Genomic DNA, 72,089 nt, shown 5'->3' on the forward strand with positions numbered 1-72,089 from the left:
TTGAGGAATCCTTTCTAGTCTAAAATAGCGTCTAGAACAGTATCTGAGGAATTTATGTAATTACCATTTAAATGATGCAGAGGTGATGGCAGTGAAAAGGAATGAAACATAGGGAACCCAGAGGACAGTCTGAAAAAACAAATGCTAGGACTTAATCGTAGACTAGGGGCAAGGAAGCTGGAAGAATCGAAGATGTAAGTCAGAGATCATGTAGCCTGGGAGACTGGGAAACAGGGGTTCGCTGGAAGAGAAACAAAAATGTGGAAGAAGAGCCAGCTTTGGGGGAAGTTAAAAATTCAGTTTTATGCATATTAATTTATCTACCATACCCACGGCTCAGTGACAGTCATGCCTGAGGCACCTCACATTTTTAAAAATGTAAATGTGAAAAGCAGACAGGCAGTTCCTGATTTTTGTCACTTCAACTATCATCGATTTGATTTCTTGAAAGTCTCTTTTACACAACTGTATTTGACTTTCTGCCTCCCTCATAAGCTCATTTATCAGATGCAGCTCTCACTTTCAGGGGTTGTGGAAGATCAGTTTAGCCCAGCCCCGCCCCAGGGAAATCAGGGTTCAGCTCTTCTATGCAGGAGTGCCATCTAGTGGTCAGAGGATGTCACCTCAGGCTAGACTGCACAAGGAATAAAGTGGGAAAGGGGGGGCGGGACATTCTGCTTTTCGTTCCAATTTCCAGGCGCACTGTGGCAAAAACCCGTGCCTCTTATTGTCTAAATATGGCTGTGAGAGCATGTCCAGTCACAGTACTACGAAGTACAACGTCTGCTTTTTAATGTATTCTTATCAAATTACATGGACGTGATCCACGGAGAGAAAAAATAAAATAGTATAGCTCTCTATCTTGTTTCATTTTTCACACAGTTTTTCATATTTGATGAAGAAATGGTATTTGCAGCCATAAATATAATTTGACTATCTTCGTATCATTAAGGAAAAGATTTACAAATACCTAGCTTGGAAATGGCTCACATATAAATGGGTCGCTTTCCTTAGCTCTCTTAAAGTCGCTTTCTTCATTGGCTCTTCTATAGACCCCTAATACACTCTGAAGAAACATTAAGCTGTTTGATGCCCACGGCCCAAACTTATCTCTTTTCCTGAGATTGACCAGAACATTTTGTTAAACCTTTACAGATATTTATATGCATGTCTTATCTCCCTTGCTAGGCTATAAGCTTCTTGAAGCAGAATCTATTTCTGACTTACGCATTAAAAGCTCCAAACAGCTGATTACCAAACAGTGTTTCCAATATCAGAGAGTCAAAGCATCATTTCAGAATCCCATGCAAACAGGGAACTTCCTGGCCAGGAAATATGTGATCTGCACATACATGCCAAATTTTGCTCATACTCAAGAGACTTCAGTGGCCCCTTGAAGCCCATTCACATGCTGGTCCAGTTAAGAAATCCTGACCTAAAAGGAACTTCTGGAACACAGCCTGTTTATAAGTCAGAGCATCCTGTGTACGCAGAGCAGGCCCATGCAGAGATACAGAGTAAAGCTTATAAAAACTGACTTTCCCTACATTGTCATATCTACCAGGAAAAAAAATCTGTTTGTGCTTATGGAGATTTTAGTAAAAGGCACAGCTGAAATTCCTCAAACTTGGGGGAATAAATAAAATGTGGAAATGGTCATCCAAACATCCACACAGAATCAAGTCCCCTTCTTTGTCAGGATCCCAAGGAGGGCCTGCCACCATGCCCAGCCCTGCCCTTTGGTGCCCTCTGGCTTCCTAGCTTTTTGACCTAAGTGTAAAAGGAAAATCTTTCCCTATGTACTGAGCAATATTAGAATTTTTCCATAGTTAACACTTTCTCTCCCTTCTGTCTCTCTCTCCCTCTCCTCTCTCTCTCCCTCTCTCTCTCTCTCTAAGTGGGGAAAAATGTCCAAAAGGCAAAAACAGATGCCTTACTCTAAATCCGCCCATGGGTTTGCCCATGGATGGCAAACCTGATAACTTTTGTTTCTACCTTAACCTTCCCTAAAACCCTCATCCTCATCTAAGAGCACTGAGCAGCTTTGTACCCCTCTTTCCTTCCAAGAAAAGAAGTAGATAAGAAAACTCAGTGAAATCTTGACCATATGCACAGGAGATTGTTATGGATTGAGAGGCCCACCCCCGAGCAGTGAGGAAAGCTATTCCGGCACTTCACAAACTCCACGTCAGCACATCAATAACCCCAGATGCCTTGCTACCCGCTCTGTATGATCCTTCCTTCCCTGCTCATAGAAATAGAAGTGTCATCTCTCCACAGGAAAGTTTGATCTTCCACAGTGATTTCTCAATAAGGCTTTTAAAATATATATCTATTTTCACAGCACAGTCCAAATACAAGCATTTCATCTGAAGTTAGGCAAATAAAGTTTTGAGAGTTTACAGCAAGAAGAAATCAGTGATAAAACTTACAGTTCTACATGTGGAGGAGAGAGATGATACGGAGGAAACATGAAATTCTGAAATAACTGAATCACATGACAGGAGAAATGATTCACCTTTGGGCAAGTACACTGCAGAGGGACCTCAATTTCCACATCTGTTAAGGGGGCTGGAGCAGATTATTAGCACTGAAGTTGTCCGGTAGATGTTCATCTCAGAAACAGGGAAAGCAAAGCCCAGAAGGTTATAAAGTGACCAAGAAGAGAGTGGGCGGCCCGCTGATGAGGATTGGACCGATCAGACACAACAGGTAAACCAGAAAGTAAATTGAGGCAGTCCCCAAATCACCTCAAGCAGGGATGATAGTCAAGATTGTCTCTGGTCATCATGACACTGGCACCACTGTCTTGGAACAATGTCGAGCCCATCCTAGCAGTTCAGCTCAGAAAGGAATGATCAGCAAGTGGCTTGAAAGAAAAGTACCACCTTAAAAAAAAAAAAAAGCAGGACTGCATATTGAGCCCTAAAGACAGGGATTCTCAACTTGGGACTGATACTTTGGGTCGGAAAAATCCCTTGCTGTGGGCTGCCCAGCGCATTGTAGGATGTTTAACACCATTCCTGGCCTCTACTCACTAGATGCCTGTTGCACTCCCCCACCTCAGCTATGACAACGAAAAAGGGGCTCCCAACATTGCCAAACGTCCCTGGAGGCAAACTGCCCCTGATGAGAACCACTGCTTTAGGAACACTTTTCATGACCACCTGATCAACTGAAACAACACCCTCATTCTACCTGACATCTTTTCCTATTATGCCTCTGGAACTTGACCACATGGGCATCTCCCTCTTCTCTTAACCCTGACTTCAATTTGTCTTCACTCTGATCTCAATTTGCTCTCTGCCTGATGCTTTGGCCTTAGCATTTCAAACCATCCTTTGCCCCTAGCTTCACCTTTATCTAAGATTTAATGCACTGTGGGCAAGCTCTAGATCAACACCTCCTCTGGGCCTCAGACTCTACTTTTCCTTCTCCGTAAGCTCTACAGGCAAGATCCAACCATTTCTTTTGCTGCACAGCATTGTCGCCTGAGCCCCCAACCCTGAAACCCCAGAAGCCCAGTGCTCAGAATCCTTTCCCAAGACTGGGAATCAGCAAGAGCCAATTGAAGGGATAAAGCTGTTCGGTCTTTATTCCTGAAAACCCCAGAGGCTGACAGAATTGTTCTTCCCTTTCCTATACCATCTGCTAGGAAGATGGGGCAATGAGACAACCCTTCCTCTCTTGCCTGTGCAAGGTCCTAGAGCAGGACCCTCAGGGAGAGGACCCAAGTGCTTCTCTCCTCTCCCAAACACCCAGAGACCCAACCTGCTTTTTCCTCTGCTCAGCGGGGCTCTCTCCAGCTTTAAACTGTAGTTTTCCTATTGGTGGGTTCACTCTGCCAACCACACCCTCAGAAACCTCTCTGCACCACAGGGACAAGGCCCCTGCCCTCAAAGGTTCCAACTACTTTGCACCCTGTTCTTCTTTAGGAATTTCTACTCATGATGCAAGATTAATTATTCAAAGAGCCGTTCTTATGAGGTACTTCTCCTGAGGTTTCAAGTAAATACATTCCACATTACCAAAATGCAGCCACACTGTGACTTGCTAAGCCAGATTCTCGAAGACATACTTCCTTAATCTCCCTTAACTCCCACTCTACTGACAATGTTCTCTGCCACCTTTTCCTAACTGTACCATTGATTGTGTAATACTGAGAAAGTTACTTAACTTCTTTCTGCTTCAGTTTCTATATCAATTGAAAAGGCACTAATAATTTCCGCTTCTTTTTCAGGTAGGTCTTTGGGTCTTAATAAGGCAGCATATCGAAAATGCAATGAATTCTACCAAGATGCCTAACAAAATCCCCCCAAAATATATTCCTTCTCTGGATGGTTTACAAACAGGGCCTTCAATTCATACAGAAAATACACAGGATGTAAAACTGGTAGTGAAACTTTAATAGAATGACAATCTCCTTAGCCACCAGAGGTGTCAACAAGGATAAAGACTGGCATATGAAAATGAGGAGTTCTCCATGGGTGAAGCTATTCCAGGAAAGAGTAAATGACACATCTCAGCTAGGGGACAGCCAAGATTCTAATGTGGGGTAGAATATGGAAGCAGGTGAAGTCAGAAGTCTTTTGTGGGTCTACAATTCTAATATGACTGCTCTTTGGCCACCAGTGATGTTCATCATAATCTAAGATGGGCAGTTCATTTACAGTGGAAAGCTGTTCTCCTAAACGGGTTGTTTTTATCATTATGATATCTGCTTTATCAGTGAAAGCGAGAGTTATTCTCGGAATTGATTTTTTTTTTTTTTTTTTTTTTTTGCCCTGCACTTAGAAGGTTAAGGAAAAGGCTGGTGTTAATACTTAAATAAAGGGAATAAGTTTTCTCTATGTTCAATTCCTTCCCAAGAATGAGTGCTAGAGACTTTCTGTTCCATGACCGTTGCTGTCCTTGTGGAACTCACCCTCTGTGTTAGGGTTCTTCTGAGGCTCCAGGGACATTAATAAAGAGCTAACTACAAGAGCATCTCATTCAGAGCTCAGTGAATCTCAGGGCACTGGAGATGATCAATTGTGTTTCAGAATTTTTTATTTTCAAGATCCTTTTCTTTTCCCAACAAAATCTCTTGTAAATCAAAAGACTTGGCTATTAAAAATATTATGCCTGCTAAAAATATCCTTTGTGTCTCTGCAATAAACCTATCTCTCCTTAGAGTAATGGGAATACCTACAACAGAGTAAGGAAAGGGTCATGTACAAGAAAGCACACAGATTAACCTTGCAAGACATCTTGCTACATGTAATTACATTATATAAGACAGTTCTCCTAATGGCAGAGGATTGTCATTCATAGAATGCTTTGGCACTTTGGGGATGGTACAGACATATCTTTAAATAACTTTGTGAAAAGATTCAGCAAAGAGAAAAAAGAAACTGATGTGATACCCACCCTGTTAGAAAGAGTGGCTTCACTTAGCAATGTAGGTCAGGTTGAAAACCCCCAGAAAGGCTGCAAGTGGCTGTCTTCCAAGTGTTAGAAATTATTGGTGCATTTTTAAAAGCAGGAACCACATTTTGAAAATAAAAATTCTATTTCCATAATTAATAAAATGTTTATTCAGTTATATGCAGTCTTTCACCAGACCTTTAAGTACTTGATTTTTTTCATCTTATTTTCAGACTACAGAGCGAATAGTGGTAAGCTGATAAAATGCTCTGTGGGATTTAGCATTCTTTTATCTGTCCTTCCTTGGCCTTCAGTTTACTCAAAATTTTTGTCTCTCAATAGTTTAATTACATGTGAAAAGACTCCCAGTAACACACTTGTGTTATAGCATATTAAAATTAAATGAAGAGAAAAACTTTTCATTATGGGGTTTTATTTTTATTCATTTATACATTCGTTTAACAATACTGACTCAAGCTGCTGTGTGTTCTCTTAAGCTCCAACTATTTTATATCCCAGAGCTCCATCCAAGAAGCTACATAATTAAAAGAACAGAAAAGCTTGTTTTTTCTAATACTATATAGAGATAGCAGAATTTCAACAGGTTCAATTTTCATCCATTATGAAGCCATCTTATATAAAAGCTGCACTTTTCTTTGTGAATGAACCAATGCTTGCCATTCCAGTACTCAATCAGAAGTATGCATTAACAAATGAAATCAAAATGAAATAAAAATTGTTAGTCAGATAAATCCATTACATATGAAATTAACCATTATTAATGAAAACAAAACCCAACCTAACTAATGGTTTAAGAAATAATTCTCACTTGATTAGAAAACAGACTCACACACACACACACATACATACACACACACACCCACACACACACGTTAAATTCATGAAAGAGTTTAGCTAAGAAAATATAATGCATTTCAAATAAACATTTTTCTCGCCTTAAACTGCAAACCTTATTCTGAGTTAAGATTATAAGAGGAACTAACTTTTAAAGGAAGAACATCAGAGAGTTCCTTTGATACTGGAAATAGTCCATCCCTGTTCTGAAATAGTTTTGCCCTTATGACTCTGCTCCCAAGGTAGGCTTTTCTGGCATAAGTAAATTTAGCTTTATTTCTGGAACAAGTAGTCTTTCTTCATAAGTGTCACACTGAGCTGGGCTGATTTAGCTTTCTGTCTTCTTTATACCAGCCTTAGCAAGTTTCAAAATATATGGCCATTCAAAGCAAGTTGTATTGCAAGCTTTTCTCATTTGTTTTCACTTATCAAAAAGTTAGAAGAACTATATGACACTACAGTTCTTCAGGCAATACTAAGTCAAGGTCAGAATTCACTGGTTAACAGGAATGTTTCTTACAAAAAAAAAAAAACATGTGCAAATTCCCAACCAAGAAACAGGGCCAGAACTTGCAGACTGGGAAAATTTCACTAAAACTGAAAATGGATGAATCCCAAAGCTCTCTGAGCAAGGAATTAAGAGCATAAGGGCCATATAGACCCAAAGTTTCCATATCATGGCATTCCTCGAAAATTTTAAATATGCTACTTTTGCAAAGAGATTTCAATTTATGCTGGCAACATTCACCCATAAAGAAAAGAGGTTAATATTAAGGTCACTACAAAGCAAATGTTTTTATTTCATGAGTATTTTAAGTTTTCCTGACTGACATGATTATTATATATGGCTATGTCTAAGGTCTATGTCTGCCTTTGTATATCTGTGTGATGCCAAGTTCTTTTTCACAAAGGCTCTAGCTGATGTCGCTCATGACATTCTGTCGTGGAGATTTATTCCCTGACCTTATACTTTGGAAAGGACAGCCTGAAATACTCAAGAAATTGTGAGACTTAGTGGATTATACTAGGAGTTATTTCTCTTTCCCAGGGGAAGTATTACCAACCAAAAGCAGAGGTCCAAAGAGGGTCCCTCCTCATTGCCAGTATCCTCACAGAAGAGCCATGGTTCTACTGGTTTAGAATTCACTTTGAGGTTAAGATGGTGGTTGGGATGTAGAGATAGTGTGATAGTGCTTTGGCAAGTTTTCATGCACTTTTAAAACCTTGTGATACATCAGACAACACTGATTCTAAAAAGGCATCAGCACATAAAATTAACAACTCGTACCAAATATCACAGTATACCTTGTTTGAGTTTTTTAATATTACAAGCAAAGAAAATTGTAAAAAATGTTTTTCCAAATTACATTCAAACTGAATTTTTAAGAACTATTTCACGTTTAAAATGTTTTGACATTCTGATAACATATTTATATAGAACATGAGATGGATTAAAGAACAGAACCCACACTTAAGCACTGGCTAATTAACTAAGGCTCATAGGAATCGTATTTATATTTAATTATTTACAATGTTCTTCTTTGTAATGATTGTTTAACACCAACATAAAAGTTGTGCCATTTAACTTTTCTGGTGCTGTTTCTCCTGTAATATTTATCTGACAACCACTTATGAAGCACCAGCTATTAGCCATGTACTGGCTAATACTCCAGGTACTAGAGTCACAGGGGTTTGCAAAGTGGGGGGTCTTCAACCTCTCTGGCAAACATAATCAGTGCCTGGGGTTAAAACAAATAAACCATAAGTTCAACCCTAAATCAGTGTGACTTCGTGTCACTCACCTCCTATGCTTTCATTTGTGGGATGATCACAAGGGAAAATCAGCAACCACTCCTTCATAGTATGTGTACCTCAGCACTCCTCACACTTCTCCAGAAGTCCCCATCCATTGAGACCAAAGTTCAGCTCTATTCCCTAACACGCTGAAAATGCCCAAATCTGTCTCTGTCCCAGCTTCTCTCCTGGGCTATGGACCTACATATCCAGTTGCTTCCTCCTGCTCTACAGGAAGCTCACTCTCACAGTGACCTAAAACTGGACTGCCCAGTTGCCCCCCACACCTAAGTCCTCTCCAAAAGAGCTCATCTTGGTGAGTGGCAACACCAGCCTCACAGTGTGGCCAGAAATGTGTCACCCTCCATCTCTCTCTCTCTCTCTCTCACACACACACACACACACAACATATTTAGTCAGTTACCATGTCATTACTTCTGATGAGAAGGATTTAACTGTAAATAGAGGAGCTGTTATTCTGGATTCATCATTTAAGTGGTGGGAATCTGGAGTCAAAGCTGTTGGGGTTGCCTTTTTCAATTCTATGATGCAAGCAAATGTAATATCCATGCCCAGTGGCCACTCAGAAACACCCAATTGCAGGGAGGACATGGCTCGTTAGAACTAACGGCATACTGTATTTCTTCCTTTTTTCTCCAGGATGATGCCCTGTTACAGCTTTGAGTCTTCTTAGCCTTCCATATGCATTAAACATAGAGAGGAGTGGAGCTCCCTATTGTTTCAGAATATGTTGTTTTCCCATTTTTACTAGTAGAATGCAAGACTTACATGATTGATCTATTGATGGTAAACATGGATGAGGACCCAGGTAATACTGTTAGAGTCAAGACATTAAGTCTGGCTATATGTGGGGAAATCTGTAACATTATATGCTGAGAGCTGACAGGAAGATGAGACATCCAAACGAAATTAGAACACAGATGCCCCCTCCTTGCTTTATGATAAAGACCACCTATCACAGATACAGGTTATTCTAATGATGGGAAGAGTATCTGAAACAAACTGAGTGAGAGAAGCCACATACAAATCAATGAAGCCCAGATGATATTTTAAAATATTAAAATAGGAGATGTGATCAAAATATAATCCATTTGAGCTAGGCAAGAGATAAAACCTTTCTCCCATGAAACAGCTGACATCATAGTTGAATAAAAATATGAACCAGACAAGGCTCTGTCTTATCTTCCCCCCTATCTGCACCCCCAGGATTCCAGAGGACCACACAGAAAGAGCCTAATGACATTAGAAAATTTTATTTCTCAAATCTGTATCAAACCTTTCCGGCTTCCCACACCCCGTCTACTAGCTTGTGCTCTGGTCTAAATGCTGGTCATCTTGCTGTGTCACCTGTGCTTCTGCTATAGTCTTGTAAATGGTCTCCCTGCCTCTGGTCTCTCCTCTTTTCAATCAATTCTACACATTTTGCATTTGTCATCACAAATTATAAACATATATTTTTCCTTACTTCTCTACTATCTCTACTTCTAATATTTGGTCTTAAATTTCATGAGGGCCTATCTGTAACTCAGCAATGTCATAAAGCTCGAGATTATGTGCACTGAATGTATAAATCAATGTCAGTATCAACATGGCCTTTTTGGGATTCAAACCCGGTTCTTGGGCAAGGTTCTCGGGCAAAGTTCTGTGGCTAAGTTTCATTATATATAAAACAGGATTGTAATACTATTTACCCCAAAAGTTATTAGGAGGACTCACAAAACAAAACTAATACATGTAAACCAGTTAAAACAGAGTTCACATGTGGAAGAACTCAATAAAGCATAGCTATTATTATTATTATATTATAATCATAATTATGATGTTGCTGTTATCATTATTTAATTCCCTTTAAAAATAGGTCGCTCTTGCTTCAAGTTAAAAATCCTTGGCAAAGTATATCAAATCCAACATGATCAGTGCTATGAACTGAGTTCTATCCCCCCAAGAGGCAAATGAGGCCCTAAACCCCAATGTGGTTATATCTGGAGATAGGCCTTTTAGAAGGTAGTTAAGGTTAAATGAGGTCATAAAGATGAGGTCCTAGTGTGATAGGACTGGGGCATTATAAAAGAGTAAGAAACCACTCTCCCTCTCTCTCTCTATCTCTCTCTCTCTATCTCTCTCTCTCTCCATAGGCACACACAGAGCAAAGGCCACGCAAGAACACATCCACCAGCCTGAGCTAATACAATCAGGGTCATGATTGATTCAGTATACCCCACCCTCCTGCTTTACGGAACAACCTACTTTCTCTCACCTCCATGCCTTGGTGAGAACATCCTTCTCCTTCTTCACTAGCCATCTAATTCATACTCATTCTTCAAGAATACCTTATACCTTCAGGCATTCCCTATTCTAGCCAGACAACCTGAGTTCCCAGTGCCCTCTTAAGGGCTCCTCTCTGTTGCTTGTGTGCCCTGTGGTCAGAGCACTGATGACCACCAGCACCACTAAACATACTGTAGATGCTCCTCAAATAGATATTTAGTAAGTATGTCATTCAGATGTCATCTAGGATATTTTTGATCTTCTGCTGATAGGCTGACATCATAGCAGTGGAAAAAAAAATTCAAATAGAATATTAGATGCACCTGTTATTGAGGCCATCTGGTCATCTATTAAAGTTGCTTGACTACTGCTTCCTTTTCATCTGTCTCCCTCTTTTTTACTTGCTCATCCTCACCACCAATAGCTGCACCATCACCGCCATAAAATGTCTGTTCTTGCTAACTCAAAGCATCTTAGCTACGTCTTTTTTTCATGACTTCTAATCCATGCCTTTAAGACTCACATTCCATTCAAATGGAATTTCCCCAAAAACAGTTCCCTCACTATTATGAATTCTTATACATTTTCCCTAAAAGACCTCACTGTAATAGAATGATGTAGGCTGGCAACTAAATGCAGCTTAGCAGTGTCAGCTAACGTGATTCCATCTCCAGTGAAGGCAAAGCCCAGGGAGTTGATTCCCACTGGATGTCAAGAAAGGACAGAAACGTTCAGGACTCTGGCAACTGTTGTAATAGTATGAGAGAAAGAGAGAGAGAGAAGAAAAACAACATGCAGAGCAAGAGGGGCGCAAGAGGATCCAAGTCTATTGCTAGGACAGCTACAAAGGTACAATCAGGCAAACAATCTTCCTCTTTCTCAACCAACTCTTCCACTTGAGCCCAAACATGAAATACATTGGAAAGTGTTATCAACGCAACTGTAAAATTTTATTTTATAGATACAGCTGAAGTATATCTCTAAATCAGATGATACAGAGAGAAAAACTAACAAGGAATTTTTGGGGGCCAGAAAGATATATTTAAAATGTTTACATTACAAACTCTACTTATCTTCACAATTAAATCAAGAACAATCTTGATGTCCATCTTTTCCTTCCAGTTCTGTCTTCTGTGAGATCCTTTTAAACACCCCTTAGTTTCTTCATTCTCTTCATGATGTCATTCACAATATAAGAATAATAACAATTTAGTGTTGTTGGAAGAACCATGAAATGTTTTTCAACATTTTAATATTATATGCAATGGTAACCCAATGCAGCATCTATTGTTCTAATTGGAACCAAGTTTTCAAATATGGATACACATACCATTGTGCAACCCATCTTACTTTTCCCATCCTTGGTTTTCATAATAAAAGGAGGATAATATTTTCTTTTCTTCAGTTTTAAAATAAACAGTTTTCCCCACTCTGGGCAATATTTTTAAACATGTGAGTCAATACATTCTTACAGAAGGAATAACAGCTATGACTCAGGGCCATGGAAGAAGCTTCCCATAATAAATTACAATGATTAGTGCTACTAGACAAAGTGTTTCAGCTCCTGTAGCAAATTCTTTAAGCTCCTTTCATTAATCAGACTGCTTACCTGGTTTTATCATTAGTGCCAGGCCTTTCAACTTGGTGCCTGAACCAATTAATACATAATTTAAATCAGAAGCATGTTTAAAATTCTATCAGAGTACCCTGTAGTGACTGGAGTACATCACCCTGCATTAATTCTATAAGTTTGTTTGTAAAAGTAATTAATTATTGCTAGCAATAATAAGTTTCTGAAGCAAAAGCTACATTTTCTCCTATTCAATATTCCTTTCTGCATGCAACTGATAATATTATCTGCAAAGTTTAATGACAGGTATCCGTGGGATGAAAAATATCATACTAAATCCACATCCACACTGCTTGGAAGATTTCCTTGAGGTTTTCAATCTATCACACCAACCTCTCAATATTGGTGGTAACAGAGGACAAAACTTGCAAAGATTCCAAAACTTACAAAACAATAAGTTTAACTAGGTGGAACTATTAGTACCTCCCTATTCACTGATTTCATGAATGGATAGATGAATGACAATGACAAAGACCCCCTCTCATCATTTTTCCCCATGACCTGCAGGTAGTGTGCAGAAGATTATGCATACAGACTCCAATGACAAGCTACTTGCCAGAAATGATAGTGAAAGCAAAGGGCTTTGTTTAAAATGTATCAGGCACTGTCAAGTGCTGATAATAGAATCTTTGATCATCCTTATTCTGGTTCTCGTTGTAACCAAATCTCCACTAATAGCTATTTAGAACCTTACAGCCATATTAATACGGTTGCCCCAGACTGGGTATTAGACTTCAGTGCGTATGACAATTTTCTCTTAGAATAAAATTTTCATTTGATTCCTCCTGCTCAGAGAGAATTATTTTAGGCATTATTTGTTGTTATCCAAGAGCCATACACACCCAAACTCCAATACACACACACACACATATACAAAATTCTTCTTTGTCAAGAACCCTGATTTTTTTTTCACTTTCTGGTAGTCATGTGCCTTAGGAGAGCCTAGACCCATTTCCAGCCTTGGCGGTGGGGGGGCGGGGGGGGCAGATGGGGAGATAAAGCTTAATGAATATAAAACAGCCATGATCATTCCTTTCTCCCTGCTAGTGACCGACTTTCAATGGTCAGTTTTAAGTCCATTAAAAGTTTAGCAAAAGTGACATGAAACGGATATGCTGGGGGACTTCTGGGAATTTTTTTCATTAAAAACAAGATGTATCAGAGAAAATTCTTCTTTCTGCCTTTGGAGTTTGTAACGACACTAGGAGTTGCTGCCGCCATCTTGAAAACAATGAAGGTCATCTGAAGATAAGTGCCAACACACTGAGGATGACAAAGCAGAAAGATGGAAAAATCTGGATTGTTGATGACATTACTGAGCCATTTAGTTGTCCAACATTAGAATCACTTTACCTCCTCAAGGCTTCCACTTACAGAAGATAATAAATATCTTTATTCTTCAAGCCGTTTTGTTATAACAAATATGTTGTCTGCAGTTGAATGCATCTTGTCTGATACAACAGCCAAGGTTCTTTGCTCAGTATCTCTCAAAAATACTGTATTTCCAGATGAAAAGGACTCATACAAATGTAAAATAAATAAATAAGCCAAAGTACAAATTGAATTGAACAACTGGAATGATCACACACACTTACTTTTCACTTAGTTTAATAATTTTAATTGTCCACGTAATTTTATGTCAAGACATTAGAATCCTCTCCTGTGTTTACATTGTAACTACTAGAATTCATTAATAGTACACAGTACAATCTGGAAATTAAGACCTCACACTCTAGATTCATGTACACAGGGATTTGGTCTTAGATCTGCCCCTCCCTAACAACATAACCTCCCTAATCTTCAGTTCCTTCATCAACAGAGTAGGAATAATGAAAGTACTTATTTCTCTGCATTAATGCTGGCATCATGAGCTAATTCATGTACCTGCCGCAACACTTAGTATATAAGAATGATTCAACAAATGTTGGCTACAAAAAAAAATAATAATAAGTATGCAAACATCAATATTATAAAGAAATAAGAGTTTAGGTTTTTAGCATATTAAAAATATCAACCTACAAAGCACAGCTATGTAATTTTATACTGTTAATGCTATTCTGAAGTAAGAAAAGTCAAAGAAACTCCAGGAGGACTTGTGAAAGAAATCTAAGTCTTAGTTTTCTTTTCAAAAAACAAGGTCAGACTTAGTTAAACGAGGATTATTCAGATAACAGTATGCTAGCTTTATTTGCAGGTAATATGCTCCAACACACAAAAAAAATTATATCTAAAATCTGTTTATAAAATAATTCAGTACATGGGGAAAAACAAGCAAACTCTGCCTCTCTATTTAAATATATGCATCATCAAGGAGTTAAGACAGAGGAAAGGTAGGGAGACCCTGGGCTTTTCTTGTCCCTTGAACTCAGCTGTATTGAGGTCAGATCACTTGGGACACCCAGAAAAAAGATCTGAGGATTGGAAGAAGGACTTCCATGGTTGGAGGGAGACAGCGTGGTAGATGCGAGTGGTTTGGCTCCTTTAAGATTTGGAGTTTTGAATCCCAGCTGCACCAAAGATAAAATGCAGGAGAGCTGGGCGCCAGGCGTGCTGAGGGCCTTTGCTTTTCTGTGAGGGCTTCCTGAACAGCGGGAGGTGTGAGATTCTCATGTCCCCAGAGAGAGAGTGGGATGGCACCATTTACCACCCCCCACTACCCCCACACCCCACCACCCCCATCACCCCACCACCAACACAGTTGGACATCAAAGAGCAACAGAGCAGTTCCCAGTGGAGATGGGAGCCACTTACATCAAACCTTGTCCCCCTATGCTTGGCAAGTATTTTTCTGCCAAGGGTAGGATTGACTCTGAGCCAGCGCAACAGGCCTCTCCCCCAAAAGAGCAAAACAGGCAGCATGCTGCATGCACCAAGTCTACTGATCATATAGTGCTTCAAAGTCCCCTTCAGTTCTGTTGGAAATAGGACCAGGCTGGGTTTTTTTTTTCTTATTCTTTATTTCTTTTTCTTTTTCTTTTTCTTTTGGAATCAGGTTTATAATTTTTTGTTTGTTAGTTTGTTTTTTCATTTCCTTTTCTCTTTGTGGGGGGTGAGGGGAATCAGGCTTCTTTTTTTCTTTTCTTTTCCTTTGCTTTTCCTTTCTTTTTCTTTGGAATCAGGCTTATAGTTTGTCTATTTGGGATTTTTCATCCCTTTCCTTTTCTCTCTTCCTCTCTTTTTGAGCAGGCTTTCCCTCCCCTCCCTTTTTCTTTTCCTTCTCTCCTTTTTTCCCAGGCTGCTTTCAACAAAGAAATCAAAGCACACCTAGATAAATGCCCAAGCACTCCCCACTGCAAGCAAGGAGGAACTCTGCAGAGGACTGATCAATGGGAAAGAGAAGACAAAATGCAACAGCAGAGTGCACAAAGCATACACCAGAAACACTCCATAAAATGCCAGGCCCTGGACAATATATGATCTCTTCTTAATATAACATTACTCTGAGGTGCAGGAAACATAACAAGCTATCATAACATGCAAAAGATAGAAACTTAGCTAAAATGACAAGATGGAGGAATTCTAAAGAAAGGTCAGGAAGATACCACAGCCAGGAACTTGCTCAAAACAGATATAAGCAATATATGTGAATAAGAATTTAGAACAACAGTCATAAGAATACTAGCTGCATTTGAAAAAAGCATAGAAGAGAACGCTATTACAGAGATAAAAAAACCCTAAAAACTAGTCAGGCTGAAATAAAAAACGCTATAACTGAGATGCAAAGCAGACTGGATATAATCACAATGAGGATTGAAGAAGCAGACAAGAGCATAGACAATATAGAAAATAAAATTATGGAAATTAATGAAGCTGAAAAGAAGAGGGAAAGAAAACTATTAGATCATGAAGACAAACTCAGGGAACTCAGAGATTCCATAAAGCACAATATTATCCATATCATGGGAGTCCCAAAAGAGGAAGAGAGGGAGAGAAGGGCAGAAGGTTTAGTTGAACAAATTATAGCTGAGAACTTCCCTAATCTGGGGAAGGAAACAGGCATTCAAGTGCAAGAGGCACAGAGAACTCCCCTCAAAATCAACAAAAAAGGTCAACACAACAACATATCATAGTGAAACTTGCTAAATATAAAGATAAAGAGAGACTTCTGAAAGCAGCTAGAGAAAAAAGGTCCTTAACTTACCAGGGTAGACACATAAGGCTGGCAGCAGACCTATCCACAGAGACCTGGCAGGCCAGAAAGGAGTGGCATGATATATTCAACAAGCTAAATGGGAAAAATATGCAGCCAAGAATACTTTATCCAGCAAGGCTGTCATTCATAATAGAAGGGGAAATAAAGAGTTTCCAAGACAAACAAAAACTAAAGGAGTTCATGAGCACTAAACCAGCTCTGCAAGATATATTAAAGGGGACTCTTCGAGTGGGAAAGAGAGACTAAAAGTAACAAAGACTAGAAAGGAATAGAGACAATCTACAGGAATAGTGAATTTACAGGTAATACAATGGCACTAAATTCATATCTTTCAATAATTACTCTGAATGTAAATGGACTCAATGTTCCAAGCAAAAGACATAGGGTTTCAGAATGGATTAAGAAAAAAGAAGACCCATCGATATGCTGCTTACAAGAGACTCATTTTAGACCCAAAAACACCTCCAGATTGAAAGTGAGGGGGCAGAGAACCATTTATCATGCTAATGGACATCAAAAGAAAGCTGGAGTAGCCATCCTTATATCAGATAAACTAGATTTTAAACCAAAGACTGTAATAAGAGATGAAAAAGGACACTATAATAAAGTGGTCTATCCAACAAGATCTAACGATTATAAATATTTATGCCCCTAACTTGGAAGTAGTCAAATATATAAATCAAGTAATAACAAACATAAAGAAACTCATTGATAATAATACAATAATAGTAGGGGACTTTAACATCCCACTCACAGCAATGGCTAATTCATCCAAGCAGAAAATCAACAAGGAAACAAGGGCTTTAAATGACTCGGTGAACCAGATGGACTTAACAGATATATTCAGAGCATTTCATCCTAAAGCAGCAGAATACACATTCTTTTCAAGTGCACATGGAACATTCTCCAGAATAGATCACATACTGGGTCACAAATCAGGCCTCAACTGGTACAAAAACACTGAGATCATACCATGCATACTTTCAGACCACAATGCTATGAACCTTGAAGTCAACCACAAGAAACAATTTGGAAGGACCCCAAATACATGGAGGTTAAAGAACATTCTACTAAAGAATGAATGGGTTGGGGCACCTGGGTGGCTCAGTCAGTTAAGCATCTGCCTTTGGCTCAAGTCATGATCCCAGTGTCCTGGGATCGAGCCCCACATCAGGATCCCTGCTCAGTGGGGAGCCTGCTTCCCCTCTCCCTCTGCCTGCCACTCTCCCTGCTTCTGCACTCACTCTCTCTCACTCTCTCTCTGTCGAGTAAATAAATAAACTATTTTTTAAAAAAAGAATGAATGGGTCAACCAGAAAATTAAAGAAGAAATAAAAAAGTATATGGAAGCAAATGAAAATGAAAACGTTGCAGTCCAAAACCTTTGAGATGCAATAAAGGCAGTCCTAAAGGGGAAGTATATAGCAATATAGGCCTTCCTCAATTAGCTAGAAAAGTCTCAAATACACAACCTAACTTTACACCTAAAGGAGCTGGAAAAAGAACAGCAAATAAAGCCTAAATCCAGCAGGAGAAAGGAAATAATAAAGAGCAGAGAAGAAATCAATGAAATAGAAACTAAAAGAACAGTAGAACAGATCAACGAAAGTAGGAGCTGGTTCTTTGAAAGAATTAACAAGATTGATAAACCCCTGGCCAGACTTATCAAAAAGAAAAGAGAAATGACCCAAATCAACAAAATCATGAATGAAAGAGGAGAGGTCACAATCAACACTGCAGAACTACAAACAATTTTAAGAGAATATTATGAGCAATTGTATGGCAACAAATTAGGCAATCTGGAAGAAATGGATACATTCTTAGAAACATTTAAACTATCAAAACTGAAACAGGAAAAAATAGAAAATCCGAACAGACCCATAACCAGCAAAGAAATTAAATCAGTAATCAAAAATCTCCCAACATGAGTCCAGGCCTGGATGGCTTCCCAGGGGAATCCTACCAAACATTTTTTTTTTTTACAAGAACTTGTAAAACTTTACTAGATATGGATAATAAAATAAAAAAGTTTAAAGAAGAGCAACAAATTAAACAAGGGTATTCTGAGGCTAGTATAAATACATATGCATGTATAAAATGAGCTGGATAGTTGAAAATAGCTTATCACAAAATACCATCAGGAAAACATCCTTTTAGGTTTTAGAAATCCTAATTTTACACACATTTTTGTTCTAGTTTTGTTTTTATTAACAGGTGATTTTGATTAGAATTTGATTTTCTAATACAGTAATATTGATACTGAAGTTTGGTATTTTAAGCAAACTATTTTAAAGTGGAAAGGCACTTCAGGAGTCTTATACCCTTGTTTTACAGATGAGTTTTATGTGATAAGGCCAAAGTCACGTAGTTACAAAGTGCCAGAAGCAAGACTGAACACGTATATGCTGACTCCAGATTCAGCTTATCCCACATAATAGGCTTAGTCCTTCTTTATCTGTTTTAAGAAAAAAAAAAAAAATCAGCTCTATACAAAAGACTATATTATCAGCACTATTAATGCCCTTGTTCTATTTACTGGAGTGAAAGTATTTCAGTAACATGAATAGATGTTAAGATTGATAGGTGGAGGTGGGCTGAGTGTTGAAGATACTAAAAAGGTTGGTAGCTATCAGAGGCTCATATAATTTACTTGATATTTCCAACAGATTCCTTTTTTAGTGAAGACTATCAAGAGGAATGAAGACTGGAATGGGGTCAGCATCTGTTACTCTCTTCAGCTTGATCAAGAATGGAAATATTTATTTTATTTGGAGGTGCTGAATATTCTGATGAACATACCACAGAGGAATGGAAGATTTTGACTGGAATAACTAAGTTATTAACCTACTGTATAAACTGTATCTTTGGAAGTAATGTAACGATGGAGGTTAATAGTAAAACATCATTGTAGATTTTGCTCAGTATTAATGGGACAAGATAGCATGTGATATATATTACTATGAATTGCTCACTTCTCAAAAGTTTCTAAGTTATCTCTAACAGAAGCAACAGAAGTCCTATTTCTGCTCCAGTTTCTTCTTCTTAAGGGGGCATATATTATTTTGCATCTTCCAGGATTTTCTTTTCCTGTTCATCAAGTCTTTCTTATTAACCTATTATGTGTTAGTTACTCTTCCGAGTTCTAGGAGTCTAAAAATCAGTAATGCCTACAGTAGGCTTAAAACTTCAGCTAAAACAAGTGGAAGCAAACATATCTGAGAATACTCTGATATATTAATTGTTTGTTGACTCAGTTACACATAACCATATTTGACTTCTCTGAGAGGTGTAGCTGGTAAGCTTAAGAGGGGCATCTTGAAGAACACTTCAAAAAATGAAAACTCTGATGCCAGTAATAACTTAAACTTTTGTTAGCATCAAGGATTAGGTAACAGCCATCTGAACAAGATACGGTATCAGTAAGAAGGGTGCCAAAGACAAATTTCATTTTACTTCTAATGTGTTTTATGTTATCCTCGGTTATTCACCAAATCATGGGGAATTTTAGCATGGTACCATTCATTATCAGTTACGACCATAGATGATCTAACCTTAAGTTTAAAATGAAAAACAGAAAAGGCAAAGGATAAATTAAATATACACAAGTCGACTTTGAAGATAGAAGATAAGCAAAATCACAGGACTTGTAACAGAAGCACGAAAATACATTTTTTCCCTAATTCCTAAATTGGACACTGGTAATAGGGATGAGAGTAAAACAAGTAAAGGAAAGTATTCATTCTCTTCTTTACTTGAGACAAGAGCATTTCCCAGAGTAGAATCAAAAGATAAATGTTCTTTGGTTTATGATGATTTCAGAAGAGAACTTAACCTTCATTTAGTCATTTATAGTGAAAGAGTTCAGCTTTTTCTGTCAACTAAAAAAAATTAATGGATAACAGCCTCACCTACGTATATCTAGCAACAAGAATTTCTTGTGATTAAAAATGCTTTTAAAAGATCTCGAACATGTTTACATACCCAAATAATTTGTTACTAATACTTCACAAGGAATATCATTTTATTACTGTAATCACAAAATCATAATTTCTGTATAGGAGTGTATAAGTGAACATTAATCAATGCATTGATAATTCACTTCATAAAGAGGGTGAACACACTACAGAATGTATTGTAAAGAAAAAATACTGTAAAATTTTCTGGTCTTGCAGTGTACTTTTTAGCGTAAGTATTTAAGACACAGTAGTGTTCAATTCAGCAAAGTACTGCAGAATGTCATGCCACAGTCCGCTTAATTCAGAGAGGGTCAGGACATGCAGCTTGTAATGAAATGTCAGAGTATATATATATATATATATATATACATATATATGTATATAAAAAAACCACATGTAATTCATAAAATATAGAGTGGTTTATTTAGATGGTTTTAAATGATTTCACTGTGGAATTCAGCATAACTGAAACAAACATCCAAGATCTTCGTAACAGAAATTTTCTTGCTAGGCAATGGCTTTGGCTTCAGGCAAGAATGCCTCCCAGTATTTTATCAGCTGTTGCTGTGTTTGTACTAATGATTCTAAGTACTTGATAATAACAGTTTTAAAATCTTTCACTCGTTCTTTCTCAAATCTTCCCACTTCTTTTCGAATTGTTTTAGAGATCTGTTCAAAATCTCTTCCTCCTTGTTGTACTTCTGCCTCCCACTCTCTTATTTCACTTTTAGTTTGCTGTATTTTATCTGGTTTATTAGCAACCATCATTTTTGCCTTAGTTTCACGTTTTTTGAGCAAAGTAATTTGAGCATCTTCCCATTTCTGCCAGCACTTCATTCGATGGTCAAACACACCTTTCACTGCGGCAATAAGACGAATGTAGTCACTAAGTAGTTCTGAAAACATATAAAAGTCAGCAAAAGCTTGTTCTTGATGTAACTGGTCTATCTTCTCCTCCACTTCCACAAGCTGAGACAAAGCTCTAGATAAAGCAGTATGGTCCTCAGAGTTACCTAACATGGCGGCACTTTTAGCAAAGGCAGCTGTGTTGGCTGAAAGCTCTTTTCTATGACAGACCAACGCTTCGACACTAGCATGAAGTTTCCTAAGTTGCTGATCCAGATTATCAAATTGCTGCTGCTTTTCTTCAAACCATGCATCCGATTCATTCATCTTGATTGTCATTTTGTTGACAGCGTCGGCAGCCTTGTTCACCATCCTCAATATTCCCGCTCCACTCAGAGCCTGTGTGGTAACTGCTCTAGGCAGCTCTGAACTTTCCAGGAACTGCCTTAAATCAGGATCCTGTAGTAAAGTTGGATGCTTTACTGTTCTTTGAAGATACCTTGCAAGAGCTGCTCTCCGTTTTTCTACAAATTCAGTGGATGATGAATCTTCTTTACCCACTTTGACCTTGGTCATGCCTACTATACTCTTTTCTGGAGCTGGTGCTACAATATAACCAACATGTAAATATTTGCTTGCTAACTTGCTATGCAAACCAAGAAAGTCACTGAATCTTCTTTTCACTGAAAATTCACTCTTACTGAACATGGAAAGAGAAGTCTTTGTTGTTGCTCTATAAGCCATGTAAGCATTCATGCCATCACCAACTTTCTCTGGATCTGATACACCAATTTCTATATCAAAAACATCTCCATTTGATTCTTAATTGTAGGAAACAAACTGAGGGTTGCTGAAGTGGGGGGTGGGGTGGGAGGGATGGGGTGACTGGGTGATAGACACTGGGGAGGGTATGTGCTCTGGTAAGCGCTGTGAATTGTGCAAGACTGTTGAATCTCAGATCTGTACCTCTGAAACAAATAATGCAATATATGTTAAGAAAAAAAAAGAAGAAGAAGAAGAAGGTAGCGGGAGGGGAAGAACAAGTTTTTTAATTGGAATTTAATTTAGACTCATATTGTTAAGACTAATTATGTATTTTTTTAAATGGTTTGCTCCAGCAATACCTTGAATCATTCAACAAATATTTATTGAACACCTGTCAGATGTCAGGCCATGGACAAGGCATCCCAGCACTATGGATAGATGAAACATGACCCGACCTCAAGTATTAGCAGTCCACTTAGGAGGACATCTGATCTGTGCTATAACATGGATATGGTCACAGTGCTATAGAAGATATTTACAACAATGAAATTCAAAGGTTTAAGATTATTTCAATTTCACCAATAATGATATCTGCAATCAAGGTCAAAATAATTGCTCTCAGTAATGATTATATCAACAAATGGAAATGAACATCAATAGATGAACTAAGCAGTTAGTTCTTGAAGCATCAACTAGCATCCAAGGTCTACATATACTCCTCTTTCACCAAACCCCTGAGGTCAGTTCCACACATCTATTTAATTCTCCCAGTGCCTGGTTTGGTGCCTCCCTTGCAAGAGGCATTCACTATCCCCTGAATGAATTCAGCATAACATTCTAAAAAGCTCCTCCCCTTTCTTTACCTTGGCAATAAACAATGGGTCTGCCTTCTGGGTACCCAGCTAATTAACAGCCCTGTTATGTGAATTAATTGACTGAATTTCCTCATTTTTAAAGCAAGATGACTCCAACAACCTCCTAGGGTGGTTGTAAAGATAAAACAAGATGGCATATATGAATTTTTCTGACAAATAGTAGACATTCAATAAATGTTACTGCCTTTTTCTTTACTGAACTCCTCTCCCCTCCCCTGTTCTGTGGAAGCAAAAATGACAAAGTTTTCTTCAATTAATATATACAAAAGACAACTAACAATAACTAAGTACTTTTGAGCCAGCTTTGATTATTTTTAATACTTTCACTTCAAACATATTATGTGTAGGTAGAATTATTTTATTTTACACCTTATATTTACTTTATTAAATTATGGATTATAAATTACTTTAGAAATAAGACAAAACTATTTTGTTGAAGGAAATTATTGTACATGCAAATAGGACTAAAATTCTGCTAAGAAAATAAATATACTTTATTGGGCTTAAGCAGATTTTCCCATGGTCGTGAATCTAAGAATGAGTATTAATTAGAGAAACTCTTTTTAAGGAACTGACATGTCTGAAGTCTGAGTTTGAAACCATTATATTCCAGCCATAGAAAACAGATTCAGGCTGTGGGTCTAAGAGAAATGAGTGTGTACCCACACCTGCCAAGTGGCACCCTTTGGGGTCTATTTCGGTTGGCCATGTTTGGACTCAGTGTTGGCATGCAATACCTGCTCGGTGAAGCTAACACCAAACCTCCAGGGAGCGGCAGGCATAATCATATCTATGACTTCATAAGAGGGGGAATAAAACACACTGGATGAGTGCTCCTGGCTAGTACTGGGCTTAGTGGTCTACTAACATTTTCTCACATAATCCTCACACAAATTTATAAAGTAAACACTATGACCCCACTTATGAGACTTTGAGGCTAAGTAACTTTCTCAAGGCTTGTACCTGGGTCTGTCTGATGGCAAAGGCTGTATTTCTAACAAACTCTCAATTTCCCCCTTGTTTACCTTAGAGGGTTTTCTAGAACACTACCACTGTATTTCCTGTCAGTAAACTGCTTATCACCCACATGCCTGGAGTAATAGAGCTTGCACCTGAATGTAAACTGGCTACATCACTACACACACTGCTGAAGTCTCTGTGGCAAGACATTGTAGACAGAGGAAACAGTGCACTGATTTATGTCATGGCAAGTTCCTTATTGTCAGAAACCGCGCTGAGTAGCTGTTCTAGAATTTGGATTGGACTGTGAGTCTTCCTTCCCTGTCTTGTCATGGCACTTATGTTCTATAACATAACTGCTTGCTTGTATGTCTCCTTGCGGACAGGAATTTGGGCTCACTGTGTTTCACTAGTGTTACTACCATTCGGTGGGGACTGGCATGTGGGGTGAAACCCACTTACCGTCCCCACGCCTGAGCATTTCCCAAGGGCATCTTCTGGGCATCCTCAGGGCTTTGTCCAAAAAGCACAAGGTGAGTGAGGACAAGAGAACTAACAGATACCAGCATTCTGAAGAGTCCCACAGTAATGCCCTCAGGGGTCCTTGCCAGGTTGCCCCAGGAAAAGGGTTAAAAATTGAAAATGCTCCTTCTGGATGCCACTGAAAGTCACATTGCAGCAGCACTCAAGAAAATACTTAACCAGGTAGCTTTTGGGTCCTATATTCACCTTTCCTGAAGTCTTAGGGGGAAAAGCAGTAAATCAGCTAGGGAGGGTTTGTTGTTGTTGTTGTTGTTGTTTTAACCAAAACTGATAATATTTTCTCAACCCACCAACCCATTGCCTGGTCCTACATTAGCCCTCTGTGAGTGTGAGTGTGCAAGTGTGTGAGTGTGTTTGTGTGACCAGTATGTGACCCACACTGTCTCAACAGTTGTATTTCCCTAGCACCCTGATGAATATGCGGATCCACTTTATTGTTGCTCCCCCAAAGACCCTGGAACCACTCAGTTCATCTCAGTTCAACAAACATCATTTGTCTTCCTTTGGCCAGGAACACTGCTGGGAACTGAGAAATCCAAGATAATAATGTGTGCTTTCTGCTGTTTAAGATGTTCCCACCTAAATGATGAACAGCTCGTTTTAGCATGGTATGCTAACTGGTGGGAGACAAGCCTGGGAGAAAGTGGCCTGTAGGACGTGAGGTCTCAGCAGAGTTCTGAGGAACAGATGAGAATGAGTCACTCATAGAAGAGAAACAGAGATTTCCAGAAAGAGGGAATAGCATAAGCAAAGCACAGTCATTAAAGAGTATGAAGGGTGCAGAAAAACAAGACTTTGATATCAACAAGATGCAAGACAGGGAATGGTGAGGCATGGGCCTGGAGAGACAGGCAGGAACAGGGAGAGATGGGCTTTGTCAGCCTGAGGAGATCAGGGTCTACTTCATCTTGCAGATGAAGGCCAGCCATTGGAACACATTTAAGCAAGAGAGGGCAAGGTCATATTTGCATTTTCAATAAACCACTCGGGCAGCCAGAAGACCACTGGGAGGCTATCATAGCAATCCCAGAGACAGATGATCAGCAGAAATTGAGGTTGGACAAACCACAGAATCACGAAATATTTAGGACGACCTCAGAGAATCTAGCAACCGATTGGAAGAGTGAGCAAGATGACAGTATCCAGATATGCCACAGTAGTGTCATTGATTGAACAGACCACTGCGGGGGAGGAGGGGGGGTGGCAGTTTGGGGAATGGAGTAGGCTTGGCTGAGGGCAGGGGAGCCCATGAACATGTTAATTTATGGGATATGCAAGCAAAAACATCCAGTCAGATTTCTATATAAGGCTGCAACTCAGGACAGGAGAAATAACTTTTGAGAATAACCAGCACATAGACCAGAGGTTGCAAACTGACAGACATGGGTCAAGTCTGGCCTGAAGACATGTTTTGTTTGTCCTCCTGAACACTGTCATGAGATGTTTACAATTTTTATTCTGTTTTTATACTGCCATTATGTAAAATGTATGTAAAATATCACAAATCCAAATTTATGACACCTCTTGAAAAATCGGGAGATCTGGCCACATTAAGCCCCCATTCTCTGTGGCACCAGTTACAGAGCTGAGCAGCCCCTTTCTACCTCAGCTGGGTCCTGACTGTTGTCTGCCCTCTGCTATGATCAGAATCAACGGTTATTTATCATGTGCTTGTACCATTGTTTATTTTAGAGCAGAACTAAGAGAAAAGTAAAATATTTATTGCATTGCCATTACTGTAAAATATTAGAATTAATATATTCATATTATCTTCTTGGTTGCTGAAGTATATGCATTTGAAATTCCTGTTTTAGACTTTTTCTTAAGTCTAAGAAGCTTAACCAGGTAGCTTTTGCCAGGGGAAAGGACCCTAACCTCTTGTACGGTCAGTGGACTTTTGCTAAGGAGCACCTGTGGGCTCAGTCAGTTAAGCATCCCACTCTTTGGTTTCAGCTCGGGTCATGATCTCAGGGTCGTGAGATCGAGCCCCGCGTCAGGCTGGCACTCAGCACAAAGTCTGCTTGGGATTCTCTTTCTCCTTCTCCCTCCTCCCCTCCCTCTGCTCTCTCTCTTTCTCTAAATAAATGAATCTTAAAAGAAAGAAAATAGATGTTTAGAAATGCACTCCATTTTTTTAAATGAACTAACACTTCCTGTCTGTTACCTCTGAATGTCAGTATCTAAAGTACTAGGTGCTCTTCTCACAGAGTTAGTGAATGCTTAGGGATGGACAGGCAAAAGAGATTTCTTGAAAGGGTGCACAGGTAGAACTTAATAAAACCTATCGCAAATATATATATATTCATATATATTTACCACCTGCTTCAAACTATTTGGGGGTTTATATAAATATACAGATCAGATATTTTGGTCAAATAATATTAATTCAAATAATGAAACTTCATCCTACAGAATATAACAGATGAAGAAAAAACAACATTAGCTAGTGATTGATAACAATTGCAAAATATTTAGATTTTGGAATATCTGATATATCCAGTGTTTCCTGTCTGTTTCACCTTGGAAAAATGGAAGCATGAATGTAATTTGATGAGACTCAATTTTATATTTCACTGGGGGAATAATCTTATAACTTGAGCCCAACTGTGCACTATTCGAACCTCATTACCACTTGAGACAAAAAAAAATCTGGAAACATTACAATCTATGTTGTTTAAAATCCCTTTTCATTCAAATAGACCAATATGAATTTTCACTTTCATTACTTTTCTCTTTACTTCATTACCAGAGAAGTATAAATAATATGTGAAGGGACCAAAAGACAATCCATAGGAATGGAAGGGAAGAAGCCTCAGTCGGGGCTGGGGGGAAGGGACAGGGGGAGTTAGACGTTCTGCTATTCCATGCCCTGGCTGTCTAAAATTTCAGTTCCCAAATCTAGTAGTGGAGAAATGGTTCAAATAGCTTTCAAGGAACAAGCAGGCCATTCCTAGTATAGTCAAATTTTAATCAAGCTTTTTTCTTCAATGGAGTCACCCTGGCATGTTTTGACCTCACTTTGTCTCTTCATATTAATACAGTGTAGCAATTTGTAACACTTTTCCATAGTTGTCAGCATAGAAAAAAATGTATTTGCAAAGCTTTTCTAAGATAAGTTTCTGGTGTTTAAGTTATACATTTAATTTTTTTCCCAAAAAGGAAGAAAATCAAATGATAACCTTGTTACTTGCCATGTTTGGGATGGAAGTACTGAAAGAAAATAGATTCTAATTTAGAAATAAAATGAATCTATACATACATAATCCATATAAGAAGTTTCATTTCCTGAATCTCCTCCAAGAAACTCCTAGAATATTGCCAGGTGATCATATCTAGCATTCCTAATCATGTCAGAGATGATGACAAAGTCTCTTGCACATTATTGAGTCGTCCAATCAATAGAAAATATTACACAGCACTTGCACCCAACAGTAAGAGGACAGATCATACAGAGAGGTCTGCAAAAAATGAAAGAATTTAGCCAGAAAATTCATTCAACTCAAAGGCTCATGCTTTTATTCCTCCTTTCAAAAAAGGCTCACAGGGTACAACTCCCCTTTCCTGCTCTCCGCTTCCCAAAACTTATTAAAAAAAAAAAAAAGATTTTTTTTACTTATTTTAGCAAGAAAGGGAGAAAGCACGGGGGCGGGGCGGGGGGAGAGGGGCAAGAGGGGCAGAGGGAGAGGAAGAGAGAGAATCCCGAGCAGACTCCCTGCCAAGCACAGAGCCCAATGTGGGGCTTGATCCCACGACTCCAAGATCATGACCCGAGCAGAAACCAAGAGTTGGTCACTCAACAGACTGAGCCACCCAGGCGCCCCTGCTCCCCAAAACTTCTCATTGCTTTGGATTGGTTCATTTCTGCTTTCTAAGAAAACACTACCCCATCCCCACAGCTGTTGATACTGATCAGTGAGTCTCCTCTCCTCCTGAGACAAATGACTCACCAATGAATAGGCAAGGTCCTGGTTCATACGGTTAAGGGGAAAGGACCCTAACCTCTTGTACAGTCAGTGAACTTCTTTGGTCTCTCCTACAGAATTTTTTACTGTCCTGTCCAAAGTCACTTTCTGTCCTCCCTTGAGGAGCCTCTGTGTTCCTCTGCCTTCCAACATCCTTCTATAGTCTGTACAGTACATCCTTCTTTCATAATTTGTTGCATATAGATATGATGGGAGATCATTTCAGGTGATAATAAACATCTCTGTTGATAAACAAAGATGCCAAAACATCTGTGACGACCCAGGGACCCCCTTCACTATCAATTTAAACTAAAAAAAGTAAATTCAAATCCTCTCAAATCATGCTGAAATCAAAGACAGCTTGAATACCCCTGCTGAGGTCTCAGAACATTGACTTCAACAGACATTAGCTTCAGTGAGACTAACCCATGACTTTCTTTAGAAAAAATCACTAATCCCAAATCCCCATTAGCTCCATCAGCTTCATTCCTGCTTCAGTTTCTTGTGAGGAAAGAAAAAGCCAAGTAACAACAAAAACAAACACTTATAACGGCATTGGACAGAGATGGTAGAAGCCAGGCACGCACGGCACTGCAGATGGCCTAATGACAATGAGAAGGAAGAGCCATGCATTAGTGACTCAGTCAGCTTGTCCAAGCGATGAAGAGTCCCATCACAATAACAGAAGTGGATGTTGTGATTCATCTGGAATTCTCAACAAAACGGCTTCCTAGTCACACACTACTCTCTACTTATCTGTGAGAATGAATAATAAAATAGAAAGCATATTATAGTCATTCTAATAAAGCTAAAAGGCACCAAATACATTTTAGGACACTTTGAAGCATTTATTTTGTGGTGCCTTTCCTTCTAAACCACATTGGCAATTGTGATGCTAGCAATCTTGTCACTCAAATCCATAATTATAAGGAAGAAAATAACTTAAAACATAAATTGTCACTGCATTAGCCGTCACATTTGCATGTCTGTTCAATCCAGTAATTTTCATAAAGGCAATCTTATTTTTAAAAGCCAAAATGTAAAATAATTAAAATGTTGTTAACTCTTTTGAATGAGCAGCTTTATTTTATTGCAAATTAAAAAAAAAAAAGTCTACACCATTCAGTTTTGAATGACAGCCTGTTAACAAGGCAGGGAAGGAACAGGTGAGTGTTTAAAGACTTCTGTATCTGCAATGAGCATCTTGCCAACCATACTGACAACCACAAGGAATAGCATCTGAGAAAACAATCCGAAGCTGCTTGGGTGTGATACAACTACCCTGGCTTCTGCTGGTAATGAAAAACTCCTGCTTTATTTTTCCTTAATTTATAAATTAGGACAGGCTGGTTTAACTACAATAAAAACTATTGTAGGGCGCCTGGGTGGCTCAGTCGGTTGAGCGACGGCCTTCGGCTCAGGTCGTGATCCTGGAGTCCCGGGATCGAGTCCCACATCGGGCTCCCTGCTCGGCGGGGGGTCTGCTTCTCCCTCTGACCCTCCCCCCTCTCGTGCTCTCTCTCTCTCAAATAAATAAATAAAATCTTTAATAATAATAATAATAATAACTATTGTAACTCACCACAAATTCAAAGTAAGCCTACTTTGTTCACTTTAAATTCCATGAATTTCATCACTTCCCTCTGGCTGGCTGTCTTTGAAATAAGAGAAGAAACATAATAAAACTCATTCTCTTCTAAATTCTAAAATTCACCCCCTGACTTGAGACCCAACCCTAGCTTGCAGAATTATGCACTGGCCCGGCCAGCACATGGGGACGCCCTGTGGATAGTCAAACCCCTCACTTCCCCACACTTACCTGGCTCTTCCCTAAGGAGTTACACAGAAAGGACAAGACTATGTTCTTCTGAAATCCCTTTACCAGCATCTCCTTCCACCACTGAGTCCATATTCAATACATATAAGAGGACCACATAAGTAAGTTGAGACTTACGTCGGTGCCAAAAAGAACAAAGGACCAAAGGACTATCTCACCAAGAGAATAAGACAAGCCACAGACTGGGAGAAAACATCTGCAAATGACACAACTGATAAAGGGCTGCTATTCAAAATATACAAAGAATTCTTAAAAACCCAACAATAAGAAAACAACCCAATTTAAAAATGGGCCAAAGAAACTTAAGAGACATCAAAGAAGATATACAGATGGCAAATAATCATATGAAAAGATCTCCACATCAAATGTCAAAAGGGAAATACAAATTTTAAAAAATATATATATATACCACTACCCACCTGTTGGAGTGGGCAAAGTCCAGAACACTAACAACACCAAATGCGGTTGAGGCTGTGTGTAGCAACAGGAACTCCCATTCATTGCTGGTGGGAATGCAAAATGGTACAGCCACTTTGGAAGACAGCTTGGCAGTTTCTTACAATACTAAACATACTCTTGCATGTGATCCAGCGATCACACTCCGTGGTATTTATCCAAATGAGGTGAAAACTTACATTCACAAAAAAACTGCACATGGATTATTTATAGCAGCTTTATTCATAATTGCCAAAACATGGAGGGAACTCAAAATATCCTTCAGTAGGTAAATGGATAAATAAACTATGGTACATCCAAACAATGAAATAGTATTCTGTGCTAAAAAGAAAAAAATCAGCAAGCCATGAGAAGACATGGAGGAAGCTTAAATGCATATTACCAAGCAAAAGAAGCCAATCTAGGGATGCCTGGGTGGCTCAGTTGGTTAGGCATCTGCCTTCGGCTCGGGTCATGATCCTGGGGTCCTGGGATCGAGCCCCACATCAGGCTCCCTGCCCAGCAGAGAGTCTGCTTCTCCCTCTCCCTCTGTGCTGTCCCTCCCTCTCTCTATCTCTCTCTCTCTCAAATAAATAGGTAAAATCTTAAAGAGAAAAAAAAAAAACAGAAATATCATGAAACTTACCCTAAGTTTCATCTAAGTTGCTGAAAAATTAACCAACTCCTTTAAGGTGAGTTTGAACCCCCCAAATGGGAAACTGAATTATGGTGCTTTCTGATTATTGCCACCACTCCTGCCTCTTTTGAAGAACAGTGAGATCATCATCAGAAACATCCTCCCCTGGGGCAAAGTCATTTATAAATATATGTCATGACTGGAGCAATTCTGTATCATTCAAACTATATGACATTCTGGAGAAAGCAAAACTATCACACTCAAAACATCGCTGGTTGCCAGGGGTCTCAAGGGGTGAGGAAGAGGTGAATAGGAGGAACAGAGATGAATTTCAGGGCAGTGAGAATATTCTGTATGATACTATAAGAATGGATACATGTCATTAGACATTATACATTCTAATAGTATGGATACATGTCATTATACATTATACATTTGTCCAAATCCATAGAACATACAACACCAAAATAAATCCTAATGTAAAATTATGAACTTTGATTATGATGTATCAATGTAGGTTTGTCCACTGTAACAAATGTACCACCCTGATGGGGGATGTTGATAGTGGGGGAAGTTATGCATATGTGGAGGTAGGGGTATATGGGAAATGTTTGTACCTTCCTCTCAATTTTGCTATGCATCTAAAACTGCTCCAAAAATAAATTAATTATTAAATAAAGTCTTTTTTAAAAGCACACAAAAGTAAAGAAAATCTGCTACTCTATTTTTGAGGCTATTATTGCCGTGAATAATTATAGCATAGGAAATATCTATCTAACACTCTGTCTTGATCATTTTCCTCCCTGCATTAAATTATTTAAATGAACACTGTCTCTGGCATAATTTTTTAAACTTTGACTCAAAGCACAATGCATTTGACAGCTCTTAACCTTCATATGCCATCAATGCACAATCAAGACCTTAGGTGGCCAAGATACCTCCTGTTTACTCATTTTCTTTACTGTGTTCATACTGCTGCTCTGTAGGAAAATGTCACCTTCCATTGTATTAGCACAGCAATAACCTTTCCTTGCATTCCATATGAAGGTAAGTCACGATAAATAATTTCAACCTTAATTTTCTGGTATTTTACACTAAATCACAAATGCTTTGCCTAACTTTCTTCCACTCTCATTAATAGGCACAGAAATTTTGAAAGCTAGTGCATACAAAAATAGAAACTGAGGCACAAAAAAAAACAAATGATTTGTCATAGGTTGCTCATATCTTTACTGACAAAAGCAAGCATAGATTCTAACTCCAAGCTGCTAAGTTCATGCCTTTTACTTCCCACCACCCTTATTTACTTGACTAGTGATTTAATGGGAAGAAAGCCCAGAGCATAACTAATAACTTTAGATTCTTGGAACCTTCAGCGCTGAAAGTGAAACTGTAAAATTCAATGAGAGAGGAAGGCGAGGTGTAGTTCAGCCTAAGGACTGACACCAAAGAGACCTGTATTCCAGGGCAGGAAGGCTCTAGTCGTGTGCCATCTCTTCACTCCAGGACATTTGCTTACTCCAAGGAACCTTGGGGGTAAGTGTCAGAAAATCTACTCAAGTCGGTTTAACAAACGAAAGAGGAATTTATTAGCTTTTGTAACTGAAAAGTCCAATGTTATCTTTCAGGCATGGCTAAATCCAGAAAGTAAAACAATGTCATCTGGCACTTCTCTTTATTCCCCCCACTATAGTACAGCTAAAAATCCTGGTCATTGTGTATGAAACAGAAATAAGGAAATTCTCAAAGGAGAAAGGAAAAAGCAAATTGGCTAGGGACGTTAGGACCCAAGGAACAACACCATGGTGAGTTCCCTAGTGTTTTTGTTTGGTTTGGTTTGGTTTTTTGGGTGTTTTTGTTTTTGTTTTTGTTTTGGCCTTTTATATCCCAGACATAGAGCCAGAGAAGCTAGAAACTCATAAACACTTAATGGTGCAGACAAAAAATGACCCCCCCTCCCAAAGAAAAAACTTCCTTCAGCCAAAAGATCAGGAAAGGGAAGACTACCAAGACCGTTTAGACAACAGCAACCCTACTCCAGCCAAATAGCATGGAAAAAACAGCAACCCCAATCACACCCCTGTCAGTAAGATTAAATAAGGAGACTCGCCTTCCATCCTCACCAAGCTATAGTGACATGCCAAATAACCCCAGCAGGGTGATATCAGAGAAAGCTGAATAGAGAGCTGAGACTTTCATTCCCATTGGGCAGTAACAAAGTCTCTCCCACATGGTATCATAGGAGGCCATGTGGGTAGCTTGGACTTCCATTCCCACCTGATGGTAAGGAGGTGATTTTTCAGCAGTATTGAGGCCCTACCTCATGGTGTCTATGGAAACCAATTGTAGAAAGGTAATGAGGCCCCTCTCCTCCTCCCAGCTAGGGTGATATCAGTGTTGGCCTACTCAGAACCTGAACTCCCACAGCCACAAAACAGTAATGAGGAATGCCTAATCCCTACCCTCCCACTCCCCAGGGTATCAAGGAAAACCAAGTGGGGAAGCTACACTTCCGCCTCACCTGGAAGTAATGAGGTGGTAACCCCATCCCTTGCAGGCATGATAGCAGAAGGAGGCCTTCTAAAATACAAGATTTAAATAAGATCCAGAGTCTCACAACATAATATTCAAAGTGTCCAGGGTACAATAAAAAAACACTCATCATACCAAGAACCAGAAAATCTTCAGCTTGAATAAGAAAAGGCCATCAACAGATGCCAATAGGAAAATGGCACAGATGTTGGAATTCTTTCACAAGGATTTTAAAGTAGCCATCATAAAAAATGTTTCAGTGAGCAATTACAAACACACTTGAAACAAATGAAAAAAAAAATAGAGGCTTTCAGTAAAGAAATAAAATTTCTCAACAAAGAAATGTAACACACAAAGATAATCCGATAGAAGTTTTAGAACTGAAAAATATAGTAACAAAAATTTCAAAATTCAATGGATGGGCTCAACAGCAGAAAGGAGATGCCAGAGAAAAGAATCAGTAAACTTGAAGATGGAACAATAGAAATTACACAACCTAAACAACAGGGAGAAAAGAGACTAGGAAAAAAAAAAAATGAGCAAAGCCTCAGGAAATTGTGGGACTAGAACAAAAAATCTAGCATTCATGTCCTTGGAGTTAACCCAGAAGGAGAGGAAAAAGAGATCCCTCTGTTCACATTCCTGAGACCTCTCCTCACAGGGTGCTGTGGCTGGCACTCCATCTGTCTTTCTCTTTTCCAGACTCTAAGCTCTGGGAGGGAACAGACGGTGGTTTCCATCTCTGCATTCTGAGCCCCCAATACAGTGTGGTGCACATGGTGAGCAATCAATAAACGTCAAGTGAATGTATGGATTCCTTTCTGTATTTTACTATAGATTATGCACAACATTTATGAAGCTCAAAGATTCAACTTTTGGAAATTTTTATTTTAGTTTTGCATATAAAGTCAGTGTCAAATTCTTTTGAAAATCCACCCTCAACCAAATAAACTAAAGAGTGAATAAACAATTTTGCTCCCAAGGAAATCTTTTATTTGAATCAAATTCAATATTGAGAGTGATACTTCGAAATGAATACTTCAGTTACAGGACACTGAGGGTCTTCTGAACTTTTCAGTATACAATGATGTCATTAAAGCAGAGTACAAGGTTATAAAATCATTTTTATGAAGAAATGGGCTCTTTATTCAATTTCTCATTTAGAGCACAGTAATAAAAGTCAATTCATATTCTGAATTTTCAGAAGCACATTGGAAAATCTATGAAGTAATTTCATGTTTTATGGATTCAGGGAACTATAGTTCAAAGATATATCATTTATTACATTTTCTTACACTTGCTTTATTAACCACCTAGATGGAAGAATACTAAAAATTCCAAAACAGAACTAGGTACAGTGTGAGATGTTTTAAGTAGAAATATGAAGCAAGTTCTACCAAGTTGATCTGATTATATTTTGGAGGGGATCCACTTTAAAATTTGAATGTCCCCAAAAGAAGACCCAATAACTAGTCTTCTGAGAGAACTCAAAAGCCTTAGTAAATTTACTGTGAACTAACCTCAGCTTTATCACATCTATAGAACTGACAAGATTCATCCAGATGACTCACTGCTCCTCAAACTCATAAATAAAATATACCACCTTCTTACAAATATTTGAAAGAAACATTTCTTTCCATTGACCAGAATGCAAATGTCCTTCACCCATAACATTCTGTTCCTGGTATCAGCAAAACTGGGGAGAAAACAGTTGGCAAAATTTTGTGTGTATGTGCACAGAACCACAATACTGTGATTCTACTAAATATCTTTCCCTTTGCTCTTCCAATATAAGCTGATGTCTATGGATTAGATCAGTAGATCCTGGACCTTCATTCTTCAGCTTAGGGAGCCTAACAGGAAATCAGAGGGAGGAAGGAGAATGAGATGAGGGTATTTATTCCCTTTTCTGAGGTTTCCTCTATCTGGCAGGGCCCTTGACCAGAAGGTCACTGCATTTCTCAAACCAACCTGATCCACAAAACTCTCTCCTTCCAGGTTCTGAGAACCTCTTCCTCCTCTCCACACTTTAAGCCAATGGATGGTGAAAATTTCACCCTAACTCTGGGCACTTGCACAATCTCTTGTAATTCCTTGACATCCTACTTACACCTTTATAATAATCTCTTAGGAAATATAGCCTCCTTGAATCACCTAGATTTGAGTGTGCTATCTCATTTCTGTTGGGACCCTGACTGAAAAACATAACAAAAGATGGCTTATCTCAAAAGCCATCAGAAATGTTCAGAACCCTACAACAGAGCACCTCTGACATGTGTGTGCCCACCCCATATCTCTGTCCCTCCATCTCTGCCCCTCTTGAGGATACTGCTGAATAGACACTGTCAACATCTGGTTCTTGGGACTTCCCTTTTCTATGAGCTTTGTTGACCTTCTTCTTCCAACCTGAATTTGTTCACAGTGTCTTCCTCCAGAAAAGGTGCAGTACAGATGATTCACTTTTCTGATACTGAATTATAATCATTTTCCCCCAGGCTTGCCTCTCCAACATTTCCCACATATTATATGGAATGTGAGGTGCTTCTAAACTCTTGAGTTAGATAATTAAACTTCTGGGTTTATTATCATAGGCAACTAATTATTTTCATATTTTTTGTGGATTTTACCAGTTTAACATTAAAATATTAATCTTATTTTCCTTAGTTTAAAATTTAAAGCAAGGATATTATTACCCGATATACTAAAAACAAGAACTTAAAACCTAAAAAATTCATATTCTAATTAAAAACCAATGAAATAAATCTTCTCCTAATGAGAAAAAGATTAAAGCCAAAAAGAATTTAACAATTAAGACAGCAAGAATAGAAATGTCTTTCCTTTACAATTATGGTTTTTCACAAAAGTGAAAGGTCTAAGGTCTCCTACCTAATTGGAAGAAGAATTCCACCTATGCCTGCATTTTCAATAGTTGTCACTCAGTGAATTATGTCTGTTCACAAAAGCTTAGACCCAAACCATAGAGTTTCTTCAGGCATGCACACAGAAGAACTAGGGATAAAATTTAGATTCATATAGTTGAGTTTTTCCTACAAAGACATAATTCCTTGTTAAGAAAGTAACACATATTTTTAATTATAAATCATGTAATTTAGATCAAGGGCCAAATGAAATATTGAATTCTAACTATAAATCAAGCACCCACCTCTTTAATAATTCCGCTTGTTTAAGATTTGCTTTTCTTTATACACTGCGAGAAACTATTTCTTTATATCCACCTTTAAGACTTTCTGGGTCATAACTGTTTGAAATATTTTCTTACAAAGCTTCAGAGAAACCAGTGCCTTAGTATTTCCCAGTAAACTGTGACCTTTAGATGCTCCTCATTTTCATTCAACTTTGACTTTCTTCCAAGAATGCTGAGCCTTTTTCTGGTCTGTCCCTTGTACCTACCTGCTTGGTTCCAAACATCCCTTTAAAATGTAGAAATGTAACATCCAAACATTAATTAGCAACCTAGCAATTAAGTGACTTAAATATGCCAAATTGGTCCTTTACATTTAGCCTGACTTATTTATATATCATAATTGTGTAAAAATTTAATGCAAAAACAAAAATAGAAAAACTTCTATCCTTAAGTCATCCTTCAATAATAGAAATATTTACCACTTCAACAAAGTGGAACGGGTATTTCTTTTCCTTTTTTTTTTTTAAGCCACAGCAAGATATTAGTGACATTTAGGGGAAAAATGATGCCTACTGAACAAGGCAGTTATGTTACCATACAGTTTACAACATTAAGATTTATTTTTGCTTGAGGCAAAGTTAAGATTAAAGAGATGATGTTGCTAACACCACACAGGCTCATAAAACACTAAGCCATTACTATGACCTTAATATAGAACTTAGGATTCAAGATATCGATATTGCTTTATAATAGTTTCATACTCATTTAAAATTCAGTTGTAGTTTGTCATAGTTCTATTTCCCATTTTCATCTAAACTACATAGAACTTTGGTTGCACAAAATAATTTTTTACCTCTTTACTAACTGTGTACTTTAAAAATTCACAGGATCCAAAGGTGAAAGACAATAAAGTGTTTAAAATAACAAGAATAATCCACCTCAGGGGCGCCTGGGTGGCTCAGTCGTTAAGCGTCTGCCTTCGGCTCAGGTCATGATCCCAGGGTCCTCGGATCAAACCCCGCATCGGGCTCCCTGCTCAGCGGGAAGCCTGCTTCTCCCTCTCCCATTCCCCCTGCTTGTGTTCCCTCTCTCGCTGTGTCTCTCTCTGTCAAATAAATAAATAAAATCTTAAAAAAAAAAAAAAAGAAGAATCCACCTCATATTCTACCTTGTGAACTTGTCCAGTACCTTTGCAGTGAGGAAAGGGATTGCTGTGTGTACTAATATCAGACAATATGGTAATAAGAGAATATCATGAAAAATTATTTGGTAATTGTTAAAAATTATATTTTTTCCTCAAAGTTTCCTAACTTCATATATCTATTTATCCAAAAATCACAGTTTTGCCTATAGTGTATAACCTGAGGATAATTTCTTAACTATTCTAAGTTTCAGTTTCTCATCTGTAAAATAGGTCTAATGACACTTCCCAAGGTCTTTGTGAAGCCTAAATAAATGAAATAACATATGTAAGATGCTTATCACATAATTTAGCTCACTTTTGCTCCCTCATTCCACTCTACATCCAGATCTCTAGACACTGAGACAATACAAAGAAATAAAACTTACAACACAATAATGGGATAAAGAACACTGTCACATCTACTCTGTACCAGCATAAATATTACAAAAGAAATTAGTTTTACTCATACTTGAAGACATTTTGCATATTCTTATGCATTAACTCATAGCAACAGAATCGCTTTCATATTAACTATGTTTTGTTAATCTGAAAAAAATTCAACTTTACTATCTCTTCTACTTAATAGCTCATCTATAAAATGAGGGGGTTGAACTAGATCATCTCTAAGATGTATTTCAATTCAAAGTTATACTAAGATTAAGTTTTTGAACAAGCTATGAGGGAGATAGCCATGTAGTCCTGGATATAAATCATTTAGAGAGTTTCTGAACTAGTTAAGGGGAGGGCTGGGCTGCTATAACAAAGAGACCCCAAAATAAAACAGCTTAAATAAGACTGAAGTCCTTTCCCTCTCAAGTCACTGTCCAGCCACTCAAGGCTGCAAGGCAGCTTTGCTCCCCATGATCATTTTGGAGCTCTGGTTATTTGTTCTTCTACCATCCTCTAGGTTGGTTTTTCCAAGGGGAACTCCTTCCTGGTATATCCTGGGGAATATGTATGTTTTTCCAAATCCTGCATTCTGAGAAAAATAAGTTGAGAAGTCAGGAAAACAGGAAAAAGTATCAATTTTCCCAGGAGAATTAAAAGTTTTCAATATATAGAATCATTGATTCAAAGGACACAAAGGAAAAGTGGTTGCTATAGTCAGTCTTGTTGGTAGTGGTTGTCCTATTTTAAGTGTGTGTTCCTGATCCTGTCTACTCCTCATGGTGAGTCATCCCCACAAATAAAATAAATAGTAATCAGTTTATATGCAAATGGTGTTACAAGATATAACAAGTTTTGGAAGTAAAATAAGTTCTCAAATTGGCAATTTTAACACATGATTTAATGTGGAGTTGTTAACCTTGCCGGGGGATCTGAATGTTATATTATCTGAATACCACTCAAATAATGTTCACTGGCATTTTCCAGGGTTTGAATACTCCCTATAGGTCAAGTTCTTTGAAAATATGTTAACAGAAGAAATCCAAAAAGAAGATATGAATGTTGGAAAATAGTCCAACATTAAATCAGCAACTGATCTAAAATCTGAATTAGAAAAAGAAATTTGATTTCAAAACGAAACCAAAATTAGGGCAAGCAGACCAAACAGTTTCATCACTGAAAAAAAGTAAATGGGCTTATATGAAGAAACATGTACCCTAACAACCAACTCAAAGATGCTTTTGGATGTACTTTTAACAATCTGAGCAATGTCAACAAAAAAGAAAAGTCTTTTACAACTGCATTATTTGTTACAAAACAAAGAGCAAGATTATTCGGTTAATTAATATGCTTTTTGTGCTTTAAAATATCACTTTAAGAATAATTAAAATATCAATTTAAGATAATTTAAATATTAAATGGTTGTGGTACTATATATATTTTTAGATGATTATCAATTAGTTTGTATTGTGTTCACATTCCTTTCTTTTAATGTTTTCTGTTATCCAATGTCATTATCAGGTGAAGTTATTTCTATATGTGACTGAAATATATAATCTTACCACAACATATACATAGTAATAAGAAACCATGTATTTACCATTATATCTTTTTTAGCAGAAAACCTTGGAAACTTTTAGTATAATATTATTTATAGAAAAGATATTTATTATTTATGATTGTGGTCACTCATTTTATTTAAAAACACATAAAGGGTAATAAAAAATACAGAAAAACTTGTGATTTGTGGAATTCCTCAGAATGCCTAGAAAATTGATTTCTCATCCTGAATCCCGAAGGTTAATATCCATGGGAAATTTGATAAAATTATCCATTGTCCTCATTTGCAAGTTGAAGCTGGGGAACAGCCACATCCAGATTTCATCTTGAATGAACAGAAAAGCGAGGGAATCAAAGGCAAGCAACTTCTTTTTAAACAAGTGGGCAGAAGCCACACATACATCTCCTTTTTTTTTTTTAAGATTTTATTTTTAAGTAATCTCTACACCCACTGTAGGACTCAAACTTACAACCCTGAGATCAAGAATTGCATGCTCTATCAGCTGAGCCAGCCAGACACCCCCACACACATTTCCTTTAATCCCCTTTAAGTGAGAACTTAGTCTAATAGCTACTCCCAGCCTCAAGAAAAGCAGGGAAATTTCTTTAACTAGGCTGCTGAGAGCCCAGGAAAAGCAGGGGGCAGATATAGCAGTCTGCCAAACTTCCAAATGTTTTCTTTTTTTTTTTTTCTTCCAAATGTTTTCTATTTAGATCCTTTGTCATTTTTGAAAAGTAAATGTAGGTACTAGAATATTATATTTGTATATACACAGGAGATCAGACATTGTTTTCTTTTTCTTTGATTACAGTGAAACTTAGGGGAGAGAAGGTACTTGAGGAGTGACATAATATATATTTTTAAATACATAGAATATTTGAAGACAACCCAGAGTCAAGCCCATAACTTTAACAGCCATTACAAGAAATAGTGTAAATGTTAATGTGAAGATGAAAATAGGAAAGACTGAGGGAAGATGAGGCAATATTAGGAGATTAAAGATATCCTGCCAGTGTAATGAAACGAAAAAAAAAAGGGGGCCCTTGTATCTTTTCCCTTGTCTAGAAATTTTAAACTATTTGTTTATAAAATGTTTGTGTTTATAATGTGAGCACATCCAGATAGATATAAATCGTGTTTGGGCCATTGTCAACCTCAGGTTGCCACTTCAGACATTAGAATCTTTATCTGAAAAATCAAGTAAGAATCAGAACAGGTGTCTACCCTCTGACCTTTCCTGCAAGGGCTCTTTCACCATGTCAATAGACAGCCAAAAGCCTTGTTGAGAAGAGGATTGAACCAGAGTAGGAAATAAGAATTTACTTACATTTAGGTCTACCTAAGGAAAAAAAGAAAAGAAGGGAAGGGAAGGGGAGGGAAGAGGAGGGAATGGGATTGGAGGGGATGTGAGGGGAGGAGAGAGGAGGGGAGGGGAAGGGAGGGGAAGGGAGGGAGGGGGAGGGAAGAGAAAAAAAAAAAAAGGAAAGAAAACGGAAAAGAAAAGGAAAGCTTTGCAGAGGGTGTCTGATTTCAATTTCCTGATCATCCGGCCAAGAAGTGGTGAAAAATCATACTTCAAGCATGGCGACAAGAAAAATCTCTTTTCAAATTGGGCATGAATTAATTTCTTCTGCCAGTCTTTGCTAAGCCTTCTGTGTGTCACACACTGTTTGTCCCTTGCTGGTCTAGGCTGACATTGACTTCTCTGTGTATGTTCCAGTTTACTGTGAATACCAGGTCTCTGCCACAGAACTGCTATGTGTCAGAGAGCTCACTCAGATGCTACCTGCTTCACGTTTTTAACCAGGGATGGCCTGGGATGACCACAATAACATGTCATCTAACTGTGTTCTATGTTTTCTATATTCTTGGCTACTAGAAGAATATTTTCTTAATTAGAGTTAAAACAAAATAAAAAAAATGCCTCAATGGGACAGAAATATGATAATAGTGATACTTCCTAGGAGTTCCTGATAAACATCCTCCTGAGTTATCTTTCTTGAAGTTCCTGCTTAACTCTGTCTTCAAAGTATTTTTAGCAATAGCATTTTACCAACAGCCCCATCTAACATAAGACATTCAGCCAGTGTCTACACAAAATATTACTTGAAACATTTGTTCAACATTTTGCTTTGGTTTTGCATCGCTATACATGTATAGCATGCAGCTATCAAAGTAGCCTAGGGCGCCTGGGTGGCTCAGTCGTTAGGTGTCTGCCTTTGGCTCAGGTCATGATCCCAGGGTCCTGGGATCGAGTCCCGCATTGGGCTCGCTGCTCGGCAGGAAGCCTGCTTCTCCCTCCCCCACTCCCCCTGCTTGTGTTCCTGCTCTCACTATCTCTCTCTGTCACATAAATAAATAAACTATTAAAAAAAAAAAAGTAGCCTAAGGTGGGGTGGCGGGGGTGCGTCTGGCTGGCTGTCAGCAGAGCACATGACTCTTGATCTCAGGTTTGTGAGTTCAAGCCCCACAGTGGGCATAGAGCTTACTTTAAAAAAATAAAAATAAATTGGGCGCCTGGGTGGCTCAGTTGGTTAAGCGACTGCCTTCGGCTCAGGTCATGATCCCGGAGTCCGCATCGGGCTCCCTGCTCAGCGAGGAGCCTGCTTCTCCCTCTCACCCTCCCCCACTCATGTACTCTGTCTCTCTCTCATTCTCACTCTCTCAAATAAATAAATAAATCTTTAAAATAAATAAATAAATAATAAAAAAAAATTTAAAAAAAAAAGCCTAAGGTAATGGCAGTGAATGCCTGCAAGTGTGCAGTACTTCTTATATCTACATAGCCATTAATTCTCTTTACAAAGCCCTGCTTCAGTAGATTGGCCCCTTTTGTCAATAAGGGTCATTCAGTAGTTGCTTAAGTGCTAAAGCCTTAAAGGGAAGCAGTCCAGGAATCTGAAACACTACAGAACTAATCCCTTACCATATCTTCAAAATTTGGTGAAAATATTGTACATATTTTCTGATGTTGATGATTTGCTTGCACTTTCTGTCCTTTAGAGGCTGTTGCAGAGACCCTACCCTGAGGTTGACTGCCTGGCTTTGGGCTGCTGGTTGAATCTATGCCTCTGTGATTGGAATGCAGAGTTGGGGCATGTTGACCCCATTTAATAGTCTTCAAACAGTGCTGGTAGCTAGTAAGTTTGACTCATGATTAGTCATTTCAAGAAAAAATGATAAACCTAAGCATTTCATTATCTCCAACTAATTTAAAAGCATCAGGAAAACAGTGGAGAGACAGAAGAAACCAGGACATGATGTGAGGAAACCTCCATTTCATTCTGAGAGCTGTCTCCATGTGACATTTGGCCAGTCGTTTAACCTCTCCAGACTGCAATTTTTTCATCCATTACATGAAGGGCTCACAGGAGATGATGACTCAGCTGCCATTATAAGATTCCAGACAGAAAGAACCTTTAGGAAAGAAATCAAGTGGAACAACAGCTATGATGGAAGGCCATCTATCCTAGTACTTAAGAGCGTGAATCTGAAGTTGGAGAGGTTTCCGGACCCAGCTGGATATGAACCTGAGAGAATCACTTGTCTCATCACACAGGTTGGTAGAGAGGATTCCATAGATAATTTATGTCAAGCACTTAGCACGATGCATGACATACATAACTAAACCAATGACAACTGTTATTACTATTTTACATTTACGGTGTATAGTTTGGAAGCTGAATAGTGTACCAGATTCTTATAGTCTAATGTTTTAATAATTTAAGAGGTGTTGACATGACCCAGAGTTTATCCCAATACTAAGGGAGAAGAGAGGAGAGGTCCAAAACTAAGGCCTGGTTACTGCCTTAAACAGCCGCTGTGAGGACTGGAAATGATATATGCAATGCCTCAAGTACAGATACTTATAAAATGCTAGCTCTTAATCCATTGATGAACACAGGAAAATGTTAAATATTCAAAAGCCCATTGTCTTGGTTCACTGTAAATAATTATATTTATAATGCACATACTCTACTGCTCTAAGATTTTATTTCTTGGTTTAGATTTTATACCCACTCACTGGGCTAAAAAGAAATTCAATAGAAAAAGGGAATAATACAAAACTATCAGAGGGCAAAATAGTATACTGCCCAAAAACAGTTATATTTGATTCCTTTTCTTAAATCATCCCCCAGAGAAACCTAATTCAAATACTTTTGGATTTATGCATGAATTGAAAACTTGCAAAGGAAAGTCAATGTGAAGAAAATATATCTTAAAGAGAAGTTAAAGATTTATTAAGATTAGAAAAAAGGTAAAAAAAAAAAAACAGTTATATTTTTCATTACAAATATCAAAAGATAGCCAATTTCTGTTTCCTGGATTTAATACTTATGGTTTCCCCAACACAGCTATTTCACATTTGTTGTGGAAGCAGTTTTTTCCATTTCTTATAGTATACCAGGAATAATGACCTAACTTTGCAATACAGGTTAATGTTGTCCTTACATATAAAAAACGTACCTTCTATGATGGTAATCGCAATTTCTTACCTCACGTTTAAATTACCTACAAAGTGATCCTCTGCTGTAATTATTTTACATATCTAAAGTTCCCCTTTGACTTTGTATTGCCTTCAAAATAAATATTAAATTCCTTGTCTAGATTGTCAACATTGTCTATCATGGTGCTTCTTGATATCACTCTTCCATTGTTTCCCTCATGCCAGGTCTCACTAAGATTCAATCCTTCTTTCCTGCTTCCCTCCTCCTTCTTACACTCTCCCCACATCCCTGTATATCTGAATGTGGGTATGTATTCATCTCAAATATTTCTTCCTTCCAAATCTTTGTTCTTCTCACCTTTCATCTAATGCAAAAATTTCCAAGCTCTGAATTTGCCTTTCATAAACATATATCATGAAGAAGAATCTTTTCTCTAAACTTTCTTGAGTGCACTCCCATAGTTCACGATGAATTTTCTTTTTTAAATAGGGCATGAGTGGATGGCTTTTGAGTTAACCTTGTGCTTCTACCTTGTGCCTACCCCACTCTAATATTCAGTAAAAATATGTAATTACCCAACAGGAGTCAGTTGGTAAATATTTATTGAACTAGGCCTTGTTTTAGGCACTGGCAATCCAGCAGTAAATAAGTCTCTGTGGTCTTGGAATTTATATTCTAGTGGAGAGAGAGAGACAAACACATAAGCAACAACAAAAGCAACAACTAAAAGGATATTTTAGATAGTGATGGGTACTATATGTGTTTCAAAACCTGCACAAAAATGGTTTTGACCGTCACCGTTTTGTGAAGGCCCTGAAAATATTTTGTAAGAAAAACATCCCCAAATGTGTTGATCATAGATACTTCATTTATACATAGTACATTCGGACATCTCACAAAAGATCTTAACCAGCTACAACTACAACAGCATAATTATAAAATTTTGGTAGCAAAAATCTTGTGAAGGGTATGAAGCGAGATACTATTTCAGTGCTATCTGGTAACATTTCTTTTTTGTTTGTTTTTTTTATTTTTCTTTGCTCTGCACTCAGCCCAAGACCCACTTTTTCCGTTGCTTAAAACCTGACAGGTAATGGGGAGGCCTCAGGCACTGTTATTTGCCTTGAGTGACAGCCAAGGTAAGTGTAGCTTCACACAGTCGGAGACAACATTGCAGGAGAGCCCACCTAGACAAACATCAGAACTCCCACAATCACCTTGGTTCCTTGGCTTCCACCTCTAGGACAGAAATCTAGAGCCTGAGAGAAGGGTACCACCTTTCTGTTTGCATATGTTTTCTTGGAGTGTGGTACTTCGGTAGAAAAATCTGAGAACTAGTGCAGGAATATCAATAATCCTATAAATTAAGGAAGTATTTTTGAAAAAATGTGAACTTGAGACTTACAGATCTTATTTAAGGAATTTTGTGTGAAGATGTTTATATCACATATATAAGAAAAAGCTCAGTATTTAAAAGTAATAGAGTTTTAGGGATGCCTGGGTGGCTCAGTGGGTTGAGCATCTGACTCTTGGTTTCGGCTCAGGTCATCATCTCAGGGTTGTGAGATCGAGCCCCACATTGGGCTCTGCATTCAGCCTGGAGTCTGCTTGGGATTCTCTCTTGTCTCCCTCTGTCCCTCACCTTCCTCGTGCTCTCTCTAAATACATCATACATACATACATACATAAAATCTTTATTTAAAAAAAAGTAGTAGCATTTTAGTTTCCCCATACAAAATGAAATAAAGGATATGGTATAGATATTATAAAAAAGATTATTCATAAGTTAAAATTTGCCAATTATGTAATCATTGAATAAGATTTTGCCTTCTATTAGTATGTAGATAAACTAAATTCAATAAAAATAACCACTTTCATCAAATTTATATAACATTAATGGAAACAAAAAGCAATAAATATTTTCAATTAAATATTTATAGCTTCTATCTCCTCTCCTACCTATCTTTATTAATTTCCTACGGTTTCAGGAAGAAATTCATTTCTAAAAGACCAACATTCTACCAGGGTCCTCTAGCAAAATTCAATTTTAATTATGATTCATAATTATTTACAACATAATTTATCTTTCTTAAGAGTGCAAGTAGTCTCCTAATCTGGGCAAAACCATGTGTGCCTTAGGGATCTATAATTTATTTCCTCTCAGCAAGATAATTAACCTATGAGGGTACCCTTATTTTCCTTAAAACTACAGGAAATTATGAGTAAATCCATGTCCCATGTGAGAATTTTATAAAGCATGTTTTGGTATGAGACTCTACCCCACCCATTTTTGGCCTTGGTATCAATTATATCATTATGCCCCATAGCAACCATGTCAAATAGTCATTATTACACCCAATTTTAAGATAAAAAAACTTAAGACAGAGGTCAGGCAATATACCAAGTTCATAAAATGTTTTAATAGGGTTGGGACCTCAATTTTTTTCCTCAGCCTCAGGTCCTTACCCCTCTGTCCCTGAGAAAATCTTAGGTGGTATCATGGGCCAAGCTGGAGAACAAAGCCATGGAAATGATACAAAGCAGGGAAATAACACCAGGACACAAGAATAAGTAATTCCCCAGTGGTCACAATTAATAGCCAGAGTCACAAATAGCTAAAATCCCCATACAAGCCTGTGGTCACAAGCCAAGGAATTGATCAGAGGCCAGGAGCTTCACCATCTGTGACTCACTGCAATCAGCAGGCTCCCTGGTCAACAGCAGAGACACTGGGCATGGTCTGTTTATGCAGGAGGAGAGAAGTAGAGAGGGAGCACTTGACCAAAGGGGTTTAAATCTGCCTCCTATGGGTAGGCCATGGGAAACCTAATGGAAACAATATCTCCCCAACAAAAGATTTACATTTAACTGCCTCTACAAAGTACAATTTCCCATTTATTTCCTTTATTCATTTAATATTGAATATGAGTTTAAAAGTCCTGGTAGTTTTCTTTTTTGATGTACTTTCAGACATGAATGTAAGAAATGTATAGTTTTATCAGATAGTTCAATTTGAAAAAAAAAATATGTATATGAATGATGGCAAACATGGTGTTATTTTTTTTAATTTTAAAATATTTGAAAATAATATGTTATTTCCCAGAAACTTGATGGTAATAAGATTTTATCAAAAGTTCTGGCAGAGTCCTTAAACTAATTATCACTAAATGGAAATAACATAGAATTGTTTTGAATAGATCTCCCTATTTTTCATTTCATTCTCTCTCTCTCTTTTTTTTTTTTTTTTGGTTATTTGTATCTTTACTTTTTATTACGGAAAGTGTATGCAAAACATACACCAAAGAAATAATAAACTTCTGGAGCGCATGGGTGGCTGTCGGTTAAACGTCTGCTTTCTGCTCAGGCCATAATTCCAGAGTCCTGGGATCAAGCCCCATGTTGGGCTCCCTGCTCAGCAGGGGAGTCTGCTTCTCCCTCTCTCTCTCTGCCCCTCCCCCCTCCCCCTGCTCATGTTCTCTCTCTCTCTCAAATAAATAGATAAAATCTTAAAAAAAAAAAAAAAAGAATAATATAATAAACTTCTGTGTAAGCACTACTCTGCTGCACCAATAACTCCTGGTGTTATCTATAACATATTCAGTGCTTCAAACTCCAGATTATTAAAGTAAATTTCAGAAATATCATTTTATCTGTACTTCTAAAATCTATCACCTTAACAATTCACAGTAATTATGTAATATCCTAAAACATCTGGTTACTCTTCAAATTTCTCCAACTGACTCATCTTTCTAAATATGTTTTAATTAAGATTCCAGTAAATTCTAGACATGTTGATTGGTCAACAGGTCTCTTATGTTGATTAATCAAGGTTTCCACTCTTTTTTTTCCTTCTTCAAATTTATTTGTTCAACAAACCACAGAGTTCTCCATCATTTGGATCTTGCTGTTTACTTCTCCATGGTGTTATTTCACATGCTTCCTTGTCCCCTACATTTTTGCAAAATGGTAGATGAATGGAACTTTCTTGTTGTTTCATATACTCTGTGATTACTGCTAAGAAATTCCATCTCTCTATGCATAAGCTTTCCCACTTTCTCATATGAATGACTCACCCTTCTCAGTGAACTTGCTCATTCATTGATGGAGCAACATTGAGTACCTGCTGCACACAACCCAGTGTGGAGTCGGTAAGATGATTGTGGCACTGAAGGGAGGTGCTCATAAGCTAGAATTGTGCTTACAAAGAACACAAAGAATTGATGAAAACTTCCTTTTACTTCCTTCCTTTTAGGACTCAAATAAATAAAATCAGAAACAAAGGAGAAGTAATAAAAACTGACATCACAGGAATACAAAGGATTATAAGAGAATATTATGAAAAATTATAAACCAACAAATTAGACAGCCTAGAAAAAGTTGATATATTCCTAGAAACATATAGCCTCCCAAAACTAAAATAGGAAGAAATTAAAAAATTGAATAGACTGATTACTAGCAATGAAATTGAATCAGTAATCAAAAAATTCCCAACAAACAAAAGTCCAAGACTAGATGGCTTCACTGGTGAATTCTATCAAGCATTTAAAGAGGAGTTGATACTTATTCTTTTCAAACTATTCCAAAATATAGAAGAGGAAGGAAAGGTTCCAAATTCAATCTATGAGGCCAGCGTTACTGTCATACCAAAACCAGATAAAGACACTACAAAAAAAGAGAACTACAAGCCAATATCTCTGATAAACAAAGGTGCAAAAATTCTCAACAAAATATTAGCAAACCAAATCCAACAATACATTAAAAAATCATTCACCACAATCAAGTGGGATAAATCCAGGGATTCAATATTCAATATTCACAAATCAATCAACATGATACACCACATTAACAAGAGAAAGGAAAAAAATATGATCATCTCGATAGATGCAGAAAAAGCATATGACAAAGTACAACATCCATTTTAGTAAAAACTCTCAACAAAGTAGGCTTACAAGGAACTTACCTCAACATAATAAAGGCTGTATATGAAAAACCTACAGCTAACATTATACTCAATGGTGAAAAACTGGGAGATTTTCCTCTAAGATCAGGAACAAGACAAGAATGTCCATTCTCAGGGTGCCTCGGTGGGTCAGTCGGTTGGGCATCTGACTCTTGATTTCAGCTTAGGTCATGATCTTGGGATTGTGGGATCAAGCCCCACATCAGGCTCCAAGCTCAGCTCAGAGTCTGCTTGGGATTCTCTCTCCTTCTCCCTTGGCCCCTCCCCCTCCTATTGCTCTCTCTCTCTCTCTCTCTCTCTCAAATAAATAAATAAAATCTTAAAAAAAAAAAAAGAATGTCCACTCTCACCACTTTTATTCAACATAGTTGTGGAAGTTCTAGCCACAGCAATCAGACAACAAAAAAGGCAATAAAACTGTTAAGGAAGGCATCCAAACTGATAAGGAAGAAGTAAAACTTTCATTATTTGCAGATGACACGATACTAGATATAGAAAATTCCACCAAAAAACTATTAGAAGTAATAAATGTATTCAGTAAGGTCGCAGGATACAAAATCAATATACAGATATCATTGCATTTCTATACAATAATAATGAAGCAGCAGAAAGAGAAATTAAGAAAAGTCCCATTTATAATTGCACCGAAAACAATAAAGTACCTAGATATAAACTTAACCAAGGAGGTGAAAGACCTATACTCCAAAAACTAGAAAACAGTGATGAAAAACAACGAAGATGACACAAACAACAGGAAAGCTATTCCATGTTCATAGATTGGAAGAACCAATATCGTTTAAATGCCCATACTACCCAAAGCAATCTACAGATTTAATGCAATCCCCATCAAAATACCAACAACATTTTTCACAGAACTAGAACAAATAATCCTAAAATTTTTCTAGATATGTCTCCTCAGGCAAGAGAAACAAAAGCAAAATTAAACTATTGGGACCATACCAAAATAAAAAGGTTTTGTACCACAAAGGAAAGCAACAACAAAACAAATAGGCAATCTACTGAATAAGAGAATATAATCACAAATGATATATCCAATAAGGGGTTAATATCCCAAATATATAAAAAACATACAACTCAGCACCAAAATAATAATAATCTGATTAAAAATGGGCAGAAGACCTGAATAGACATTTTTTCAAAGAAAACATATAGATGACCAACATATAGATGACCAACAGACACACTTTCCCTAATCATTAGGGAAATGAAATTAAATTCACAATGAAATATCACATAACACCTGTCAGAATAGCTAAAATCAAGACAAGAAATAACAAGTGTTAGGATATGGGAAAAAAAGGAACCCTGATGCATTTTTGGTAGGAATGCAAATTAATGCAGCCACTATGGAAAACAGTATGGAGGTTCCTCAAAAAGTTAAGAATAAAACTACCATATGATCCAGTAATTCCACTACTAGGTATTTACCCAAAGAAAATGAAAACACTAATTCAAAAAAGATATATGCACCCCTATGTTTACTGCAGCATTATTTACAATAGCCAAGATATGGAAGCAACCCAAGTGTCCATCCATAAATAAATAAGTAAAGAAGATGTGCAATATATATGCAATGGAATATTACTCAGCCATAAAATAAGAATGAAATCTTGCCACTTGCAACAACATGGATGGATCTATTGGGTATAATGTCAAGCAAAATAAGTCAGAGAAAGATAAATGCCATATGATTTCATTCATATCTGAAATTTAAGAACCAAAACAAAGAAAAAAGAGACAAACAAAAAAAGAGACTTAAATACAGAGAACAAACTGGTAGTTTCCAGAGGGGAAATTGGTGGGGTGATGGGTAAAATAGATAAAGGGGATTAAGAGTATACTTATTTTGAAGAGCAGTGAGAAATGCATAGAATTTTTTAATCATTATATTGTACACCTGAAACTAATACAACACTGTATGTAAACTATACTTCAATTTAAACAAAAAACAGGGGACCCTGGGTGGCTCAGTCATTAAGCATCTGCCTTTGGCTCAGGTCATGATCCCAGAGTCCTGGGATCAAGCCCCGCATCAGGCTCCCTGCTCAGCGGAAAGCCTGCTTCTCCCTCTCCCACTCCCCCTGCTTGTGTTCCCTCTCTCGCTGTGTCTCTCTCTGTCAAATAAATAAATAAAATCTTTAAAAAATAATAAAATAAAATAAAAAAATAAAAATAAAAAACAAAACAACAAACCTCCTTTTAGAAATACAAAACAAAATAAATTTTCTAGCAGTGGTTGAGATGCCTTAACAAGTACTTTGTCTTAATGAACCCTCACCTCAATCCTACAAGAGAAGCATTAATTCAATGTTTACCTTCTTTCAACAGGTGAGGAAACTGAGGTTTCGAAAGATTCCATGATTTGTCCAGTTATATCACAAGTCACTGGTGAGACAAGCACTTGAACCTGGACTGTCTGGCTTCTGTGCGCCCATATATCTACTGCCCTGCCCTTCCCCTGCTAACTCTCTGCCCCAGAGTCTTAGCGATAGAAAAACTGAGCAATCCTCTGGTTAACTAGTAAGTCTATTTCTTCTCATGTAGTCATTTCAATCAATTTAACTGTGATGAGTGGTGAACAACAATATGTTTATGCACAGACCTGGAATAAAGTTTGTGTCCATGTCATGAGGGGTAAGAAGTACGGGCTTTCTGATCGTAGCAAACTGATTAGAATCTTGTAATTCAATAATGTTGATACATTTTACTGTGAGATTTTTGCCTCTCAGTATTCCTTTTCTTAAATCCCTCCTCCTCTCCAGAAACCATATTCTTAAAAGCCAAGGCTGTTGACTTCTAAGAGCCAAATTTCTGGAATTCAAAAGCTAAGGCCAAAAGAACAAATACTAGATTCTATCAAGAATATTGGGGAGAGCCAGGTCACTCTGGGGCAAGTTTGTGTATACAGTGTGCAGAGTCCCAGGTAAATATTTTTTGCAGTGCTTCTGCCTATCTAAAAGTCTTACTTAAGGGCGCCTGGGTGGCTCAGTTGGTTAAGCGACTGCCTTCGGCTCAGGTCATGATCCTAGAGTCCCAGGATCGAGTCCCGCATCGGGCTCCCTGCTCGGCAGGGAGTCTGCTTCTCCCTCTGACCCTCCCCCTCTCATGCTCTCTCTCTCTCTCTCTCATTCTCTCTCTCAAATAAATAAATAAAATCTTTAAAAATAAATAAATAAATAAAATAAAAGTCTTACTTAAAAATATATTATGAGGGGCACCTAGGTGGCTCAGTCGGTTGAGTGTCAGACACTTTGACTCTTGATTTCAGCTCAGGTCATGATCTCAGTTTCCTGAGATCCTAACTCGATCAGGACACAGTTTCCTGAGTTTCCTAACTCAATCAGGACACAAATATATCCATACTGCGTGGGATCGAGCCCCATGGTAGACTCTGTCCTCGGCATGGAACCTGCTTAAGATTCTTTCTCTCCCCTCTCCCTCTGCCCCTCCCCTGCTCTCTCTCCCTCTTAAAAAAAAAAAAAAAAAATACACACACACATAATGAAATTCCTAGCCCCATGTGAGGTATAGTGACTTATCAATGAAGACTTATAATAATAGGCAGAGAGGAGGTACTTTTGTGTTTATTTATTGTCTAGGGAATGCATGTAAAGATTCTTCATCCTGTGTTTCACATGAAAGTCACCCAAAATCAGCCTGTGAGCACCAATTTGGCAATTCCACGAAAAAAATACCACGCCAGCTAGTCAGAGCCATTTCCCCCTCAGGCTACCTTTCTGGGACCAACCCGGTCATGGGACCCTGGGAGAACTTCATAGGCTGGAGTCCTACTGCTTCTTGATTGAACCCACATTGACAGAGAGGGTCAAAAAGTGCCCCGGGAAGGGTGAATGGGGCCAGGGCCCATATGGATTCCAGTATAGTTCCCAGGATGCTCCACTTAGATGGCACTGAGTGACAGGGCTCTGGCCTCAAAAGGGGACTTAGAAACTTTTTAGCATAAAGCAACTTTCAGTTGGTGTGCTTACTGAGGCACAGGCCCTGGAGCCGGAGTCCTAACTGCCCCGGTGTAAGGGCAGTATGGGCAAAGTGTCATTCAGTCTGGAGAAGGGAAAAACAACAGAGCTCTGACCAGGGAATAAGGTCACTTGGGACCACACGCTCTGCAGACTCCTATCCAAATTACCCCTTTCTCACATGGGAGAGTGTAGAGGAGAAATCGCGCCTATATTTGAAGAGAACTGGAGAAAACCAATTGAGAATCTTCTCCCAAAGTTGGAAGAGTGGTAACACATATCCAACTGCAACAGTCATATTACCTTAAGCAATTACATGACTATCCTTAATTTCAATGTCTTCACCTATAAAATGGGGATTATAATATCTGCTTCTAAGAACTGCTGTAAGGATTTAATGAGCTAATACAGGTTACATGTCTTGCTTACACGAGGCACTAAAGAAATGCTAAAATAGGGCGCCTGGGTGGCTCAGTTGGTTAAGCGACTGCCTTCAGCTCAGGTCATGATCCTGGAGTCCGGGGATGGAGTCCCGCATCGGGCTCCCTGCTCGGCGGGGGGTCTGCTTCTCCCTCTGCCCTCTTCCCTCTCGTGCTCTCTGTCTCTCATTCTCTCTCTCTCAAATAAATAAATAAAATATTTTAAAAAAAAAGAAATGCTAAAATATAAGTATTTTCATGTAATTATTTAATAGCCACAAATTGGGCATTAAGTATAGGAAGCAGCAAGAGAAAGAAACAATTTCTCCATCACCAAGGAGTTTATCATTTAACTGTACTAACAGCAACTTACAGAAACAGGAAACCACAAAGAACTACCTAAGTATGAATCAACTGAAAAGGGTGATTGGGATACAATAAAAGGCATGAATGGAGATTATTGCATTTAATTGGGAAGGCTTCCAGATCAGGACAGCCTTTGAGTCTGATATGTTAGCAAGGTGAGGAACAAGAGTGGGAGAGAAGGAAGGAGCGCTCACAGCAGAGAAGACCTGCAAAGGGAGGCTGATGGGCACGACTTTCTTAATGAGAAATGAGATCCCTAAAGCCCCCCATGCAGGTTTGGTCATTCTTTCCTATTATAATGATTGTCAGAAGTGAACCCAGAAAGCATGTTGGCGTGCTGAAAGCTATTTCATATGTTGCAAATAAACACAGCAAGAACCTTGCTAACTTTGACCATTCAAAACAAAGCCCTGCTGGCTTTTATACTTGACAAAGGAAAGTGTATGAGTTTCCTGAGTTTCCTAACTCGATCAGGACACAAATATATCCATACTGCGTTTACAGGTGAGAATGATGCCAAAACAACCAATAGAGGTGTGACTATGAGCTAAATCAACTGCTTGGCACCACAAAGACTGTTTAGTTCTTTCATGCTGTAAAACCCGCTACTGGGCTACCTTAAATGGAGAGTTAAGATGCGGAAGTAAGGAAGCTAATGTCCACTCAGGAGCAGTTCACTCTCCACACAGCTCACAGAGATTCATAAGCCTGGAAGCATACAGTAGTCATCTGGCAACCGGACAGGAACTCCAGCGATCACTCCCTTCTAGGGGACTAGGGGCCTCCATCACTGGCTACTCAAGTGCTCTCACAGGACCGTGCTGGGAAAGGTTTAATAGTCGGCTCTGTATAAGGAGCCTTGATGCGAAGCTTTTGCCAGTTTCTTTTGGGTAAAAGAATTCCCTTCAGGGCCACTTTCAAGCTGCGAATGTGCTGTCCCTGAACTCAGAGATGGGAAAAGAGGAACACTGTGGGTTTTTGGGGAACCACTGCCGGTGTCTCAAAAACGGACTCAGCTTCTCAGCGCTCCTACTCAATGGATCAACCTCTTGCTGCTGCACCCGTCTCTCCTTTCCTCTTACTACTTCATCTCTGTGAACCCTCCTGCCACCAGCAATAGGTCTCATCGTTGAAACTCTCTGAGAGGAGGTCTGATTGAATTAGCCATTCCCCAGCGAGAAGGGAGAGCTCCACACAGTTGGAATTCTCTGCCAGGCTAATTGCATCTCCAATGCAATCAGCTGTTATTGTGTCAGGGGCTGATGCCTGCTACCAAGACAAAGAGTTTGTTCTGGAAGGCACAAGAACATTTTAGAAGGGGATGGTCTGATATGGCAGGCACCTTGAACGAGCTATCCAAAGCTTTACAACATAAGCAATTAAGCACCTGATTTGTGTTTGTGTTAGACCAACTGCTCCAGTATCCTTTGGAAACATCTTTACCTAAACTCCATTCCCACTGGCTTGCCCAGTTTCACACTGATCAGTGTCCGCCCAGAGGGGGAGGCACTGCAGAGAACTGCCAAAAGCTCAGAATGGGAGATCGGAGACCTGGACCTAGCAGGCTTGACAATTACTTTGTCTTCTTCTGTGACCTTAGACAATCTCACTTAAACTTTCCAAATTTAAGTTTCCTCTTTTATAAATGAGAAAATTGCTTCTGCCCTACCAAATTATAGACGTTTTACTGAAGTGAAAAGGAGGAGAAGGAAGAGGAGGAGAAGGAGGAGAACTTCCCTTATAGAAGTGAATTTTAAAAATTTTAAAGCAAAGTTAACTTTTTTTTTTTTTCCAAACATGTAGGTATTAAGTGTGAGATTGGAGCTACTCTAGTTGAAAGAGGTGGCAGCAAGGAGAAGAGGCTACGACCCAACCTGCATGGCCTCCCTCCTGCATGCTCCACCCTCCCCCAATTTATAGAACCCCAGCAGGCCTCAGAACACCTCCGGAAAATGACTAGCCTATACAAATGAAAGATATTTTGATATCCAGAAATTTCCCTCCTATGTCAGCTTGGAACAAAAAAAGTATTTCCCCACAAAAACATTCAGTAATCCTAGAAACAACAACAACAAAAGCATCTCTGGAAATTTTTATTGTGAACAAAATTAACTGAGAAGTATTTTAAAAAGAAAGTGTTGAGACTACTGGACCCACAATTTCTAATCTCCTACTGGGAGCTAAGTCATGAATAGCCATTACTTCTACCAAAGTTACAATAAAATATGTGGTATTGTTGCAGAGGGAGGAAGACAGAAAGAGGTTAATTTTATCCTAACCCTCTATCTTATTTTGCTTCCTATATTTCTATTTACTGCAATGCACACCAATCTGACCTGAATTAGAATGAGCAGGAAAAAAGCCACATATGCAAAACTGCTTTTATTATGGTTGTTGTTAATACTATTTTTAATATTTTTACATTAGCCTCCAAAACCATTTTCTTGACCTTATCAGTGCTTTGGATATTACTGGATAAATACCAAAGGACGCTTTAAGTGTTTAAAAAATAGGGACGCCTGGGTGGCTCAGTCAGTTAAGCAGCTGCCTTCAGCTCAGGTCATGATCCCAGTGCTCTGGGATCGAGTCCCGCATCGGGCTCCCTGCTCAGCAGGTAGTGTGCTTCTCCCTCTGCCTGCAGCTACCCCTGCTTGTATTCTCGCTCATTCTCTCTCGCCCACACTCTCTCTAACAAATAAATAATTAAAAAAAAAAAAATTTGAGTTGTTGGCTTTCTATACAGCAAAATGTCAGTTTCAAATCTTTACTCCTATTGAGGGTACAAGTCTAACCAAAGTGAAGGTCATGGAAAGAAACAAATATAATAATAATGTTAACGATAGCAAAAGTGCTTTTACGCTGTAACCTTCTACAGTCACCTTGAAATCAGATGAGAGTAGATCAACAATGTTCTGTCATCTATAATTTCTAGTCAAAGGTAGAAGCCATAGTTAACCTGATCATCTACCAGCCTATGTCAAATAGTTATGGTATTTTTCACAGTCCCAATAGGAAACAGAATTACAGATCTTCTGGGTGCCTGGGAGGCTCAGTCGGTTGAGCGTCTGTCCGGCTCTTGGTTTCAGCTCTGGTCATGACCTCAGAGTCTGAGATGGAGCCCTCCATAAGGCTCCACACTCAGTGGGGAGTTGGCTTCACAGTCTCTCTTTCCCTCTCCTTCTCCCCCTGCTCGCACACTCACTCACTCTCTCTCAAAATAAATAAATAAATCTTAAAAAAAAAATTACAGATCTTCCTCAACTATAAAATGGGGGTCATAATATCTGCTTCTAAGAACTGCTGTAAGGATTTAATGAGCTAATAAAGATACATGTCTTGCTTCTATGAGGCACTAAAGAAATGCTAAAAGTTATTACAAATATTTTCATGTAGTTATTTAATAACCACAAATTGGGCCTCCTCAGGGTTACATCCCAGTAAACATACCCTAAATTGAAATTTTTTAAGTTGAAAATGTAATTAATACACCTTACCTACCGAGTATCATAGCTTACTAGCCTACCTTAAACATGCTCCGAACACTTACATTAGCCTACATTTGGGCGAAATCACCTAACACAAAGCCTATTTTATAATGAAGTACTGAATGTCTCAGGTAATTTATCGAATACTGTACTGAAAGTGAAAAACAGAAGGGCTGCGTGGGTACAGAATGTAAGCGCATGCGCTGTGAGCCCTCCCGTTGGTGGGGTTGACCCGCAACTGCAGCCCGCTGCTGCCCGGCACCACGAGAGTATCTACCACACGTCGCTAGCCTGGGAAAAGACCCAAATTCAAAATTCAAACTAAGGTTCCTACTGAATGCATATTACATTTGCAACATCATAAAATCAAAAAATCATAAGTCAATCATAAATCAGAGACAGTCTGCATTAGGAAAATTCCAGGAAGGATTACTTACAAAAATTCTAATTACAAAATTAGTAGAGTGGGTAGGGTATGAGGGAACTACCAGGGATCATGCAGAAACTCAGAATTAGCAGCCCCAGAGCTATAATCACACCCAGGCCTGAAGGGATAGGGGGAAAATGCGATTATAAATGCCCAGGAGGGGGCGCCTGGGTGCCTCAGTCGTTAAGCCTCTGCCTTGGGCTCAGGTCATGAACCGGGGGTCCTGGGATGGAGCCCCGCATCCGGCTCCCTGCTCAGCAGGAAGCCTGCTTCTCCCTCTCTCACTCCCCCTGCTTGTGTTCCCTCTCTCGCTGTCTCTCTCTCTCTGTCAAATAAATAAATAAAATCTTTAAAAATAAATAAATAAATAAATGCCCAGGAGGAGAAAGAATTCCACAGGCCAGTGTTGTGCAATAGAAATAGGATGAGGCCCATACATAAAATTTAATTTTTTCTACTGGTCACATTTTTAAAAATTAGACAAGTGAAATTAACAATATACTTTATTGATCCAATGTGTCTTTTCAACATTTAATCAATAGAAAAATTATTAATGAGATACCTTACATTGTTTTTTTCATAAGTCTTTGAAATCCAGTGTGTATTTTGCAATTACAGCATGTCTCAATTTCAGCTCGCCATATATCAAGTGCTCTGTAGCCACATGTGGTTAATGGCTACTATGCTGGACAGTACAAGTGTATGGCCCCGACCGCCTTGATCTCCTGTTGTGGTAGGGGTGGCAGGAGGAGGGACATTGGCCAAACCTAACCAGAAGCCGGTGGCAGAGGAGCCCACTGATGTAGTCCATACAGGTCAGAAAGTCTGAATGGAATAATCATTACCTTTAACCATCACACTGAGTGATAGATATTCTCAAGATCTGAAATGCAGAGGTATGGATGGAGAAGTTTGCTAACTGACTATACCAAGTGTACCTACCCTGTACGATAATTGTTCCTAGAAGTGCTAGGAATGAGAGAGAGGGGTGTGAATATGCAAAGCAGGCAACATTCCATGAAAAGAATCACTTGGGATGATTTGGACAAGAATACACTGATACCAGAATTCACTCAACATATTAAGTATCCTCCATGAAGGGGCCAGACACTATGACTCGTTCATGGCAGTCTTCAACATTATACTAAAAGAAAAATACTTTAGGAGCGCCTGGGTGGCTCAGACGGTTAAGCGTCTGAGCCACCCGGTCCTGGGATCGAGCGCCGCATCGGGCTCCTTGCTCAGCAGGAAGCCTGCTCTCCTTCTCCCTCTGCCTGCTGCTCCCCCTGCTTGTACACTCTCTATCAAAAATAAATAAAATCTTTTATAAATAAATAAATAAATGAAAAATACTTTAGCCTATCAAAATATGCTGTCTAAAAAGAGACATAAAAGAAAGGGAAAAGCCCAAAAAGTATGTTTCCTAAGCAAAGACCTTATTTTGTTTTATTAGATCAGTGCTGTGATTATATGAAATATGTATTAGCCTCTTTAATTTGAAAAAAAAACTGTCACTTTAGCATCAAAAGTAGTACAAAAGTATATGGAAGGGATGGGCTTAGATTCAAAATATCTAAATCTTCTCTACTAATTAATAATAGACTACAGTCAGAGAAAGACAAATACCATATGATTTCACTCATATGTGGAATTTAAGAAACAAAACAAATGAGCAGACGGGGGAAAAAAGAGAGATAGGCAAACCAAGAAACAGACTCTTAACTATAGAGCACAAACTGATGGTTACCAGAAGGGAGGTGGATGAGGGGATGGGGGAAATAGGTGATGGGGATTAAGGAGCACATTTGTTGTGATGAGCACCACATGTTGTATGGAAGTGTGGAATCCCTATATAGTACACCTGAAACTAATACACAGTATGTTAACTAACTGGAATTTAAATAAAAACTTAAAAACAGTAATAGACTATGTAAAGTTGAACATAACAGCAGTCTTCTCATCTATAAATTGAAAGTATAACAATATACTTTATATGTTATGTAACTTATGTAGCCAATATTTTCATCTGTTCAACAATTTAATAAGCATCTACTATGTGCCAGACACTGTGTTAGGTACTAGGTATACCCAGATGAGCAAGATATGATCTTTGTCCTGAGTTTAGTAGGAAATTCAGACATATTAACCCTAAGTCTGCTCATAAACCTGGGTCACCGCGGGTAGATTCTCTTGAATTTTTTCTCTTTAATTCTCTTTTCTTTTTAGTCCTTATACCTCTAATTGCTTTGTCTTGTCTTACCTTCATTGTCTAAGAGCTCCAATACAAGCAGAATAGAAGTAAAGACAGAATTCTGTGTTTCTATCCCAACTTAAATGGAAATCATTCTAAAATCTCACCATTAAATATGCTTACTGCAGGTATTTGATATATATGCTTTAGGGTTAAGGTCATTCCCTTTGATTCCTAGTTTGCTAAAGATTTTTATCATGAATGAATTTTGGATTTCGTCAAATGCTATTTCTGTAGTTATAGTCAAGAACTGAAGGATGTGAGATTTTACCTTACTTGCAGGTTAAGTTAGCTTGTCACAATTCCATGGTGGCCGGCAGAAGACATGAAACTCCAGGGTCAAAGTCAAGAGACTTTTTACCCATGGCACACAAGTGGCACAAATGTCAGCATATTTGTGTCAGGTCCCCTTGCCCCAAAGTCCCATGGGAAAAATAGATGGACTCATGTGGAGCCTGCAAAGGCACTAGGTTTCATCACATGAAATGAAACCTGAGTTTAGAGAACCCAAGTCTCAATATGTTTGCCCTCTGCTCCAGAGGGAGACATCCTTATTATACTGGACAGTAAGCATGCCTGCCTTTTGCTTCAGGGAGAAACACTATCTCTATTTTCCAAGGCTGTTCACTTTACATGCATACTTATCAGACAGTCCTGAACAAAAGAGAGTCACTGTCTCGACTTGCAAGATGTGCAGAAACATGAGAATTGTGTTCCAACAATTTTTCCAATATGGTACATAGTAACACCAATACATTTTCTAGAATTGAAAAACTTCATGTTCCTTGGATAAATCCTCCTTCATTGTGGTACATATCTGGATTGTGATTTTTCCCATTTTTTTTTTAATTTTTGTGTTTTGCTTATATGGTTAAAAAATAATTGTATCTATAAATTACATTGTTTTTATTGTTCTTGACCAGTTTTAGTGTCAAAGATACACTAGCCTTGGGCGCCTGGGTGGCTCAGCCGTTAAGCGTCTGCCTTCGGCTCAGGTCATGATCCCAGGGTCCTGGGATCGAGCCCCACATCGGGCTCCCTGCTCGGCGGGAAGCCTGCTTCTCCCTCTCCTACTCCCCCTGCTTGTGTTCCCTCTCTCCTCGTCTCTCTCTGTCAAATAAATAAAATCTTTAAAAAAAAAAAAAAAGATACACTAGCCTTATAAAAATGAGGTAGGTAAGTTTTTCTCTTTTTCTATTCACAGAGTGAGTATACATAAAATAAGAATTTCTGTTATTTGAAGATAAGGTAAAATTAGCCTAGAGAATCATCTACACTTTGTCTCTTTAAGGGAAAGAAAACCAGATTATTGTTGGGGTTAATGTAGATCATGAAATCAGCCATAATACCTGGCTTGCTAAAATGTAACACAGAGGCCGCTGAGGGCAAGGGAAGGTTTCGGAGAAGGACGTAGGCCTTTGGAATGCAGAGGCCTGCATGACCACTCTGCCTTAGGAATGCCGCGGGGAGTTGCCTACCCCAAAGCTTTCTTAGCCCAAACAGCCGCCCTGTGATCTAAGAGACTTATGCATTGTCCCCTAGGCTATGTTTAGCAGAACTCGTAGAACACGCAGATTAGCATATCATATCTTTCCTGCAAACAGATCCTCCTAGTTCCAGTGAGACCCCTTGTCACACATCACATGCTTGAGAAACAGTGATAAGGATTTGTGATTATCCTGAAGGACCAATAAAAGTGGGAGTAAAGAAGGGCAAAGTGTCTTCATCTCTGAGCACTGACCCCTTTGCCTTCTCCTCTACTTCACAGCAAAGTTCAGATTAATCTTTCATCCGTCAGTACAGGGATTGCTGGCCATTCCCGGCAAATTATTAATTCCATTTCTCTAGTAGTTATATATCTAATTCTTGTGTTGATTTTGGTATTATATTTTTTCTCAGAAATTATCCATTTCCCTGCATAAAGTTGCTCATAGTATTCATTTATGAGTTTTTAAATCTTCACTTTTATACTCATATCCTTTTTCAAATATACCCATATATAATCTATATATCTCTTATATACTCTTCCAAAAAAAATCCAAAATGTTTATGTCTTTTTTTCTTTTTTCTTAATCAGTCTTGCCAAGAGTTTGTTATAGAATTAATTCTTGGGGCAACTGGGTGACTCAGTCCATTAAGTGACCAACCCTTGATTTCAGTTCAGATCATGAGATCAAGCCCCACGCCAAGCTCCACGCTGAGCTGGAGCCTGCTTAAGACTCTCTCCCTCTCCTTCTGCCCCTCCCCTGCTTGCTCTCTCACTCTCTCGCTCTCTTGTTCTAAAAAAAAAAAAAGAAGAATTCTTTCAAATTACTAACTTGGGATTATGTTGATCTTCTTTGTTTATTTGGTCTTTTACTTCAGTAATATTTCTCTCATCTTTATTATCTCTTGTTACAGTTTTATGTTCATCTACTCTTATTTTTATCCTTATAGTTTCTAGGATGGAACATGAATCATTTATCTTCAGACTTTTTTCTTTTTAATAAAGTTACCTCTAGATCCTGCTTTAGCTCCATCTCATAAGTTTTGATATATAGTTTATTTTTGTACAGCTTTTGAATTGTGTTTCCTTCCTTCACCCATATTATTTAGAAACAGAATTTAATAGTACCAAATACATAGCAATTTTTCAACTAGCTGTTTTACTGACTTGTGGTCAGAGAACTAAAAAAATATTAGAGATGATATAAAGAGGTACATATGGTACATACAAAGTTAAAGATATACAAAGAGATTATTGATTTTACTTTTTTTGAGAGAGAGAGAGAGAGAGAGAGAGCATGCACACAAGCTGGGGGGGAGGGTTGGTGCAAAGGGAGAGGGAGAGAGAGAATCTGAAGCAGGCTCCACACCTGGCGTGTGGAGTTCGGTGTGGAAATCAGGAGGCAGAGGTTAGCACCAACTGAGCCACCCAGGCACCCCTTAATTTTACTTTTTAATGCTTACATAACCTTAATTGTTTTTTGGTTTTGTTTTTGTTTTTTTAAAGATTTTATTTATTTATTTTGAGAGAGAGAATGAGATAGAGAGAGAGAGCATGAGACGGGGGAGGAGCTGAGCAGGGAGCCCGATGCAGGACTCGATCCCAGGACTCCAGGATCATGACCTGAGCCGAAGGCAGTGGCTTAACCAACTGAGCCACCCAGGTTCCCCACCTTACTTGTTTAATATTCTTGATCTATTGGTTTCATTATATATATATATCTTTTAGTTTAAATGCTATTTCACTTGAGGACCTCAGCTTTCTTTAATTTGTATTTACACATTAGATTTTTGGCATCCTGCAATTTCAACTTTTTAGTATCATTTTGGTTTTGATATTTCACTTGGATGCAGGGTAAAGCTAACGGAGTTGTTTGGGGTTTTTTTTTTAAGATTTTATTTATTTAAGAAAGAGCGAAAGCAAGAGAGATCACAGAGGGAGAGGGAGAAGCAGGCTTGCCACTGAGCAGAGAGCCCGATGCAGGGCTCAATCCCAGGACCCTGAGATCATGACCTAAGCCAAAGGCAGACACTCAACTGACTGAGCCACCCAGGAACCCCAAAGCTGACTGAGTTTTAAAGCTAACCCGATAATCCAACTTCTAACAGATGAGTTTAATCAATGTACATTCATTGTGATTGTAGCATTACTGGTGAATTTGGACTTACTTCCATTATCTGAATTTTTTTCTTTTTGCTTTCTTTTTATCATATTGCTTCTTGGTCCTTTCTTCACTGACTCGCTTCCTGTTGGACTGATTATTTTTATACCTGTATTTTTTCCTCCTGTTCATTTAAAAACTGGATTGCATTGCTATTATTTTGGTGATTCATTTTAGCATACTAAAATTCATTTTTTAAAAGATTTTATTTACTTATTTGAGGGAGAGCACAAGCAGCCGGGGCGGTGGGGGGCAGAGGAGGGGGGCAGAGGAGGAGGGAGAAGGACAAGCAGACTCCACAGTGAGCATGGAGAGGATGCGGGGCTCAATCTCAGCAACCTGAATCATGACCTGAGCCAAAATCAAGAGTCAGTAGTATATTAAGATTCAAACTTAAAAACTTTCTAACAAGATCTTGAATTATGTAATACTTCTATTTGTAACTAAAACAATGACTACAGTACACTGAAAACCTTTGAAAGCTCCACATCTTATTATTTTCACATAGAGCTTCACTTTTTACTATTTTAAACAAATAGAGCATTTTTTGTAATCAATAGTTAATTAAATTTGCCAAAATATTTCATTAATGCTGTGTTCATTCTTGTTTCTCATGCTCCAGATCTTCCCTCTATGGTCACTTTTTTTTTTCTTACCAAAGAAAATTTCTTTTAGTGGATGCAAATGAGAAATTCTCTTACACTTTATGTGACTCAAATTCTCTTTATTTTGCCCTCACTCTTGCATGATTTTTTGTATATACAATTTGAAGTTTATTTAGATTTTTATTCAGCACTTCTAAAACACCACTACATTCTCTCTGGCATCAATTGTCAAAAGTAAAATGTTGCTGTTTGTCTAAATGCTGTTAATCTGCAGGTAATTTTTGTACTTTCTCTGATAACTTTTTTTTTTAAACATTTTTTTTAAAGATTTTATTTATTTATTTTTTGAGAGAGAGAGAGAGCACAAGAGGGGGTAGGGTTAGAGGGAGAAGCAGACTCCCTGCCGAGCAGGGAGCCCGATGTGGGACTCGATCCCGGGACTCCGGGATCATGACCTGAGCCGAAGGCAGTCGCTTAACCAACTGAGCCACCCAGGCACCCTCTCTGATAACTTTTAAGATTTTCCTTTATTCCTAATGACCTAGTCTCATTATAATATTTCTAAAAGTGAATTTCATTATGATTTATATGGGTTTATCCTCAGAGTATATGAGGGATCATCTTAAATTCTAAAAATTTTATTTGTTTATTTATTTATTTATTTATTTATTTATTTACTTTATTTATTTATGAGAGAGGGGGAGCATGAGTGGGAGGAGGAGCAGAGGGAGAAGGACAAGCAGACTCCCCACTGAGCAGGGAGCCCAACACAGGGCTTGATCTCAGGACCCTGAGATCATGATCTGAACCAAAGTCAGTCACTTAACTGACTAAGCTACCCAGGCACCCCTAGAAATTTAATTAACAGCTATCTTTCATGTATTGATTCTTTAATATTTCTTCCATTTTTGCTTTTTTATAACTCATATTAAATAAATATTGGAGCTCAATTAATCTGTCATGTTTCTTAACTACTCTTCCATATTTTGTTTGTCTATGCTGCATGATGAATGAGCACTTGAGTTCTCCAAGTTTACTCTTCTCTTTTTGACTGTGTCCCTTCTAGAGCCTGTCCAATATATTATATTTTTATTTCACTGACTACATTTTATTTCCAAGACATTTGATTCAATCTACCAGTACATTATTTTATCCTCTCTATTTTTGTCTCACACTTTACTGTTCTTTTAACAACCACTTCAAAGTCTTTCTCAGACTTCTCTAAAATTAATCAGGAGTTTATGTTCTGATCATTTGTTTTCTGCTCATGTGGTTGTCTTTCTTAGCATCACATTTTTTTCATAAGTTTTGAAATTTTGGAGAATAAGCTAATTTCTAGTAAAGACTTTTTTAAATTTTATTTCCCTTTCTTCTTTCCATTCTTATTCCTGCATGTCTAATGGATTGAACTGCAATAGCCTCCATCCACCCGATACAGAACTAGTTCTGATGACAGCGACTGCCCTGTGTGATATTAATACTACTTCTTCAGAACACCTTTTGTGAGATCCAAATCTAGATTAGGTGCCACTTCAATGCTCTTCTGCTTGGATACTATAATTGCTATTTACTCTTGATTTCTGCTGCCAGCAAGACTATATGCTCTATAAGGGCAAGGTCCTGGCCATCTGTTCACTGTTATATAATCCAGCACCACAAACAATGCCTGAAACAAAGTAACACTCATTAAATAGTTGCTGAATGAGAGAAACAAATGTTTGCACCACTGAGTAATGTGTCTGATGGTATTGCCATTGTACCATTTTCTCAGGACCCATGTGGTTAATTTTGGAGCTCTATGGGTCATGACTTTTCTAAGTGGCAGATGCTTACTTCTGAATAGTGATTTAGTAAGCACTTGGCTTCTAATTCGATCAGTACTTCTTTCTTTCTGAGTTATTTTCACACTGGGTGGATCTGATGGGCCAGCAGCTATGAAACCTGGCAGGAGAAAGGGATAATATCTCTACTCTGCATTTTGTTCCATTGGTATAATTACTATGAAGATTATAGATTAATTAAACAGGCTCCTAGTTACCATAATACCCTCTTTGAAATCCAAAGATGAGGGATTTCATTCTACACAACCTTTTCATTTCTTTCTGAATAGAAACCAACTAAAATTAGCTCCAAGTCATTACTGGGCTGTCAAAATGGAAGTGTCTTCAGCATACTCACTTCCTGTCAATACTACCTGACAATCCTAGAATCATTTAAACCTTCTCACAAGTGGCTGTGGGAAGCACATCATTTCATTTTAACTCTAGAGCTTACTGAAGGTCACACTGAGATAGTCTGTAAAAACATGAGACAATGTCTCTTGATGTTTACAAAGTATTCTAAGTTTATTTACGTATATTGTTTTGTTTCCAAGACCTCTGATAACTACTATAATGACAAACACACACATTTCCTTTTTACCCATAGGAAAATTGTTTTGGGTTTGCTTTCTTCTCTTTCAGGTTTAGTAGTAATCTTGACCCCAATATTTACGATAAGATTTTTTTCTTAAAAAAGCTAATTTTTATCAAACATCCTCTTTAATTAGAATAGACACAGAATGGGGCGCCTGGGTGGCTCAGTCAGTTAAGCGTCTGCCTTCAGCTCAGGTCCTGGGTCCTGGGATCGAGTCCCGCATCGGGCTCCCTGCTCCATGGGAAGCCTGCTTCTCCCTCTCCCACTCCCCCTGCTTGTGTTCCCTCTCTCGCTGTGTCTCTTGCTGTCAAAAAATAAATAAAATCTTAAGAAAGAAAAAGAATAGACACAGAAGCACTATCTACTAATAGACCCTAAAATCTATATGCCTCTAAGATAACACTGAAAAAAAAATTCATCCTATTTCTGTTTTTCTTTATACATTAGGGAAAATGTAGATTTTTTTTGTCTCTGAGACATTTGAATATTTTCCTAAATTTATCATTTTTCTGATAAACATTCAAGTTTATCATAATTATGCATAGAAAGGTCACAGCCATGGTTTCTTCCAACTATTACAGCCATCTTTATAGTACATCCTTCATTGCATTTAGACCAGCTTAGTATATAATTTATGTTCTCAAACCTTAATTTATTTGAAGCCTTCAAAAGTTATATATATATAGTTATATATATATGAATATATATATAGTCATTCATTCCATGGTTCCAATTTCTAAGATTTTTTTCTAGTTGTACATATTTTCATTATAAAAGCCAGTCACAGTCCTTACTGGGTTACAGATTAGATTTTTTTTTAAGTTTTTATTTTAATTCCAGTATAGTTAGCATACAGTGTTATATTAGTTTTAGGTGTACAATATAGTGATTCAACAATTCCACACATCACCCGGTGCTCATCACAGCAAGTGCTCTCCTTAATCCCCATCGCCTATTTCACCCATCACTACCTCCCCTCTGGTAACTATCAGTTTGTTCTCTATAGTTCAGAGTCTGTTTCTTGGTCCCTCTCTGTCTCTCTCTCTTTTCCTTTGTTCATTTGTGAGTGAAATCATATGGAATTTGCCTTTCTCTGACTGACTTATTTCACTTAGCATTATACTCTCTAGCTCCATCCATGTCATTGCAATTGCAATGGCAAGATTTTATTCTATTTTATAGTTGAGTAATATTCCAGTGTGTATGTGTGTGTGTGTGTGTTGTGTGTGTGTTGTGTGTGTGTGTACCACATCTTCTTTATCTTTTTATCGATACATGGACACTTGAACTGCTTCCATATCTTGGCTATTGTAAATAATGCTGCTATGAACATAGGGCTGCATGTATCCCTTTGAATTACTCTTTTTGTATTCTTTGGGTAAATACCCAGTAGTGCAATTACTAGATCATAGGGTAGTTCTATTTTTAGCTTTGTAAGGAACCTCCATACTGTTTTCCATAGGGGCTGCACCAGTTTATTTCTCAGCAACAGTGCATGAGGGTTCCTTTTTTCTCCACATCTTCACCAACACCTGTTGTTTCTTGTGTTTTTGATGTTAGCCATTCTGACAGGTGTAGGGTGATATCTCATTGTAGTTTTTTTTAAGTTTTATTTAAATTCCAGTAGTTAACATACAGTGTAATATTCATTTCAGGTGTACAATTTAGTGGTTCAACATTTTCATACAATACCAGGTGCTCATTACAACAAGCGTGCTCCTTAATCCTCTCTCTATAGTTTTGATTTGCATTTCCCTGATGGCAAATGATGATGACCATCTTTTCATGTGTCTGTTGATCAGGTTACAGTTTAGACTGATGGAAGAAAACTATGATCAGGGAAAGAAGGTAGATACACCTATTAATTTCTCTCAGAAGCTGCTCCTTTAAGAAGTTGTATATGGACAGTCACTGAAGTTCACATTTTTAGTACAATCACATTAAAAAATCACAGGGGCACCTGGGTGGCTCAGTCGGTTAAGCACCCAACTCTTGATTTCAGCTCAAGTCATGATCTCAAGGTTGTGAGATTGAGCCCTGCATTGGGCTCCACACTGGACGTGGAACGTGCTTAAGATTCTCTCTCCCTCTCCCTTTGCCCCTCCCCACTCCAAAAAATTATAATGACATCATGAATAATGTTTATTGCAACTGTGGATTATGAAACACTCACAATTCTCAAAAGTTATAAATTTACATCTGAAGACTATCAGAAACAAAGTATATTTAAGTAAAGCATAGTATTGATTCAAGTATATTTAATGTTTAAATGTAGAAAGAAAAAAGGAAAAGTCAGATATTAAAAAACATAAATTCATATCTCATAATATTAACCATCGGCCTAGGGAACAACAGATTGGCTATAAACTATGTGAAGAATTTGAATGTTTATTCTTAGACTCCTGTGTATGATTCTTTTCTCTTTTTTTTAAGACTTTTTTTTTTTGAGAGAGAGAGAGTGAGAGACAGCAGGAGCAGGAGAGAGGGAGAGGGAGAAGCAGACTCCCCACTCAGCAGGGAGCCTGATGCAGGACTCAATCTCAGGACCTTGAGATCATGACCTGAGCCAAAGGCAGATGCTTAACTGACTGAGCCACTCAGGCGCCCCTCCTATGTGTGATTCTATGATGATAAACGCACCACTGTAACAAAAAATTATTCATTTCTACGCAAATTGATGAATACCAACTACGTGCATAGTGAAAAAAACACTATACTCTGCCTCAAGGAATTCACAGACTAATGGAAAATAAAGACAAATTCTGATGTTAGATACATTTTTCTGAATAAATCCCCAAGTCTTCCCATTAATAAAAGACACATGTGCTTCTGTAATTTATAATTACAAACAAATGATCTCTTTATTTTAATAAGTAAAAACTTCCATTCCATTCAGGCACTAATGTAAAATAGTCACTCACTTACCACCTGCCATCCCATTTGCTAATGCACACAGGAAAAGGACACTTTTTGTTGAGTGTCACAAACTGGATATTCAGTTTTGAAAACTAAGTATTATGAAATGCTTATAAAATATTTTGGTTAGAAGAAATAACCAGGCGATGAGCCTTCATTTATTCCACATTAACATAACAAAAATTATATGGCTTCATAAACTAACAAATTACAGAGAATCCTCTGTGTCTGCTATTTTCTTAACCCCAGCAGGTCTCTTCAATTATGTCTCCCATGTTTCATAAATTTAAATAATGAATCATCACCCACTCCAAAAAAGTTCATCAAAGATGGTAACATTAATGACTGCCAGTATCTTCTTCTGCAGACAACATTAGCTAATACTCTCAGAAGAATGGATGCGTACCATGGTCTTCCCTCAAAAGGAATCTATACCAAACAATTGGACACAGGAATGGAATAGGAAGCATCCTTGTTTGTTCAGATGCCCACTGGCAGGCAAGGGAGAGAGTGAGCAGAGCTTCCTTGCAGCATGGCCATCTCTGGCTTCTTAGTAATTCATAACAACCAGACTATCCTCTTCAGAGACTCTCAAGGACTTCCAGCTCATTAGAAATGGCTTGATGTCCTTTGTTTGTGTTGTGCATACAATATGCCCGGCACAGGCAACCTTCATCTTGCATCTGAAGGTTAAAAGGGTCCTCCCTCTAATATAATTCAACCACCACTTGCACAATCTCAAATATTTTGCAACTAGATAACAACCTAATGTCAAATTTATCGACTATATCCAAGATAAATTTTCCAGGTCACTTCAGAAGCTGGCTGCCAGTCTTAGAAACCTTGTCTCTAGGTGATATCCTTTTCTCTTCTAGGCCTCTTGTGAAATTATCCACACTATTTTTGTCATTCTGTAACCTACAGACTAAATGGTCATGTAACCACTATCACCACACTGGATATACAACTGTGAAAGAATATCAATGACCTGGCCACTGCAACTTCTACTGGAAAGGGGAAAAAGAAAAGGAAGGAAAGGGCTGGAATGAATAGGAGCGGGGAGTTGGTAATTTTTAAATTTCCAAATACCCATGCAGTGAAAAAGAAAAAGAAACTGAAGGGTAGAGGAAGCCACTCTTTCATCTCTGCAATTGAACACAAGGCTGGGGCTTGAATGTAGGTCTTTCCTCTTCTGCAACCTATTCTGTGTTCCTCCTGCCTTCAGCCAGTGCCTCACAGGACCATGGTCTCCTGGGATAAGCCAACCCAGTGGAACTGAGCCCTCAATGCTACTTAAAGTTGCAGTTCTTTTTTGTTCACTTTTTTTGCAAAAAGCAGGAAGCACTAATTCTCCTTGGTATGATTAAATAAACTGTCTAACAACACAGTCCTTATCTCTATGTAGTTCCCTAATGGCTCAAGGAGCCCCTGAATCCCCAGGTAGCCATCTCAGGTTCAAGTTAAGTGGGATTGTTATAAAGTTCTGATGGGGTGTGAACCCATCCTCTGCTCTAGATTTATAGAACTAATTAGATATAGAGTTACTTGTACATTTGTAAACCAGTCCTGACAATGATACCTCTTCATTCTCTCTCAGGTCCATCCCCTCATTCCACCTCCACTGCCACAGCTTTAGTTCAGCACTTCATCACTTCTCATTGGGGTTATGCACTTATCACACAGCCCTGTGGGTGATGATTTGCCTATACTTCTATGAGACAGTATTATAACTTCCCTGTGGGCAGGTATCGTATCCTACATGACTTTTTTTTGCCAGCACATTATAAACTGCTGGGCATATATTAGATACTCAGGAAAAAAAAAAAAAGTTTGTAGAATGAACTCATTTCTTGGCTTTAACTCATTTCTTGGCTTTTCTTCCTCTCACCAGTCTCTTCCCTCTAATCTACCTTCCACAATGCTACCAAAATAATCTTCCTGAAATACAAATCTGATCATGCCATGTGTCTGGCTAAAATCCCTTTACAATACCTAAAAGCCTTCAGGATAACATGCAAAATACTTGTCTTGTATTCATGCCAACCCCTTGTCTGTGTTGCCTGAAGGGAAATCTCATTAAACTCCGTCTCTACCAAAGCAGTTCCCTACCTCCCATGCTCTGTCACGCACACCTCCAAGACATCATTCAGGCAGTTCCCTCTGTCTAGGATGCCCTTGCTACCTTGATTCCCCAAACTAATGTCTTCATCCTTCAGAATTCGGATCAAGTGTCAATCTCTCCTGGAAGCATGCCCTAACTCTTCCATCTGGATTAGATGCTTCTCTGGGCTTTCAAAACACTCCACGCACAGTTTTAGCACAGCATTTATCACACTGAACAATAATTTTCTGTTGACTCATACATCTCCCCACTTAGACTGAAAACTCCTTGAAAGCTTGG

At 38.2% G+C, this 72,089-nt stretch overlaps 1 protein-coding gene across 1 annotated transcript; it reads right to left on the minus strand.

Annotated features, from left to right (window-relative positions):
- Positions 1-20,483: 20,483 nt before the first annotated feature.
- Positions 20,484-55,069, minus strand: LOC118001342 (sorting nexin-2-like). Its single transcript, XM_034991440.1, has 2 exons — positions 54,976-55,069; positions 20,484-21,750 (listed from the first exon to the last, which is right to left on the minus strand). The coding sequence occupies exons 1-2, from the start codon at positions 55,067-55,069 to the stop codon at positions 20,591-20,593; spliced, it is 1,254 nt and encodes a 417-aa protein (XP_034847331.1). The 3' UTR covers positions 20,484-20,590.
- Positions 55,070-72,089: the final 17,020 nt, after the last annotated feature.

Source organism: Mirounga leonina, unplaced genomic scaffold (genome assembly GCF_011800145.1).
Source record: "Mirounga leonina isolate KUSES-001 unplaced genomic scaffold, KU_Mleo_1.0 Mir_53, whole genome shotgun sequence".
NCBI classification, from domain to species: Eukaryota; Metazoa; Chordata; class Mammalia; order Carnivora; family Phocidae; genus Mirounga; species Mirounga leonina.

Coding starts and splice junctions, on each gene's coding strand:
- LOC118001342 (XM_034991440.1), bottom strand. CDS start 55,069: ATGAGACCTATTGCTGGTGGCAGGAGGGTTCACAGAGATGAAGTAGTA. Junction 21,751..54,975: donor GCAAGAGGTTGATCCATTGA/GTAGGAGCGCTG, acceptor CCTACAATTAAG/AATCAAATGGAGATGTTTTT.